The following is a 72,089-nucleotide window of genomic DNA, read 5'->3' on the forward strand; positions in this document are numbered from 1 at the left end:
GCCTGACAAGTAAAATAAGAATAGTTCATTTCCAAAAACAAATTAAACATGAAGGACACCACTATCTAGAAATTGGATTTGGGTCGCCTTCAGTGACCATAGAAACATAGAAACATAGAAAATAGGTACAGGAGTAGGCCATTCGGCCCTTCGAGCCTGCACCGCCATTCAATATGATCATGGCTGATCATCCAGCTCAGTAGCCTGTACCTGCCTTCTCTCCATACCCCCTGATCCCTTTAGCAAAAAGGGCCACATCTAACTCCCTCTTAAATATAGCCAATGAACTGGCCTCAACTACCTTCTGTGGCAGAGAATTCCACAGACTCACCACTCTCTGTGTGAAGAAATGTCTTCTCATCTCGGTCCTAAAAGACTTCCCCCTTATCCTTAAGCTGTGACCCCTTGTTCTGGACTCCCCCAACATCGGGAACAATCTTCCCGCATCTAGCCTCTCCAACCCCTTAAGAATTTTATATGTTTCTATAAGATCCCCCCTCAGTCTTCTAAATTCCAGCGAGTACAAGCCCAGTATATCCAGTCTTTCCTCATATGCAAGTCCCGCCATCCCAGGGACCAAAGTGGGTGGTTCATACAGTAATAGCACTGAAATCACAGAATTAGGTCACCCATGCTTTGTCATTGTAGTTTGCTCACCTGCAAGAGTGATCAAACACAACCTGCAGAGATACCATTATATTTGGGTGCAAAGTCTAAAAGGTATTGGCGGGAGGGGAGTGGGTAACAACACACAGACCTTCAGTGAGACTCCACACCTCCATCACACCCTGGGCATTGTGCCCTTTGACCAGAGGCCCCTCACCCCTACAATCAGTGGTAGCATCAGACTGGAGATCAATGGGATCTCTGCACAGAGTAGACTGTTCACAGACCCCTCCACACTTAGAGCACTGTGCTAGAATCAAATATATTTTTTAAGGCTCCTTTTCACATAATGAAAAATATAGTTTTTCATAGAATGAAAAATATCTGAGCGATCACTTTAATTCAATAGACAATAGACAATAGATGCAGGAGGAGGCCATTCGGCCCTTCGAGCCAGCACCGCCATTCAATGCGATCATGGCTGATCATTCTCAATCAGTACCCCGTTCCTGCCTTCTCCCCATACCCCCTGACTCCGCTATCCTTAAGAGCTTTATCTAGCTCTCTCTTGAATGCATTCAGAGAATTGGCCTCCACTGCCTTCTGAGGCAGAGAATTCCACAGATTCACAACTCTCTGACTGAAAAAGTTTTTCCTCATCTCAGTTCTAAATGGAACTAAATGGAATTCATGAGTAGTTCATTACTTTCAGCATGACTTACTCCTGATTTTATTATCAGTTGTTAGTGAACTCATAAGTCATGACCTCACGATCACATCTTGCTCATGGAATTCTTCAAATAAACCCCACATGCTGGCAATGTCATCATGGGCTCAAAGCGCAGCGGAAGGAACGAGCACCACCTGGGGACTCGCAACTGAAAATGGCTGATTCAATTTCCCGATGGCTGGGAGCATCCCCTAAAGGCCGGTCCAAACACTTGTTATTTCCAAACTTTGTTTAGTTTAGTTTTGTTGAGTTTTAGTTTGAGATACTGCGTGGAAACAGGCTCCTCTGCCCACCGGGACCAGCGATCACCTCTACACTAGTCTACATTCGATCAGTCTGAAGAAGGGTCTCGACCCGAAACGTCACCCATTCCTTCTCTCCCGAGATGCTGCCTGGCCTGCTGAGTTACTCCAGCGTTTTGTGAATAAATACCATCGATTTGTACCAGCATCTGCAGTTATTTTCTTATATTACCTCTACACTAGTTCCATCCTTCACATGAGGGACCATTTACAGAAGCCAATTAACCTACAAACCTGCACATCTTTGGGATGTGGGAGGAAACCGGAGCACCTGGAGAAAGTCCAGGCTTTTGCAGGGAGAACATACAAACAGCACCCGTGGTCGGGATCGAACCCAGGTCTCTGGCACCGTAAGGCAGCAACTCTGACGCATGTGCAAGTCTCTGCCTGTGTGCAAGTTGAAGATGAGTCTAACCACACATGCACCAAATACAATTTCTGTGGCAGGGAGAGATTCTTCAGCAGTAATTAGCACTCGTTGCAAGTTTAAAAAATGCTCTTGGACAACTAAGAAAGAGCTTAGTTCGTGTCTACAAAGTAAATGCAGCAACTTCATACTATTCCACGCATGCTAAGAAGCATAGGGAAGGGTTCTTTTTGCAAACTTAGTGACAGCACTAATAACTTTCTAACATTATTCTTCGTAAGAATTAAGCTCAAAGATTTCTACTAGAAAAAATAATTTTAGCCTGGAAAGATAGAAATTTGCCCTCATCCAAACTTAGAAGCAGAATTCAGTGAACATTAAATATCAAGTCCACATCTTCTGGCTTAGGACATGCATGGGGATTCTTTCAGTTCCTGCTGTACATCTGGTAGTTTCAGTGAAACACTAGGGGGACTTTAGGAGATTATCAGCACGAGTGGCTCATTCAACACACACGGCCATCTGCATTGTCTCAATTACCTGCCTTTCCCCCCCCCCCCCCCCCCCCATATCCCTTGATTCTTAACATTTTTGTCATCCATCATTTTTCATGGTGCTCGATGGATTTTACATCCATGGCCTTTAGGGACAAAGGATAACATTCAACCCAGTCACCGCCAGCTGATGTTACACACAAGGGCCCCTATGGATAGAGGAATGCTGATCTGATACTTAACGTCGGCAGAATTACCTTGTTCTCTTTGGAAGCCTGAAGCCCCAGTGGCGCCAGTGTCTGTTTGAGAAAATGACAGGAGAAGTGATTAACATCATGGGTTTGGCATCACCCGGTACAGCACCGTGAGAAGCACAGTGGTAGAGTTGCTGCCTCGCAGCACCAGAGACCCGGGATTGATCCCGAGTACAGGCGCTGTCTGTACAGAGTTTGTACATTCTCCCCGTGACCTGCATGGGTTTTCTCTGGGAGCTCCTTTTTCCACCCCATTCCAAAGACATGCAGGTTTGTCAGTTAATTGGCTTGGTAAATTGTAAATTGTCTCCTGTATCTGTAGGATAGTGTTAATGAGCGTGGCATGTCAGCGTGGACTCGGTGGGCCGAAGGGCCTGTTTCTGTGCTGTATCTCTAAAAACTAAAACAACAATCTAATCACCCTTTCATCTCTGGACAAATGGGATCATTAAAGAAGAGTGGATGTTCTTCCCAATGGTTGTAAGAATCTAGTCCATGTTGGCCAAACGTCCATCATAGAAAACCAACATCACAATATCAACTGATCTTTCATTGGAAGACCACGCCATGGCAAATTTAATACATAAAGAAGCAGTGCTTTTTGAAGATGTTAGGCTGAAGGGCATTGCTCAAAGTAGCACAGCAATAAAGGTTAAGCTCACCTGTCCACCTGTATTTTTTTCTGGATGTGGCAAATGACCAGAGTTCCATTTGACGTCTCTTGGAATCCTTCAAGGGCTCACTTGTCTCTATCCAACAAATGGGGAACCTCCGTGCCTGAGGTCATCTGTTGCTGGCCCTGATTTGCCTTTTTTTTTGTTTTGTGTTCCCCCCCTACTGCAATCAGTTTGAAGACCCAAAACATCACCCAGCCATTTTCTACAGCTGTCTGGCCCACTGTGCTGATCCAGTATTTTAAGCCTATCTTTGTTATAAACCAGCATTTGCATTTTATTCCGTTTGATCTTTGCCCATCAAAAAAAACACGAGAACAATGCTTAAAATGTGTACTGTAAAACTATCAAATTTAGCAAATGAGAAACCTTGTAATACTGTGTAGGAAAGAACTGCAGATGCTGGTTTAAATCGAAGGTAGACAAAATGCTGGAGTAACTCAGCGGACAGGCAGCATTAATGGAGAGAAGGAATGGGTAAAGTTTTGGGTTGAGACCCTTTTTCAGACTGATGTCAGGGGAGTGGGCAGGACAGAGGGAGAATGTTGTTGGGGACAGTAAGACTGGTGGGAGAACTGGGAAGGGAGAGGGGTTTGAGAGAGAGGGAAAGCAAGGGCTATTTGAAGTTAGAGAAGTCAATGTTCATACCGCTGGGGTGGAAGCTACCCAAGTGAAATATGAGGTGCTGTTCCTCCAATTTGTGCTGGGCCTCACTCTGACAATGGAGGAGGCCTAGGACAGAAAGGTCAGATTGGGAATGGGAGGGGGTGTTAAAGTGCTGAGCCACCGGGAGATCAGGTAGGTTAAGGCGGACAGAGAGGTGTTCAGCAAAACGATCGCCGAGCCTTCACTTGGTCTCGCCGATGCACAGGAGTACAACCTTGTAAAACATGTCCATAAAGCTTAGTGTGCCTCCTGATGGTGTTGGCTGACTAGAACCACCAGCTCTCTGCCAGTAAGAGCAGATTAGCCTGGATGTTTAGTGAAACCCTACCCTTCCCACCATCAGATGCAGAGCTCAATCAGTGCCAGACTCTTGTGGTCCCACCCCATATGACTTTCAAGGAGGAGCCCCTCTGAATATGTCCATCTACAACAAGGTCCAATCCTCGCCCACACCCAGCCTTGAGATAACATTTGGATGAGGCATTTTGAATTTAGTATGTTCTGCCAGTCAATTGTGCCTTTAGCTTTAAAGTGCACTGAAACCTCTATGGGAATAGTCCTTAGACTAAGTAAATCTTGTAGAATTTGTGTAATTTTTGTATAATTTATGTTTTATGTTGTCGTGTCCATGTATATGTAAAGCTGCTGGAAGCAGAATTTTCAATGTGAAAAAAACAATAAGTGTTTCTGGAGTGACTCAGCAGGTCAGGCAGCTTCTCTGGAGGACATGGTTTGGTGACATTTCGGGGTCGGAACCTTTCTTCAGACTAACTAAGAAGTCTGAAGATGGGTCCCAAACCAAAATGTCACTTGTGCTCTGGAATAGATGGCATTTTGGGTCGTAATCCTTCTTAAGACGTCTGGAGAAGGGTTCCGACGTAAAATGTCACCTATTCATTTTCTCCAGAAATGCTGCCTGACCCGTTGAGTTACTCCAGCTTTTTGTGTCTATCTATCAAAAATGTTGAATATACAACCCATATGGACATTCCTTAATAAGTTTTTAATTAGAACGTGGCAATCCTGCTTCAGGCACTCTCACGTCAGTTGCAAATGTAACAGTTGTATGTGTAAATTTCGATGTGTTCTTTCAAAGAATTGCTAAATTTGGAATGTATTCTTCCTTCCTCCTTCTGCCACACTTTTCACTCTCACGCTATTCTATTCTGTTACAATCTATTTTCATCTTTTATTATTTCTCCTTGGTTCTCTTCATGCTCAGCAGGAAATTTGGCCAAGCTCATCTTAGACAAGAGGAAAATACAAATCCACATTACAACAAGATGGACCACACTTTTACTCTGACCTATGTAGGAAGGAACTGCAGATGCTGGTTTATACCAAAGATAGACACACAATGCTGGTTTAACTCATCGGGTCAGGCAGCATCCCTGGAGAAAAAGAAATGGAGACATTTTGGCTCGGAATCCTTCTTCTGACTCTTTGGGACATTCCGACCCGAAATGTCACCTTTTCGTTTTCTCCAGAGATGCTCCCTGACCCGCTGAGTTACTCCAACGGTTTGACTCTATCTTTGGTATTAAGCAACATCTGCAGTTCCTTCCTACGTAGCTCAGAGTGAAGGTCTGGTCCAGCTTGTTGTAATGTGGATTTGGATTTTCCTCTTGTCTAAGATGAGCTTGGCCAAAACTATGGAAGAATAGGTGTTACTGGCCATTTGCAGGTCCATTGATCAGTGATTAAATATTTAATGTAAGCATCAGTCCAGGAATTGAGAGACACTCAAAGGAGCCTCTGTTTCCACCTTATTCCTTATTTAAAGGATTGCATTCAAAGCTTCCCCCAAACTTTGGGGGAGGTCTGAAGGGTCCTGACCCCAAAAAACTGCCTGTCCATATCCTCCAGAAATGCTGTCAGGCACACTGAGCTCTTCCAGCATTTTGTTTTTTCTACCCCAAAACTTGTTATCCATTAGAGTGACAAGCAGTGGCCCTCTTGCTCCTGTTTTCTCCCGCAATCCAAAGACATGTAGGTTTGAATGTTAATTGTAAATTCTGCAAATTGTCCCTAGTGTGTGGGATAGTGCCAGTGTACCGCTGGTCTGCACGGACTCATTGGGCCAAAAAGGCCCATTTCGATGCTGTTTTTCTCTAAATCTCTAAAAAAAAATCTAATGTGTGTGAACAGTAAAAATACTGCAAGAAGATCAGTGTAAACATTTAAAGAACTAAAAACAGATTTAATCTTGGAGGCAGAATGCATGATTGAGATACTAAATGAATACTTTATATCTGTGGACACTCCAATGCTTTTTGGAGTAACTCAGCAGATCGGGCAGAATCTCTAGCGAACATGGGTAGGTGATGTTTCGGGTCAAGACCCTTCTTCAGACCCAAACTGAAACGTCACCTATCCACGTTCTCCAGTGATGCTTCCTGACACGTTGAATTGCTCCAGCACTTTTTGTCCTTTTGTATATTAACCAGCATCTGCAGTTCTTGGTTTCTACCTTATATTGGTCTTCAGTGGCAAATTTTCCTCTTGAAGTCTCAAAGGAATATATAATTGAGATTCTGGTTGAGTAAAGGATGAGTGCAAGAAGAGGTTTGAGAAACACTGGTAGGGAAGTATCTCAGTTTTAAGGGAGACAAATTGCAGATAACCTGGTCATCATCTTCCAAACATCCAAAGATTCCAGGTGATTGCAAAAAGTCAAAAATTGCAAATGTTACACATTTAAAAAAGGATGAAAGTTTGTCTAGTCACTGTCGGCCAATTATAATGTACTGGAAACAACATTCAAGGAGAGGATTAGCAAACTCTTGAACATGTATAGATTGATTCGAAAATAAACAGCGTAGATATTAGAGTTTGGAGATGCAGCGGGGAAACGAGCCCTTCAGCCCACCGAGTCCACGCCAACTGGCGATTACTCGGTACACTAGCACTATCCTACACTAGGGATTTTTTTTTTTTTTTTTTACCAAAACCTATTAACCTACAAACCTGTACATCTTTGGAGTGTGGGAGGAAACTGGGGCACCTGGAGAAAACCCATATGGTCATGGGGAGAACGTACAAACTCCGTACAGACAGCATCCGTAGTCGGTATTGAACCTGGGATCTACTGCTGTGCCACTGTGCCGTGTAATTTGTTAAAGGAAAATCATGTACAAGTGAGTTTGAAAGGTTTTTATTATGTAACAGACAGCGCGTGAGAGAAATACTGTTAGTGTTTTCAATGGATTTCCACCAAGGCTTTTTATAGGGTGCACATAATAGGCTTGTCATCAACATTGAAACCTGTGGAATAAGAGGCTGATACCAACAAGGATATAAAATTGGCTAAATAACAAGCAACAGAGAAAGTTAGTGAAAGGCTGTTTGAGACTAGAGGGCAATCTGCAGTGGCATTCCTCAGGGATCAGTATCAGGGCCATTGTTTCTCACAATGCATCCTAATGATTTAAACCTGGGTGCACAGAGGAAAAAATGCTGAATTTTCGGATGACACAAAACCTGAAGGCACAGTGAAGTGTGAGGGGATTGCTACAGACAGGCTGGTAGAATAGATTGATGAACAGCAGATTAAATTTAATGCAGAGATACAAGGTGTTATATTTTGTTGGAAAGAATGAAATGTGACACTATAACAGGTCAGGCAGCTTTTCTGGAAGACATGGTTTGGTGACATTTCGGGGTCGGAACCTTTCTTCAGACTAACTAAGAAGTCTGAAGATGGGACCCAAACCAAAATGTCACTTGTGCTCTGGAATAGATGGCATTTTGGGTCGTAATCCTTCTTAAGACGTCTGGAGAAGGGTTCCGACTTAAAATGTCACCTATTCATTTTCTCCAGAAATGCTGCCTGACCCGTTGAGTTATTCCAGCTTTTTGTGTCTATCTATCAAAAATATTGAATATACAACCCATATGGACATTCCTTCAGGGTTAATAGCTTTTTAATTAGAACGTGACAATCCTGCTTCAGGCACCCTCACCTCAGTTGCAAATGTAACAGTTGTATGTGTAAATTTCGATGTGTTCTTTCAAAGAATTGCTAAATTTGGAATGTATTCTTCTTTCCTCCCACGCTATTCTTTTCTGGTACAATCTATTTTCATCTTTTATTACTTCTCCTTGGTTCTCTTTATGCTCAGCGGGAAATTTGGCCAAGCTCATCTTAGACAAGAGGAAAATCCAAATCCACATTACAACAAGCTGGACCAGACTTTCACTCTGAGCTGTGTATGAAGGAATTGCAGATGCTGGTTTATACCAAAGATAGACACACAATGCTGGTTTAACTCATCGGGTCAGGCAGCATCCCTGGAGAAAAGGAAACGGACATTTTGGCTCGGAATCCTTCTTCTGACTCTTTGGGACATTCCGACCCGAAATGTCACCTTTTCGTTTTCTCCAGAGATGCTCCCTGACCCGCTGAGTTACTCCAATGGTTTGACTCTATCTTTGGTATAAAGCAACATCTGCAGTTCCTTCCTACGTAGCTCAGAGTGAAGGTCTGGTCCAGCTTGTTGTAATGTGAATTTGGATTTTCCTCTTGTCTAAGATGAGCTTGGCCAAAACTATGGAAGAATAGGTGTTACTGGCCATTTGCAGGTCCATTGATCAGTGATTAAATATTTAATGTAAGCATCAGTCCAAGAATTGAGAGACACTCAATGGTGCCTCTGTTTCCACCTTATTCCTTATTTAAAGGATTGCATTCAAAGCCTCCCCCAAACTTTGGGGGAGGTCTGAAGGGTCCTGACCCAATAAAGCTGCCTGTCCATATCCTCCAGAGATGCTGTCAGGCACATTGAGCTCTTCCAGCATTTTGTTTTTTCTACCCCAAAACTTGTTATCCATTAGAGTGATAAACAGTGGCCCTCTTGCTCCTGTTTTCTCCCACAATCCAAAGACATGTAGGTTTGTATGTTAATTGTAAATTCTGCAAATTGTCCCTAGTGTGTGGGATAGTGCCAGTGTACCACTGGTCGGCACGGACTCATTGGGCCAAAAAGGCCCATTTCGATGCTGTTTTTCTCTAAATCTCTAAAAACAAATCTAATGTGTGTGAACAGTAAAAATACTGCAAGAGGATCAGTGTAAACATTTAAAGAACTAAAAAGCAGATTTCATCTTAGACGCAGAATGCATGATTGAGATACTAAACGAATACTTTATATCTGTGGACACTCCAACGCTTTTTGGAGTAACTCAGCAGATCAGGCAGAATCTCTAGCGAACATGAGTAGATGACGTTTCGGGTCAAGACCCTTCTTCAGACCCAAACTGAAACGTCACCTATCCACGTTCTCCAGTGATGCTTCCTGACACGTTGAATTGCTCCAGCACTTTTTGTCCTTTTGTATATTAACCAGCATCTGCAGTTCTTGATTTCTAACTTATATTGGTCTTCAGTGGCAAATTTTCCTCTTGAAGTCTCAAAGGAATATATAGTTGAGATTCTGGTTGAGTAAAGGATGAGTGCAAGAAGAGGTTTGAGAAACACTGGCAGGGTTTAAGGTGGGTGGGAACCCTTGTGGGAAGTATCCCAGTTGTAAGGGAGACAAATTGCAGATAACCTGGTCATAATCTTCCAAACTTCCAGGTGATTGCAAAAAATTAAAAATTGCAAATGTTACACTCATTTAAAAAAGGATGAATGTTTGTCTCGTCACTGTCGGCCAATTATAATGTACTGGAAACAACATTCAAGGAGAGGATTAGCAAACTCTTGAACATGTATGGATTGATTTGAAAATAAAACAGCGTAGATTTTAGACTTTGGAGCTACAGTGGGGAAACGAGCCCTTCAGCCCACCGAGTCCACGCCAACTGGCGATTACCCTGTACACTAGCACAATCCTACACTGGGGACATTTTTCAATTTTTTTTACCAAAACCTATTAACCTACAAACCTGTACATCTTTGGAGTGTGGGAGGAAACTGGGGCACCTGGAGAAAACCCATACGGTCATGGGGAGAACGTACAAACTCCATACAGACAGCATCCGTAGTCGGGATCGAACCTGGGATCTACTGCTGTGCCACTGTGCCGTGTAATTTGTTAAAGGAAAATCATGTACAAGTGAGTTTGAAAGGTTTTTATTATGTAACAGACAGCGCGTGAGAGAAATACTGTTAGTGTTTTCAATGGATTTTTATAGGGTGCACATAATAGGCTTGTCATCAACATTGAAACCTGCGGAATATGAGGCTGTAACCAACAAGGATATAAAATTGGCTAAATAACAAGCAACAAAGAAAGTTAGTGAAAGGCTGTTTGAGACTAGAGGGCAATCTGCAATGGCATTCCTCAGGGATCAGTACCAGGGCCATTGTTTCTCACAATGCATCCTAATGATTTAAACTTGGGTGCACAGAGGAAAAATTGCTGAATTTTCGGATGACACAGAACCTGAAGGCACAGTGAAGTGTGAGGGGATTGCTACAGACAGGCTGGTGGAATAGATTGATGAACAGCAGATTAAATTTAATGTAGAGATACAAGGTGTTATATTTTGTTGGAAAGAATGAAATGTGATACTATAACAGAGCACTCAATTCCAAAATTTATCAAAGACCCACTCTATGTATCCGGGTGTATCAGTTAAGTTCTTGAAAATGACAGGAAGGATTGAGGAAGTGATTTTAAAAACATATGCGGGGATTTATGAACAGAGGTGCTGAGAACAAGATTGACTGTGGTGTGTTGGCACCAAGCTGAAATGGTCGCCAGTTCTTCATGCTACTTTTGGTATATCTACCCAAAGTATGTTTGAAATTAATGATTAACAAAAATGCTGGAGTAACTCAGCAGGTCAGGCACCATCTCGGGAGAGAAGGAATGGGTGACGTTTCAGGTCGAGACCCTGAGTTACTCCAGCATTTTGTGAATAAATACCTTCGATGTGTACCAGCACCTGCAGCTATTTTCTTACACTACTTTGAAGTTAATGAAATAATGTAACCAAATCTTAAAACCCAAAGAGCTCTTCCTAGACACTGTAGACCAGGGGTGTCAAACTCATGTTGGGTCACGGGCCAGAATGGTCAAAATGCGACCATGCAGGCCGGATCAGTTGTTCACGTACGCACGCACACGCGCGTACGCACGCACGTGTTCTCCCACAGCTTTTGTTGCCTTTGTGTTTTCAACCTGCTCTCATGTGTCTCAGTCTCTGCTATAACTTCAAACGTTTTCACTTTTTATGAATTTTGTTTCTTATGAAGAAGATTGCCTAGCAAGCATTAATTTATGATTGGTATCTAGGCCCTAGATAGGGTGGGCGTAGAGCTAGATGAGGATTGGCTGGTTCTACGGTCGAGGAAGAAACGGAGGGCTTCGAGACCATCCTTGTGGGGGATTGAAGTGTAGAGTTTTAGATGGGGATTGGTTGGTTCTATGGTCGAGTTACTCCTGCTGAGTTGCTGACCTGCTGAGTTACTCCAGCATTTTGTGACTAGATAGGGTGGATAATTTGGAAAGAATGTTTCCAGTAATAGAGTCTAGGACCAAACAGGGCCGTCTTAACGCATGGGCCTGATGGCACTTGCCCAGGGCCCCACGAGCATAGGGGCCGCATGCTGATCTGTGTATGTTAAGTGACTTGCAATAAATAAATACTACTTTAAAAATGTAAGTTCAATAAGTGCTTTTTTCGCAACACTTTCGGTCCCTAAGTGCTTCTCACAGCGATCTGTTTCGCAACAATTAGCTCCCTAAGTGCTTTGCTTTTCCATCCCTAAGTGCTTCTCACAGCGATCCGTAAGTGCTTTTCGCAACAATGTAGCACCCTAAGTCCATCGCTAAGTGCTTTTCGGTAAGTGCTTTTCGCCGGCACGACAGGGGGGGGGCTGGTAGGGAAAGGGGGGTGGGGGAGAGTAACAGTAGGGGCCCCAGTACACCGCTTTGCCCGGGGGCCCATAATGCTGTAAAAACGGCCCTGGGACCAGAGGTTACAGCATCAGAATAAAATTCAAAATGGAGATGAGAAGGAATGGGTGGTGAATCTGTGGAATTCATTGCTGGAGGCCAAGACATTGGGTATATTTGAAGAGATTGATAGGTCTTGATTAGGTTACAGGGAGAAAGAAGACGATAGAATGTGGTTGAGAGAGAAAATAGATCGGCCATGGTTGAATGGCAAAGTAGACTTGATGGGTTAAATGGCCTCATTCTGTTCCCCTGTCTTTTAGCCTTCCTACAGTGTTTATGTTTTGCCCACAATGGGCTGGCTGGGTGGTGAACAGCAGCTACCTGGCCTGGTAAAAGATGGTCTGTCCATCATCTCACCTGAAGGCCCTGCTCCCCAGCCTTCTGTCTTTCTTCCTTCCCCTCACATCCTCTCCCCTCACCTATCATGTCCTTCTCTACCCTCACCTTCTCCCTCACCTGCCCTCTCCCTTTCCTCAGTCTATCCCTTCTCTCATCCCCACTTCCTTCCTTCCACCTACTCCCCCACTCCCCTCCCTCGACACCCTCTCTTCCCTTCCTCATCCCTAAAAGCCCTCCCTCCTCCTCATCTGCTCCCCCTCCCCTTCCTTTACCACCACCTTCTCCCTTCTCCTCCCTCTTCCCACATAGCTACCAGCACGTCTTCACATCCCACCTGACCTTAACCCAAACCCAGAGCCCCACCCTGGAGAGCAGCTCAGATTTTGGATCGCTGGCTGCGGCCCCATTCACAGTGCGGCGACTTCCCACCAGCCTCTCTCCACGCACTCACCTGGGTCTCGGGTACACGGTGGCGGTCTCTGTGTGCCCGGCAGCCCAGGCACATCCCGGTGTCCACGACAACGCTGAGACTCCCCACCTTCCCCAGCGCCGGCCCCTTCCCGCCCGCATCACCACATGGCCGATATGAGCGTAGCTTCCACTCGCCCCCGGGTGCTGGCACAACTGCAGATCGGACTTGCATTCTCCTTCTGCGCAAAATTCATATTTCCTGTGAGTTTAAGCGGGCATGTCGCTCACTTTCTGTGAAAATTCTAACAGCGCTTTTTATTACCCCCCCAAATCATCCCGCGGGCTGGATTGGACCACTTCGAGGGCCAGTAGTTTGACACCCCTGCTGCAGGCTATTCTTTAACCTGGGTTTGTAGCAGGGTCTCGATCCGAAACATCACCCATTCCTTCTCTCCAGAAATGCTGCCTGTCCCGCTGGGTTACTCCAGCTCTTTGTGTCTATCTTCAGTCTAAAGCAGCATCTGCAGTTCCTTCCTACACGTTAGCAAAAAATCTGTTTCCCATCCAACTACTTTGCAGATTGTGACACGGGAGTTGACAACTACAACATGCAGCACCAGAGGGCACCCAAGACTCGATATTTAGTACCTGTCGTTAGAGCAGCAATTGTAATTTTTTTTAAACGAGTCCTGTCATGTTCCAACCAAAGCAAATGTAGAAAAATTATCAATGCAAGATTGTTGGCATTCATCTGCTTCTCACCCACCCTGCAACTGGGACTCAAATGGCACCAAATCTGGCGGCTCTGTATACTGACGATGTGTACTGCTACTGTACACTGGTACTGCGTCTGATATGCTTATCTAATATGTATCTGTGCTTACACAGAGTGATACTTGTACTGGACTGTATACAAAAACCTCTGTACCTTGGTACATGTGACAGATAAAACGCCATTGTACCGTCTGTCTATCTGCCTGCTAATTGTAGAGGCTGAATCCAATCATACGACATGGTGGCGCAGCGGTAAAGTTGCTGCTTTACAGCGCTTGCAGCATCGGAGGCCCGGGTTTGGTCCCAACTATGGGTGCTGTCTGTACGGAGTTTGTAGATTCTCTTCATGGCCGTGTGGGGTTTTCTCCATCAGCTTCGATTACCGCCCACACTACAAAGACCTGCAAGTGTGTAGGTTAATTGGCTTAGTATAAGTGTAGATTGTCCATAGTGTGTGTAGGATAGTGTAAGTGTGCAGGGATCACTGGTCGGTGCAGACTTGGTGGGCCGAAGGGCCTGTTTCCACGCTGTATCACTAAACTAAACAAAAACTAAAGTTTTACATATCTTGGAATCTTCTGCTGTAAAATTTTGACTTTGGCAGAGATAAAATATTTATCAGCCAGAGTCTGATTTATTTTGGAATGAGATAATTGTTTAATTTTATGCTGCTTAATTGCAGCTGTCAGTTTGGAGGTTGAACAATGCTACAATTTTTCAACATTCCATCAGTCAATCGGTCCAGGAATGTTCACAATATCACAATACGGTCTTTTAATTTCTGCATCCATTAGTTTGTGTTTCTAGATCTTGAGCTATTTACATAATGCACATTTGGGAATATTTCACAAGACTTACTTTCCTTCAATTATCACATTTTTTCTTCAGCAGAAAAAAAACCAAAGAACAAATTATCTCCCTTCTTTTCTACTGGTCACGTCCTCAAAAATCTCCAGCTGATTTATTATCGAGAGCTTCGGTTTCCTCCCACAATCCAAAGAAGTGCAGGTATGTAGGTTAATTGGCTTGGGTTTGTATACTTGGTGTAATTGTAAATTGTCCCTAGTGTGTGCAGGATAGTGTTAATGTGCGGGGATCGCTGGTCGGTGCGGACCCGGTGGGCCGAAGGGCCTGTTTCCGCACTGTATCTCTAAACTAAACTAAAATTAAGCATGTTTTACCTTTCAAACCCAAACTGACTTTCTCCAATCTTATTACATCCTTCCAGGTGTCTGTTATTGAATCTTCTTTTTTTTTTTCTTTTTTTTGTTTGTTTTTTTGAAAAGCATATGTACAAATAGAAATAAGAAAAAACACATTTGTTACAAAGTTCTTACATAGCTTCAATTTTTAAATTTTTGAAGAGAGAAAGTAAAAATAAAAATAAAAAACTATAAACTTGGGGAGAGAGAATAAGAGGGTTAATAAAAAAAAAAAAAAGGATCTAACAATAAAAATTAAAGGGAGTAGATCCGGGAGACAATAACCACAGTTGTACATCCAACCCCTAACTCAAGTTTCAACTTTTAATTTAAATTTTTTTATTTTAGTCCTGTGCCAAACCCATTTACTTTTCTAAAAATTCAATAAATGGAGACCATATTTTTAAAAATAACTCGGGTTTGTCGATTAAGGCAAACCTTATTTTTTCCAAATGCAGGGTCTCTGTCATTTCCGTAGTCCACATTTTAATTGTGGGGGTTATTGGTTTTTTCCAAAATTTAAGTATTAATTTTTTCGCAGTTATTAGACTGTAATCAAGAAAATGTACCTGACTTACTGTAAAATTTGTAGTATGTTCTGATAATCCTAATATAATTAATTTTGGATCCATATCTAATTTTTTATTAATAACTTTAGAAACTATTTTAAAAATCTCCAACCAGAAGTTTTGCATTTTTATACAAGTTACGAAAATATGAGTTAAATTAGCTTCTTGAAATTGACATTTATCACAAATAGGAGAGATACTAGGAAAAATCCTATTTAATTTCGTCTTCGAATAATGTAATCTATGTATTATTTTAAATTGTATTAAGGAATGTCTAGTATTCAATGAACATTGATGTATATGTTGTAAGCTTTCATCCCATATATCTTGCATTATAAATTGATTCAATTCGTCCTCCCATGCTCGTCTATAAGATTCTGATGACGGAATGTCAGTGTCAAGGAGAGTATTGTAAATAAAGGATATTAATTTATTTGAATTATAATATCGATTCAGGCATACATCAAGTGTTTCTGGGCCTCTAAACTTATATTCTTGCATGTGTGATTTTACATAATCTCTAAGTTGTAAATATCTAAAATAATTATTAACATGTAATCCGTACTTCTGCTGTAACTCCTGAAACGAAAGAAAAGTTCCCTTATGATAAAGATCTCCCACCCTTTTGATTCCATAACTTTTCCATTGAGCAAAGCCTCTATCTAAGACAGACGGTTTAAAAGAAGGATTATTCGCAATAGGAAGGAAAACAGATAATTTACTCAATTTTAACGTAAGCTTTAATTGTTTCCAGGTACGGATAACACTATGTATAATGGGATTACCTCCATATGTTTTTTTATTTAAATGTATTGGAGCTAAGAGGATCGCACCAATATCGAATGGTAAACATTCCTCTTTCTCCATCTTTAACCAATCCGGTTGTTGATCAGAATCATCCAACCAGCAGGTTATATTTTTAATATTAACCGCCCAATAATAAAATAAAAAGTTAGGTAAAGCAATTCCTCCATTAATTTTAGACTTACATAAGTGTCTTCTATTTATTCTATGAGTCTTGTAGTCCCAAATATGGGGATGTATATAAAAATTTCACCCATGCACAAAAATTTTCACCTAGTTGAAATTTTTCCATCACTGAGAAAAGATAGGGCCATTCTACTTGATCAAATGCTTTTTCAGCATCTAGCGAGATGATTGCTAAATCTTCATTTAATAGTCTATTTGAATAAATTATATTAAACAAGCGTCTCAAGTTGAAAAATGAATATCGTTTAGCTATAAAGCCTGATTGATCGGGGTGTATCAATTTGTCTATAACTAGACTTAATCTCTGAGCTAAAATTTTCGCTAATATCTTCTGATCAGTATTTAAAAGAGCTATCGCCCTATACGAACCAGGGTCTTCAGAATCCTTATCTTTTTTAGGAATGAGGATTATTGTTGATTCAGTCAGAGTTTGTGGCAATCTCTGTTGTTTAAAGGCGTGACTATATACAGTTTGCAAACGTGGAGAGATCAAACCACTAAATTTTTTATAAAATTCATTATTTAAGCCATCAGGGCCAGGAGTCTTCCCATTTTTCATGGATTTAATAGTTATATATATAATATATCTGATCTGTTGGAGAGCATGCAAAATTAGCTTTTACACTATACCTCGTGACAATAATAAACCTAAACTTCAGTCCTTGACCTGGTCTAACTGGAGTACAAAGAATGTGATCTCAGTATATTCACAAAATGCTGGAGTAACTCAGCAAGTCAGGCAGCATCTCGGGAGAGAAGGAATGGGTGACGCTTCGGGTCGAGACCCTTCCTCGGACTGATCAGTCTGAGGAAGGGTCTCGACCCAAAGCATCACCCATTCCTTCTCTCCCGAGATGCTGCCTGACCTGCTGAGTTACTCCAGCATTTTGTGAATAAATCGATTTGTACCAGCAGTTATTTTCTTATACTATGTGATCTCAGTAGCTCAGTTAGCTTCTCCGGAAGACCTGGATAGGCAACGTTTTAAGTCAAGACCCTTCTTCAGACACTGAGTCTGACTCGATGACACCCAGCCATGTACTCCAGAGATGATGCCTGACCTGCTGAGTTATTCCAACACTTTGTATTCTATGCCACTGCTGGACTTCTGAACAATCTGAATAATACCATTCCTCCTCTAATGTCCCTGTAATTTACTTATTCTGATGTGAGAGATGCCCATCAACTTCTGGATCCTCTTGACATCTGTCTGCACTGGTGACAATAGCAGCTTAACTTACCAGGATGTCTTTGGGATGTGGCAGAAATCCAAAGCACCCAGGAAAACAAACAATTCCTAATCCAAGTTCCACAGCTTGGTTTGGGAACAGCTCCATCCATGACTGCGAGAAATTGCAGCGAATTGTGAACACAGAACAGACCATCACACAAACCAACCTCGCATCTATTCTTCTTCGTCTATTGACTCCATTTATGCCTCACACTGCCTCGGCAAGGCCAGCAACATAATCAAGGACAAGTGGCACTCTGGCCACTCCCTCTTCTCTCCTCCCATCAGGCAAATGGTATAGAAGTGTGAAAACACACACCTCTGGATTCAGGGACAGTGTCTTCATGGCTGTTATCAGGCTACTGAATCCTCCTTCCACAACCAGAGCTCTCTGGTTGTGGAAGGAGGATTCAGTAGCCTGATAACAGTTTGTGTTTCTAGATTGAGTAGTTGTGGTGAGGATAACCTACATACCTACACTTCTTTGGAGTGTGGGAGGAAACCGAAGTTCTCGATAATAAATTAACTGGAGATTTCTGAGGATGTAACCAGTAGAATAGAAAGGAGATAATTTGTTCTTTGTTTTTTTTCTGCCGAAGAAAAAAGGTGATAATTGAAGGAAAGTAAGTCTTGTGAAATATTGCCAAATGTGCATTGCGTAAATAGCTCAAGATCTAAAAACACAAACTGTTCTACTGAACCACTATCTACCTCTTTGGTAACCATTGGACTTTGCTGGCTTTACCTTGCACTAAATGTTATTCCCTTATGTATCTATACACTATAAATGGCTCGATTGTAATCATGTGTTGTCTTTCTTCTGACTGGATAGCACGCAACAAAAGCTTCTCACTGTACCTCGCTCGGTACACGTGACAATGAACTAAACTCAATAATGATTTTTGTCTGACTTGCTCAACAGATGCCCAGAAAAACTATTTTTGTGGAAAAATACAAAGAACCACAAATGATTTGAAATCTAAGCGATCATTCAACTCCATAATACCCATGGAATGCGTGCTTCACTATGGGATTTAAATAAACTATTTTTGGTACATGTGTCTCAATCCATTCAGACAACTGGAAACATTTGTCAATACAAAATATCTGGTTCCTCTCTCATTTCCCATTTCCTCTTCCTCTAGATTCCTTCCTCCAAAATTAATTCTTTACAGCAAATGACCAACAATGTTCATTTAAAACAATGTTTTTAATGCTGTGATATATTCCAAAAAGTTTAGACTATAAGAATATAAAACATAAGAGCAGAATTAGGCCATTCGGCCCATTGAATCTACTCTGCCATTCAATCATGAATGATCTACTTTTCCTCCTCAATACCATTCTCCTGCCTTCTCCCCATAATCTTTGACAAGAACTTATCAAATTATGTTTTAAAAATACCCAATGATTTGGCCTCCATTTCCATCTGTGACAATGAATTCCACAGATTCACCACCCTCTGACTAAAGAAATTCCTCTTCATCTCCATTTGAAAGGTATGTCCTTTTATTCTGAGGCTCTGGTCCCAGACTCTCCCACTACTAAAAATATCCTCACCACAACTACTCCTTTAACCATTCTGTAAGTTTCAATCAGATCCTCCTTCAGCCTTCAAAGAATGCAGGCCCAGAGTCTTTAAACGTTTTTTGTACATTAAACAAATCATCCCCGGTATCACTCTTGTAATCTCCTCTGGATCCTCTCCTATGCCAGCACATCCTTCATCAGATATGGGGCCCAATAAAATCTTCATAGAAGCGATATCAAGCAAAGATTAAAATCATGCCTCAGAAAGAAACAGCAAGATTTAAGATTACAAAATTGTTTAAAACTGCAGATGCTGAACATTTAAACTAAATGCAGAAAATGCTGAAAATATTCATGAGGTTATGCAGCATTTAGAGAATGAGATAACTTGTTCAATGAGGCAGGACAAAAGGATTATTATCACCACTGATAATAATCCTCATCAGAGCTTGGTGAAAATCCTTAGAGATAAAGTCCTAGACCTTAGGATATTGGCGACTTATGTTGCTGCTGCCACCAACCAAGGCAATTAAATTGGGTAATGATAAAACTGAAGAAGGGCCTCGACCCGAAACGTCGCCCATTCCTTCTCTCCTGAGATGCTGCCTGACCTGCTGAGTTACTCCAGCATTTTGTGAATAAATACCTTCGGTTTGTACCAGCATCTGCAGTTATTTTCTTAAACTATAAGGGGCACAGATATCTTAAAGTCTTACAGGACTTGAGGAGATTGTAAAGGTAGAGTCAGGAAAGGCTTTGAAGGGATTCAACAGCAAACATACGAATGTTCAAGCAGGGTTTCTGTTTAAGCAGCAATCAATAAAGCACAGCAAGTCAAATATATTGCAAAGTACATCAGTGCACAAAAGCTATTTTGGGTATGGACAGCCTGGAGGAGGACGGTTTAGCAGCAAACAGATCAACAGAGGATGTGGTGGAATATGATAATGTTAAGAGGTAGAAAAAACAGATTTTAGTGATGGCAAAATAGATAGTGCAAAGATGGCACCAAGATTGGAACGGTTGTGGAAACTGGTACAACATGTTTAGATTATGTTAATGGCAGAAACAATTAGATATTGAAGGAACCCAAATGTTGATTCATTGGGAATACCAGCCATTGTAAAATGGGAGTGGGAAGAAAAGTCTTTGCTGGTGATTCATTAGCTAAGATTAAATATATAAGAATGGATCCAGATCAGTGTGATAGCTACTAAAAGCTGGAAGACAGTGGAAAGACATTGGATCAGGATGAAATGGGTGGGCATATCAAAAGTTTAGTTTAGTTTAGAGATTAAAGATACATGCAGAAACAGGCCCCTCTGCCCACCAACACTTCTGTACCTCTTGCTTGATGGGAGAGGGGAGAAGAGGGAGTGACCGGGGTGAGACTCGTCCTTGACTCTGCTGGTGGCCGTGCCATGGTGGCGTGAAGTGCCGATGGAGTCAGTGGAAGGGAGGTTGGTTTGTGTGATGGTCTGGGCACAAGTAGGGTGAAGTGCAGGTACGATGAATACTCTGGCCTGCAGCAGTATCACATGAAGACGAACTCAAACAAGCAGCCAAAAACAAACAATACATAAATTACACGTTAAATTTCCAAATGAAGAGGAAGCCGCACGCGCGTGTGGAGGGAGTGTCCCGGGGAGCAGCGCGGGACCTATCCACCCGCCGAACGACCACAGCGCCGATGACCCGAGCGACGACTGATGACCAGAACGCGCCCGGTAGATCCGACTCGCCCCACAGGCCTCCCAGGGGACTGCGGAGAAACTGGGCGACAAGGCCTGCCTGGGTCGAAGGAGCCTTAGCGGCGCGGATGGAGGCTCGCCAGCAGCTTGAGCCTCGACGGCAATGTGAGTCTCGGCGGTGATGGGGCCTCGGCGGCAACTGGAGCCTTGGCGGCAACTGGAGCCTCGGCGGCAAGAGGAGCCTCGGCGGCAACGGGAGCCTCGGCGGCAGCTGGAGCCTTGGCGGCGGAGGAATGTGAGGGTGGTCTGTGGTCTGTTGAAGTTGCTGCGCTCCTTTCAGCATGCCCACTTGTCTGCCGCTGCGTTCATCAGTTTCTCTTCCCCCGTTTTGAGATGTTGGTTCAGAAGCCAATGTGTAGTGATTAGGAGAGGTACTTCTGGCTACTATGCATCCCTCACTATCTAAATTAAATATCTCTACCCAGAACATAAACAGTTTAAACTAAGCGTTACATGATATTTTACCCTCTGTCAGCTTCATCTAATTTATCTCGCGTTGTACACCACGTCATCGGCATCTAGTACTCATCTATACTAATCCTATATGAGTATAGAAGTTGGGAGGTCACGTTACAGTTATATAATGATTTGGTGAAGCCACATTTAAATTTTTGAGTTCAGTTTTGGTCATGTTATAGAAAAGATGTGGCCAAGCTGGGAAGGGTACAGAGAAGATTTAGTAGGACATTGCCGGGACTCGTGGGCCTGAGCTATAGGAAGAGGTTGAGCAAGCTCGAACTTTATTCCTTGGAGCGCAGGAAGATGAGGAGTGATAGACAATAGACAATAGACAATAGACAATAGGTGCAGGAGTAGGCCATTCAGCCCTTCGAGCCAGCACCGCCATTCAATGCGATCATGGCTGATCACTCTCAATCAGTACCCCGTTCCTGCCTTCTCCCCATACCCCCTCACTCCGCTATCCTTAAGAGCTCTATCCAGCTCTCTCTTGAAAGCATCCAACGAACTGGCCTCCACTGCCTTCTGAGGCAGAGAATTCCACACCTTCACCACTCTCTGACTGAAAAAGTTCTTCCTCATCTCCGTTCTAAATGGCCTACCCCTTATTCTTAAACTGTGGCCCCTTGTTCTGGACTCCCCCAACATTGGGAACATGTTTCCTGCCTCTAATGTGTCCAATCCCCTAATTATCTTATACGTTTCAATAAGATCCTTCTAAATTCCAGTGTATACAAGCCCAATCGCTCCAGCCTTTCAACATACGACAGTCCCGCCATTCCGGGAATTAACCTAGTGAACCTACGCTGCACGCCCTCCATAGCAAGAATATCCTTCCTCATAGATCTTATAAAGCATATAAAATCATGAGAGGAATAGATAGGATAAATGCACAGAATATTTTGCCCAGATTAGGGGAATCCAGAACCAGAGGACGTGGGTTTAAGGGGAGGGGGGAAAGAAGTAATAGGAATCCAAGGGGTAACTTGTTTACACAAAGGGTGGTGGGTGCATGGAACAAGCTGCTGGAGGAGGTAGTTGAGGCAGGTACTATCGCAACATTTAAGAAACATTTAGACAGGTACATTGATAGGACAGGTTTAGAGGGATGGGGGCTAAACGCAGGCAGGGGGGGACTAGTGAAGATGGGGCATGTTGGACTGTGTGGGCAAGTTGGAGCCAAAGGGCCTGTTTCCACGCTGTGTAACTCTATGACTCTATTTACCAGCACTTTGTCAATTACTTTTACATCTTGCCATTTCAAGCGCTCTTGTTGGTACTTATTAGATGTTGAGACAGTACCTGCCTCCACCTATTCAGGCAGTGAGTTCCTAATTCCAATTACCCAACAGGTGAAAAAATTCTTCCTCAAATCCCCTTCTAAACCTCTTACCCCTTGCCCCAAGCCCATGGCCCACAGTGTCTTTGCAGGTTTTTTCAGTTATAAAATGTTTCACTCTTATTTGTTAGAATACTAATCTTACATATCTAAGTCTTCTACATCAAACTATATTTCAACATTACGCAGGCAGCAACAATCCTTCATAGATTCACAGACTTAAAAAGACTGAAACCATAATCCTGCACCGTTTTCAATAGAAAGAAAAATACTTATTCAATTTCAATCTCACATCGAGATGCCCTTTTAAGGGCTTTCTTTTAATGTATTTATTTTTCTTCATACTTTTGTTCTACCTTAAGGGTTTTTAAAAGAAGAGTAGTAACACGTTAATATACTGCACATTTTACCTCCACTCGTCTAAAACCAATATTTTCCTGTGTGATCTTGTTCTAAAAATATGGTCGGGACGTGGTAAACATAGTACCACACAGTATGACTGTATGGTAAATCGAGTTCCACTGAACCTTAATTGGTACACGTGACAATAAAATACACTTTGAACCCCTTTAATAGTTTAGAACATAGTCCACGCTGACCAAGTCCACGCTGACTAGCGATCCCCGTACACTACCACTATCCTGCACACTAGGGATAATTTACAATTTACAGAAGCCAATGTACATTGTTGGAATGTGGGAGGAAACCGGCGAAAACTCATCACAGTCACAGAGAAAACGTACAAACTCTGTACCGAGAGCAAAAGTGGTCAGGATCGAACCCGGGACTCTGGTGCTATAAGACAGCAACTCCAATGCTGTGCCATCATTTTCTTCTTTTTTTTCCCTACAGAAACAAGTATAGAAAAGTTGAAGACATGTCAAGAATGTTGAGGAGGGATTAAGGTATGTATTTCTAATTCTGGACTGGTGTGGTTTCTACAAGCAATTTGGAGATATAGGAAGCAAAAACCAAAACCAAGGCTGAAGAGGGGGTGGTGGGGGCAGAGATGGGGACTGGAGATCCCCAAGCTCATTCAACACATCTCCCAAACCACCACAAAAACCAAGCCTCGCCTACATTTTCAGCTTTTTGTCAATTCTCTGCTGACATGGAAATGCACTCATTTGGCAGGAGGTGATGCCTGAGTACAGGAATTGGAACAAAGACTCGTACAGCCATACAGTATTGAATCAGGTCTTTCAGACCAGCTTTCCCACACCGACCAACCTGCCCTACTTACACTAGCCCCATCTACACTAGTCCCACCTGCCTGTGTTGGCTCATCACCCTCTAAACCTGCCCGATCCATGTATCTGTCTAATTATTTCTTAAACTCTGCAATAGTCGCTGTCTTTGCTACCTCCTCTGGCAGCTCATTCCATACACCCACAACTATTTGCGTGGAAAAAGTACCCCTCAGATTCCTATTAAATCTTTCCCCCTTCGCCTTTTACCTATATCCTCTAGTTCTCGATTCCCCCACCCTGAGTGAGTTCTAGATAAAATATTTGTGAAGCTGAGAAACTACAGGACATAAATAGAATGAACAAAGGAGAAGAAAGTGAGATTGGAGACAGAATGCCATTTCATGAACATTGGTGTGAGGACTTATTTTTGTGGATTGTTGCTAATGGCAGAACAGATCATTTTGTTCTGATAAAACTACCTCTTCAACATTGTTGACTAGGGAGTTGCAGGATGTAGATCCAGTGACAGTGAGGAAACAGTAATAGATTTCCAAGTCAGCAAATAATTGACACAAAGCAAAACTGGTTTATTTTAGTTTAGAGATACAGCGTGGAAACAGGCCCTTCGGCCCACCGAGTCCGTGCCGACCAACGATCACCCCATGCACTAGTTTCATCCGACACACGAGGGACAACTTGCAGAAGCCAAATAACCTACACACCTGTACGTCTTTGGAAAGTGGGAGTAAACTGTGGAAAACACACACGGTCAGGAGGAGAATGTGCAAACGTACATAATCAGGTTCAAGCAGGAGTCTTTGGTACTGTGAGGCAGCAACTCTATTGCTGTGCCACTGTGCCACCCGTGAGACTTGCAGATAATAATAATAATAATAATAATAATAATGCATTACATTTATATAGCGCTTTTCAAACACTCAAAGACGCTTTACAGGGATTTCTAGAACATAGAGAATTGAATAAATAGATAAATAAGTAAACGAACAGAAAAAGGAGACAGAAGGTGAGGTGACGGTCAGTGGTTGAAGGCAGTGCTGAACAGGTGAGACTTCAGTGATGTTTCGAATGTGGCGAGTGAGGAGGAGTCTGACGGTTTGGGGTAGTGAGTTCCAGAGGGTGGGAGCAGCGATGGAGAAAGCCCTGTCCCCCCAGGATCTGAGTTTGGTCCGGATGGGGGGGGACAGGAGATTGGCAGCAGCAGAGCGGAGGGTGCAGGTGGGAGTGTGCCTGTGGAGGAGGTCAGTCAGGTAGGATGGGGCCAGGTTATGGAGGGCTTTGTAGGTCATGAGGAGGATTTTGTACTGGATTCTCTGGGGGATGGGGAGCCAGTGGAGTTTGTAAAGGACGGGGGTGATATGGTCACGGATCGGGGAGTGGGTGAGTAGACGGGCAGCGGAGTTTTGAATGTATTGAAGTTTACTGATGATTTTTGAGGGTGAGCCATAGAGGAGGCTGTTGCAGTAGTCCAGACGGGAGGTGATGAAGGCGTGGATGAGGGTTTCTGCAGCTGTGGAGGAGAGGGATGGACGGAGACGGGCAATGTTTTTGAGGTGGAAGAAGGCTGTCTTTGTGATGGGTTTGATGTGTTTGTCGAAGGAGAGGGTTTGATCAAAGATGATTCCAAGATTCCGGATGTGAGGGGAGGTGGATACTGGGAGACCATCAATATTGAGGATGAAGTTTAGGGTGGATTTGGTGAGCGTTTTTGGACCAATGATGATGATTTCAGATTTGTTGCAGTTGAGTTTGAGGAAATTTGATTGAAGCCAAGATTTTATTTCAGTGATGCAGTTTGTCAGTGTAGAGTGTGTGGTGGTGGAGATTGACTTGGTGGAGATGAGGAGCTGGATATCATCGGCGAAGCAGTGGAAGTTGAGACCATGACGGCGGATTAATTGACCAAGGGGGAACAGGTAGAGGATGAAGAGGAGGGGGCCAAGGACTGAGCCTTGGGGGACACCTTGGGTGAGGGGAACGGTGGGGGATTTACAGTTGTTAATGGAGATGAACTGGTGCCTGTCAGAGAGGTAAGATTTGAACCAGGATAGGGCTGTGCCAGTGATGTTAAAGGAGGTTTCAAGTCGGGTGAGGAGAATGGAGTGATTTATGGTGTCAAAGATAAGGCATGTTATTTTTGATGGTTTGGGATGTGTGTTGGTTGAGCTTGGGGATTTCCAGCCCCCATTTCCTCCACACTCGCACCCCCCCCCCCCCCCCCCCCAACACCTCCACTTACACAAACTTGGTCTTGGTTTTGGCTTACTTGGTCTCTAAATCACTTGTAGAAACATATTGTGCCCTTATCTGATTGCCTCAGAAAGTGTTTGAAATGAATGTTGCTCCACCCACATGTCCTCTGCCAGGCAATTGAAGTTGATGAGTGATGCCTAGTTTCATCTACTGCCCACCTCGCCAACACTCTTCCCCCCAAAGCCCTGTAAAGCTTGTGAATTAATGTGTCCAAAAGTCAAAAACCTTGAAAATGTTCTCAAATAAGCAAGCAACGAAAGCATGTATTAATGATATTAAAAATGCATGATACAGCAAAAAATAATTTGTGTTAGGATGGTTCAGCTGGGAAGAAACTGTCCCTAAATCTGGAGGTGTATGTTCGAGGTTCACACTTCTGTACCTCTTGCTTGATGGGAGAGGGGAGAAGAGGGAGTGACCGGGGTGAGACTCGTCCTTGACTCTGCTGGTGGCCGCGCCATGGTGGCGTGAAGTGCCGATGGAGTCAGTGGAAGGGAGGTTGGTTTGTGTGATGGTCTGGGCACAAGTAGGGTGAAGTGCAGGTACGATGAATACTCTGGCCTGCAGCAGTATCACATGAAGACGAACTCAAACAAGCAGCCAAAAACAAACAATACATAAATTACACGTTAAATTTCCAAATGAAGAGGAAGCCGCACGCGCGTGTGGAGGGAGTGTCCCGGGGAGCAGCGCGGGACCTATCCACCCGCCGAACGACCACAGCGCCGATGACCCGAGCGACGACCGACGACCAGAACGCGCCCGGTAGATCCGACTCGCCCCACAAGCCTCCCAGGGGACTGCGGAGAAACTGGGCGACATGGCCTGCCTGGGTCGAAGGAGCCTTAGCAAAGACAGCGACTATTGCAGAGTTTAAGAAATAATTAGACAGATACATGGATCGGGCAGGTTTAGAGGGTGATGAGCCAACACAGGCAGGTGGGACTAGTGTAGATGGGACTAGTGTAAGTGGGGCAGGTTGGTCGGTGTGGGAAAGCTGGTCTGAAAGACCTGATTCAATGCTGTATGAGTCTTTGTTCCAATTACTATACTCAGGCATCACCTCCTGCCAAATGAGTGCATTTCCATGTCAGCAGAGAATTGACAAAAAGCTGAAAATGTAGGCGAGGCTTGGTTTTTGTGGTGGTTTGGGAGATGTGTTGAATGAGCTTGGGGATCTCCAGTCCCCATCTCTGCCCCCACCACCCCCTCTTCAGCCTTGGTTTTGGTTTTTGCTTCCTATATCTCTAAATTGCTTGTAGAAACCACACCAGTCCAGAATTAGAAATACATACCTTAATCCCACCTCAACATTCTTGACATGTCTTCAACTTTTCTATACTCGTTTCTGTAGGGAAAAAAAAAGAAAATGGTGGCACAGCATTGGAGTTGCTGTCTTATAGCACCAGAGTCCCGGGTTCGATCCTGACCACTTTTGCTCTCGGTACAGAGTTTGTACGTTTTCTCTGTGACTGTGATGAGTTTTCGCCGGTTTCCTCCCACATTCCAACAATGTACATTGGCTTCTGTAAATTGTAAATTATCCCTAGTGTGCAGGATAGTGCTAGTGTACGGGGATCGCTAGTCAGCGTGGACTTGGTCAGCGTGGACTATGTTCTAAACTATCAAAGGGGTTCAAAGTGTATTTTATTGTCACGTGTACCAATTAAGGTTCAGTGGAACTCGATTTACCATACAGTCATACTGTGTGGTACTATGTTTACCACGTCCCGACCATATTTTTAGAACAAGATCACACAGGAAAATATTGGTTTTAGACGAGTGGAGGTAAAATGTGCAGTATATTAACGTGTTACTACTCTTCTTTTAAAAACCCTTAAGGTAGAACAAAAGTATGAAGAAAAATAAATACATTAAAAGAAAACCCTTAAAAGGGCATCTCGATGTGAGATTGAAATTGAATAAGTATTTTTCTTTCTGTTGAAAATGGTGCAGGATTATGGTTTCAGTCTTTTTAAGTCTGTGAATCTATGAAGGATTGTTGCTGCCTGCGTAATGTTGAAATATAGTTTGATGTAGAAGACTTAGATATGTAAGATTAGTATTCTAACAAATAAGAGTGAAACATTTTATAACTGAAAAAACCTGCAAAGACACTGTGGGCCATGGGCTTGGGGCAAGGGGTAAGAGGTTTAGAAGGGGATTTGAGGAAGAATTTTTCACCTGTTGGGTAATTGGAATCAGGAACTCACTGCCTGAATAGGTGGAGGTAGGTATTGTCTCAACATCTAATAAGTACCAACAAGAGCGCTTGAAATGGCAAGATGTAAAAGTAATTGACAAAGTGCTGGTAAATAGAGTCAAAGAGTTACACAGCGTGGAAACAGGCCCTTCGGCCCAACTTGCCCCATGCCCCAACATGCCCCATCTTCACTAGTCCCCCCTGCCTGTGTTTAGCCCCCATCCCTCTAAACCTGTCCTATCAATGTACCTGTCTAAATGTTTCTTAAATGTTGCGATAGTACCTGCCTCAACTACCTCCTCCAGCAGCTTGTTCCATGCACCCACCACCCTTTGTGTAAACAAGTTACCCCTTGGATTCCTATTACTTCTTTCCCCCCTCCCCTTAAACCCACGTCCTCTGGTTCTGGATTCCCCTAATCTGGGCAAAATATTCTGTGCATTTATCCTATCTATTCCTCTCATGATTTTATATGCTTTTCTATAAGATCACCCCTCATCTTCCTGTGCTCCAAGGAATAAAGTTAGAGCTTGCTCAACCTCTTCCTATAGCTCAGGCCCACGAGTCCCGGCAACGACCTACTAAATCTTCTCTGTACCCTTCCCAGCTTGGCCACATCTTTTCTATAACATGACCAAAACTGAACTCAAAAATTTAAATGTGGCTTCACCAAATCATTATATAACTGTAACGTGACCTCCCAACTTCTATACTCATATAGGATTAGTATAGATGAGTACTAGATGCCGATGACGTGGTGTACAACGCGAGATAAATTAGATGAAGCTGACAGAGGGTAAAATATCATGTAACGCTTAGTTTAAACTGTTTATGTTCTGGGTAGAGATATTTAATTTAGATAGTGAGGGATGCATAGTAGCCAGAAGTACCTCTCCTAATCACTACACATTGGCTTCTGAACTAACATCTCAAAACGGGGGAAGAGAAACTGATGAACGCAGCGGCAGACAAGTGGGCATGCTGAAAGGAGCGCAGCAACTTCAACGGACCACAGACCACCCTCGCATTCCTCCGCCGCCGAGGCTCCAGCTGCCGCCGAGGCTCCCGTTGCCGCTGAGGCCCCATCACCGCCGAGACTCACATTGCCGTCGAGGCTCAAGCTGCTGGCGAGCCTCCCTCTGCGCCGCTAAGGCTCCTTCGACCCAGGCAGGCCTTGTTGCCCAGTTTCTCCGCAGTCCCCTGGGAGGCCTGTGGGGCGAGTCGGATCTACCGGGCGCGTTCTGGTCATCGGTCGTCGCTCGGGTCATCGGCGCTGTGGTCGTTCGGCGGGTGGATAGGTCCCGCGCTGCTCCCCGGGACACTCCCTCCACTCGGCGGTGATGGGGCCTCGGCGGCAACGGGAGCCTCGGTGGCGGAGGAATGTGAGGGTGGGGAGGCCGGGAAGACAATGGGGAATTGGCGTGGGGGGATCGCCATGAAGAACAATGGAAGACCCGGCGTGGGGGGACTGCCGTAAGGGACGGTGGGAGAACAAAGGGGGACTCGGTGTGGGGGAGAGAGTGGCACTCTAGTTATAGAATCCTCTGCCCAGGGGAGAAGCCTGCATTCATTGGTTTGTATGTTTGTTGTTCATTCACATGGCGTTGTGCACATGGCAGCCAGCCAACGGATGTTATTCATGAAGCTGGAGGTCACGGTTTTCAGGTTCCTGTACTTTGAGAGCATGGCCATAGTTGATGATATTGACTGCCATTTTGAGGCAGAGCCTCCTATACATGCCTTTGATGGTGGGGTGGCCAGTACCTATGATGGGCCGGGCAACATCTAACCCCCCCCCCCCCCCCCCCCCCAATCCTGGGCATTTGAGTTGCCAAACCAGGCAGTGAAGCAACCAGTCAGTATGCTCTCTATCGTGTTGCTGAAGAAGTTCAATAGAATATGCATTGACGTGCCGAGTCTTGCCAACCTTCCAAGACTGCCATGGGTAGAAGAGCCTTTTAAATGCTGATTCACTTTTCACAACAATCAATATGAAAATCAATAAGAAGAGTTGAGATTAAAATCAGGTAAACTATGATCTTATTGAATGGCTAATGAGCTTCAGAGGGATGGATGGTCTATTTAGTTTAGTCTTGTTTAGTTTAAATATAGAGTGCCGAAACAGGCCTTTGGCCCACCGAGTGTGCGCCTCCCAGCAATCCCCGTACACTAGCACTAACACTAGGGACAAGCTACCGTTTACAGAAGCCAATTAACCTACAAACCTGTACATCTTTGCAGTGTGGGAGGAAACCAGAGCACCTGGAGAAAACCTATGTGGTCACGGGGGAACATACAAACTCCATACAGACAGCACCTATAGTCAGGATCGAACCTGGGTCTCTGGCGCTGCAAGCCAGCAACTCTACCGCTGCGCCTTCTTGTGACCTTATACTCTAAACGTCCAATACTTCACTAAAGGGTAAACAACACTGAGCACATCATCAAACAATTATGTTGTTAAAGGGAACTGGGGACATTGAACTGGGGACCCAGGGAGATCACCCTTCAAAATACTCCCATGTGCTTTATTTATATCCAATCGAAAGAACATATTTGTCCTCATCTCTTTGCAAACAACACTCCTCAGACTAACAGCAGTGCAGCTGGCCAGGATTATATGCTCGAGTCTCCAGAATGAATCCACAGACTTCAGGTGCCAAGGCCTCATCTCTGAACCAAGGTTGATGCTGATGATTAAATAGAGTGGTTAGGGAGGAACTACAGATACTGGTCTATATCGAAGATAAACGCAAAATGCTGGAGTGACTCAGTGGGTCAGGCAGCATCTCTGGAGAAAAGGAACGGGTGACCCTTCTTCAGACTGAAGGTAGAAGGAGAGGGACTGGAGGAAGGAAAAAGCCATCAAAAGGCCAGAAAAAATTGTGTTTTTTTTAATGACTTCCACCCTTCCATGGTCATCTGTTGCCGCCCTGATTAGTTCTGACTTTTTCCTACCTACGGTTCCCCCCCACTACCTTCGGTCTGAAGAAGGGTTCTGACCTGAAACGTCACCTATCCCTTTTCTCCAGAGATGCTGCCTGACCTGTTGAGTTACTCCAGCACTTTGTGTCTATCTGCGGTATAAACCAGCATCTGCTGTTCCTTCCTAGCCACGTATTTAAGTTCAGACCCGGATTATAAATTGTTAAACTGTATGACAAAGGAGGATCAAAGATGGCAAGACATCCTGGGTGATTCTGGCATTGAATGGGATTGATCAGCTACCTTTCACTTTACCATCCTCACATTTCTTTCCACTTAACAAGAACATTCAGAAGGGATGTACTTGACTTAATGTCAATGAAATCAATGGTTTTACTCTGGAGACACAAGAAACTGCAGATACTGGAATCCTGAGCAAAACACCAAGTACTGGAGGAATTTAATGGGTCGGGTAGCATTTATGGAGGGAATGGACAGGCGAATGTTTTGGGTCGGGAACCTTCTTTAAACTGATGGGAGTGGGTGGGGAGAAAGAGAAAGTGGGAAAGAGAGGTGGGGGCAGGACGACGCCTGGTAAGTGATAGGTGGATACAGGTGGTGGGGGGGAGGAGGGGGGTTAATTGGCAGATGATTGGAATAAGTGCAAGGTCAGAGGGGAAAAGGATGTCAGATAAGGAGAAGAGGGATAAAATGTAAAGGAAGGGATATGGGTGAAAGGGGATAGGGGAGGGGAAAGAGGGTGAATTATGGGGAAGTGGGGAATTTGGATAATAATATTAATAATAATGTTATGATTTTACATTGTTGCTCAAATCAAAATACTCCCAAATGCTTTCCAGCAGAAGCCTTATTCTTAGGCCCCCTGGCTCATGGCTGACCATGGGTGATGCATCCTGCTTGCTCCACACCTCGGCTAGAGCAACGTCGCTTGTGGCTGAAGAGACCAACGCGGGGGTGGCAGTCTCTGTCGCAATGGTCACATTTGTATGTGGTCTGTGGTCTGTTGAAGTTGCTGCGCTCCTTTCAGCATGCCCACTTGTCTGCCGCTGCGTTCATCAGTTTCTCTTCCCCCGTTTTGAGATGTTGGTTCAGAAGCCAATGTGTAGTGATTAGGAGAGGTACTTCTGGCTACTATGCATCCCTCACTATCTAAATTAAATATCTCTACCCAGAACATAAACAGTTTAAACTAAGCGTTACATGATATTTTACCCTCTGTCAGCTTAATCTAATTTATCTCACGTTGTACACCACGTCATCGGCATCTAGTACTCATCTTTACTAATCCTAGTATAATTGAGTATAGAAGTTGGGAGGCCATGTTACAGATATATAATGATTTGGTGAAGCCACATTTAAATTTTTGAGTTCAGTTTTGGTCATGTTATAGAAAAGATGTGGCCAAGCTGGGAAGGGTACAGAGAAGATTTAGTAGGACGTTGCCGGGACTCGTGGGCCTGAGCTATAGGAAGAGGTTGAGCAAGCTCGAACTTTATTCCTTGGAGCACAGGAAGATGAGGGGTGATCTTATAGAAAAGCATATAAAATCATGAGAGGAATAGATAGGATAAATGCACAGAATATTTTGCCCAGATTAGGGGAATCGTGACCCAGAGGACGTGGGTTTAAGGGGAGGGGGGAAAGAAGTAATAGGAATCCAAGGGGTAACTTGTTTACACAAAGGGTGGTGGGTGCATGGAACAAGCTGCTGGAGGAGGTAGTTGAGGCAGGTACTATCGCAACATTTAAGACACATTTAGACAGGTACATTGATAGGACAGGTTTAGAGGGATGGGGGCTAAACGCAGGCAGGGGGGACTAGTGAAGATGGGGCATGTTGGACTGTGTGGGCAAGTTGGGCCGAAGGGCCTGTTTCCACGCTGTGTAACTCTATGACTCTATTTACCAGCACTTTGTCAATTACTTTTACAGCTTGCCATTTCAAGCGCTCTTGTTGGTACTTATTAGATGTTGAGACAGTACCTACAGACCTATTCAGGCAGTGAGTTCCTGATTCCAATTACCCAACAGGTGAAAAATTCTTCCTCAAATCCCCTTCTAAACCTCTTGCCCCTTGCCCCAAGCCCATGGCCCACAGTGTCTTTGCAGGTTTTTTCAGTTATAAAATGTTTCACTCTTATTTGTTAGAATACTAATCTTACATATCTAAGTCTTCTACATCAAACTATATTTCAACATTACGCAGGCAGCAACAATCCTTCATAGATTCACAGACTTAAAAAGACTGAAACCATAATCCTGCACCGTTTTCAATAGAAAGAAAAATACTTATTCAATTTCAATCTCACATCGAGATGCCCTTTTAAGGGCTTTCTTTTAATGTATTTATTTGTCTTCATACTTTTGTTCTACCTTAAGGGTTTTTAAAAGAAGAGTAGTTACACGTTAATATACTGCACATTTTACCTCCTCTCGTCTAAAACCAATATTTTCCTGTGTGATCTTGTTCTAAAAATATGGTCGGGACGTGGTAAACAAAAAGTACCACACAACATGACTATATGGTAAATCGAGTTCCACTGAACCTTAATTGGTACACGTGACAATAAAATACACTTTGAACCCCTTTGATAGTTTAGAACATAGAGGTTCTATTCATTGGAGCAAGCCAGAACAAAGTCTGCAGAATTCTACGTTCTAAACTATCAAAGGGGTTCTAAGGGCTCATTTTATTGTCACGTGTACTAATTAAGGTTCAGTGAAACTCGATTTCCCATACAGTCATGCTAAAACAAGCAACAAGACACACAACTACATAAAAGTTAACATAAACATCCATCCACATTCCTCACTGTGATGGAAGGCAATATAGTCCATTTTTCTTCACTCTTTATTCTCCCGTGGATGAGGCAGTCGAACCATCTGCAAACATTCCCATTTGCCACCATCGCTCAGTCACTTCATTCATTGTTCCCGATTCATGGAAGTGCACCTCGTAACACCTCAGTTTCATGGAAGTGCACCTCATAACACCTCAGTTTCAGTCCTCTTCCAATGATGATATACATTTATCTACAAGGTTACTCACTAGGCCTCTCAGGAGCATCAACAATTTACTTCACTACTTTTCTTCATATTGATCTGTTGCTTCTGGTTTTTACAAAATGGTACTTCTTAATTACCAGAGGATAGTTTGTTGATCTGACACTCTATGAAATTGTGAGCTGGTTTACAGCTTTTTACAATCTGAAAGCCCACATCCTCTTGTTATTGGCTAAATTGCCACAGATTGATAGTCCCAGTAAAAAGGCCCACGTCGCGCTTGATGTTCAAAGGGAGTGCAGGGCTGGTATTACTAAGTCTCTGGGCAACAACTTAGTGTGGTAAGTGTTATCCCAATCTCCTATATTGGTAGAACCTGAAAAACAAAGTTGCAGGTCTTTCACTTATTCCTCTTTCCTGACGGCTTACTGAAGCTTGCTTCCTTATTCTTGCGTCAACCACGATTCAGTGAGACTGGTCGGTCTTTTCAGCCAGACACCTTCTTGCACAGAGACAACAGCACACTTTAGATTTTTAGATTATAGAGATAAAGTGCAGAAACTGGCCCTTTGGTGTCCACCCACACCGACCAGCGATCACTCTGTGCACTAACTCTAACCTACACATTAGGGACAATTTACAATTTTACTGAAGCCAATTCACCTACAAACCTGCACATCCTTGGAGTGTGGGAGGAAAACAGAGCACCTGGAGAAAACCCACATGGTCACAGGGAGAACATACAAACTCCATCCAGCCAGTACCAGTAATCTGGATCAAACCCAAGGTTCTGGCACTGCTCCGTCACTGTGCTGCCTAGAAATAGGGCCAGAATTATTGCATGCCCAGAATTAGATTTGATCTCTCTCGAATCCATTGTCAAAATATGCAATAAATAACTTGTTAATTAGGTAATCAAACAGTTCACATTCCTGGTCTAATATTTTGACAGTGGATTAATTAGCTATATCTTAATAGTCTAAAAATGACCACTTCATTATTTTTCAATTCTCCCAAACTTGATGGAGAAAAACTGTCTGATATATCACCGTTACCACACTCTTAATAAAGTTTATTTTTTAGAACTTCAATATTTAATATTGCTATGCCAATAAGCTAAATTGAAGGGTAATGTGATATTACAATCTGGCCTGACATTAAAGATTCAGATAAAGATTAATTGCATGGATGACATCTACATCATATAATATCTCCCATCATTAGTGTGTCTCTACTTGTTAGAACGCCACTTGTTCTGAAGAATATTTGATCCGATTGGCTGCATCATTCTATTGTGAAATATTGGCAGAGACAATGAGACTTTTTGCCTAAATGTGTTCACGTATGTTTCTGGGCCTGTGATTCCCTTCTCTTGAAGCTGATGATTCCAACATTCCTACAACATGCAGCTGTTTGCACTAATAAAACAATTTAAAAAACATGTAAACCCTTGTTAAATGTAATTTATTCTTGATAGATTGATTTATTATCACTGCTCTGAGTTAATCGTCTCTTATTTTGGCTGGAATACTGAAAGCAACAAGATGAATTGCCGTGTACATTAATGGCAGCTAATCATTTCACAGAGATTTCAATTCCTCGGATTTGACTGGGAGGTTGCAGTATATTGACAAGCTGCATTTCTGTTTATTGTGGCAGAAATAATAATATAATAATAATAATAATAAGCATTTATTTTATATAGCGCTTTACCAGGTGCTCAAAGCGCTTTACAAAAACAGTCATAACATAAAAACAAACAGACAAACTATCCTGACGGAGAAGCGGCGAACAAACAGCGCCAGCGTCCTCTCACGTCAGGGTCCGGCAGTAGACAACAAAAAGCACAGGACACACAGATACAATTTTAACACAAACAGCCATCATAGTGATTGCTCCAGGCACACCCTCACTGTGATGGAAGGCAAAGAAAAGTCATTATCTCCTCCTCATTCTTCTCCCGTGGCGCCACGAGGCGAGCGAGGCTCCCAACTTTTGAAGCCCCCACCGGGCGATGGAAAGTCCGAGGGCCGAGCCGAGCCGAGCAGGCCGATGAAGGTCCTGAGCCCCCACCGGGCGATGGAAAGTGCCGCGGCCAGGCCACGCAGGGCGATGAGGGGCCTGCGAGCGGGTCGATCGTACCTCGCGCTCCGGGGCGGTCAAAGCTGCTACGGCTGGAGCTCCTGAAAGCCGGTCGCCAGCCAGGGACCTGTGAGCTCCCGATGTTGCGGTCTGCAGGGCCCACGGCCGAAGCCTCCGAGATGGTAAGTCCAGGCCCTGCGACCGGAGTCTTCAAGGTCGATCCCAGCTGGAGGCCGCCGACTCCACGATGTTAGGCTGTAGCGCGAACGGAGATACGACACCGTAAAGGTCGCATCTCCGTTGAGGAGGAGATTAGAAAAAAAATGTTTCCCCCACCCCCCCCCCCCCCCCCACATAAACAGAGTTAAAAATAGAACAAAACGTACATTAAACGATGACAATAGACAAAAAACAAAAAAAAGACAGAGAGACTGCCGGTGAGCCACAGCTGCAGAACACAGCCAAGCCAAAAATAGCTGAGTACTTCATTTCCATAGTGCAATAACCCTTTAGTTAAATTGTATGACAGGATAAAAGGATGCACCTATAGAAAGGAGATGAGAAGGATTTTTTTTAGTCAGAGGGTGGTGAATCTGCGGAGTTTATTGCTACAGACATCTGTGGAGGCCAAGTATTTAGAACTGAGATGAGGAAAAACTTTTTCAGTCAGAGAGTTGTGAATCTGTGGAAGTCTCTGCCTCAGAAGGCAGTGGAGGCCAATTCTCTGAATGCATTCAAGAGAGAGCTAGATAGAGCTCTTAAGGATAGCGGAGTCAGGGGGTTTGGGGAGAAGGCAGGAACGGGGTACTGATTGAGAATGATCAGCCATGATCACATTGAATGGCGGTGCTGGCTCGAAGGGCCGAATGGCCTCCTCCTGCACCTATTGTCTATTGTCTATTGTGATATATCTATAAATGATCTGGATGAACATGCAGATAGTCTGATTCGTAGTTGAACAATCAATACCAAAGTTGGTGGAGTTGTGGATAGTGAGGAAAGGTGCCAAAGGATTACAGCAACATACTGATCTATTGGCAATTTGGGTAGAGGTAATCCATTCCATATTTTCTTGATCATCGTTTGCTTTAGTTTAGTTTAGAGTTACAGCGTGGAAATAGGCCCACCGAGTCCGCACCAACCTGCAATCCCCACATATTAACACTAGCCAACACACACTAGGGACAAGTTACAATTATACCTCGGCAATTAACCTACAAACCTCCACCTCTTTGGAGTGTGGGAGGAAACCGAAGATCTTGGCGAAAACCCACGCAGGTCACGGGGAAAATGTACAAACTCCGTACAGACAGCATCTGAAGTCAGGATCGAGCCCGCATCTCTGGTGCTGTAAGGCAGTAGCTCTATTGCTGTGCCACCATACCGTCCTGAAGTGACGCTTTGATCTGTCATTTTCACACCTTACCCTTCCACATATCTCTAGTCTCCCTCTCCCCTGACTCTCAGTCTGCAGAAGGGTCTTGACCTGAAACGTCACCCATTCCTTCTCTCCAGAGATGCTGCCTGTCAGTGATGTTCCCTTAACTCAGGTGGGTCATTTATTTCGGCCTCAATCAGATGATAAAATCTGAAGACCAGGTCCAATGACCCCAAGGCTTCTAGATTTCGATATCTTACTGCCAGGGAGCCCAATCCTCAAGGATCTCCTGGAAATATCTCATTGTTCAAACACTGTGGCCAGCTGACTGGCAGAATAAAGACATGTATTTGTGGTTGCAGTCCCCACACTAAGCTGAATTGGGCAATGCAAGCCCATATTACAATGAATAAATGAACCTAGAAACAGCCCATGGGGAAGTTTAATCGAAAGGATGTCTAAATCAGATGAGATAAGGGAAATGAACATTAGTAATGTTCTGTCTAGGAGCAAGAACTTCTTCCATTGAGCAAAAAGACTAAAGAATAATAATGGGATCAGCATAAAGTGAACAAAATATTTGCAATGACTCTATCCCTCAAAGAATTGCAATTTCACAAGATAAGGAATCACAAGGTCAATGTCTGATGATTAACCTTTGAAGAATATAACCTCTCCATGACCTTCTTCCGCATAAGTGTTCATCTGGGGCCAAAGCAGACCAAAATGGTCTTTTGAAATTACAGCAGACTCTTGATCAGTTGGGCAAATGGGCTGTGGAATGGCTGATGGGGTTTAATGCAGATCAGTGCAAGATAAGTGGGAAGTCAAACCAGGACAGTGAACAATAGGGCCCCGGGGAGTGTTGTCGAGCAGGGGGATCTAAAAGTACATGCGTAGTTCCCTGGGGTCACAAGAAGTTAGGCTGGTAAAGTAGGTCTTTGGTACATTGGCCTTCATCAGTCGGGGTATTGAGTATAGTTGGAGTGTATGTTACAGTTGTATAAGACATTGCTAAGGCCAATTGTATCATTATAAACATGGATACCATTAAGCTGGAAAGAGTGCAATGAAGATTTACAAGGATCTTGCCTGGACTCAAGAGCCTGAACTATAGGGAGAAGTTAGACAGGCTAAGACTTTATTCCTTGGAGGGCAGGAAGCCGAGGGTTGTTCTTATAGAGGTGTATATGATCATGAGGGGAGTAGACAGTCGTTTACCAAAGGTTGGGGAAACAAGAAATCAAGAGGGGATAGGTTTACGGTGAGAATGGAAAGATTTAATAGGAATCTGAGGGGCAACACTTTCACACAAAGCTACCAAAGCAAGCAGTTGGTGCAGATATAAATAACATTTAAAAGACACTTGGACAGGTACATGGTTAGGACAAATTTGGAAGGGTACGGGCCAAACACAGGCAAATGGGACTAGATTAGATGCAGCATTTGATCGGCATGAGTTAGGTCGAAGGGTCTACTTCGTGCTGTATTACTGACTCTGTGGAAAACAATAGATGCTACAATCTGGAGCAATAATTTGTAGCATTTTTCTTTCATTCTAGGAGAGTAGTTTCCAGACCCAAGTTTCTCACCCCAAGCTAAATTTGAATTGCTACCATGTTATCATCACTCTTTCATGACTGGTCCTTTACTATGAGAGTATTAATGAATTTTGTCTCTTTACTCTTTTTTCTTTGGGGCAGCACAGTGTCGCAGCGTTAGAGTTGCTGCCTTACAGCAGCAGAGACCTGGGTTATATCCTGACTATGGTTATGGAGATTGTCCGTTCTCCCTGTGACCCGCGTGCATTTTCTATGGGTGTCCCTGTCTCCTCCCACATTCCCTTTTTAGTGCTGTATGAAATAATCCCAAATACAATCGATAAAGCATCCTCACGGCTACTCTGACCAAGATGATTTTCCACTTCATAGGATGATTAAAATGTCCACGATTATTACAGTACCTTACTTAAGTACCCCGTTTTAAGTTTATGAAGTATAGCCCTGCTTGAAGGCATATCTCCCATAGAATCTAGAGTTTTATTACTCTGCAACAAAATGATTAGATATCTTAAACCTCTGAGCTAATATTATTCCTCAGCTACTGAAGCGGTCTCCTCATTTATTAACAAACATACCCCACCTCCCTTTCCTTTCTGCCGACCCTTCCTAAATATCAAGAACCTCCTGTGTTCCCAGCCATTCACACCTTAGAACCATGCCATTGTAATGGCTATTAAATCATTGATTTCTATTTGTGACATTAATTTATCGACCTTGTAAATGCTGCACAATTTTAACTTGCCCTTTTTCTTTGCTCCCTCTATTTGCTCATGCAAGCGTATGCTTTTCTCAATAATTGTACTCTTTGAGCTTGTAATGGGCACATCGATAATACAAAGTAGGTTTGGGGACCATCCCAAATTCTCCCCAAACAGTTTGGGGGTTTTCCCCACCTTTGTACTGCTATGCACTGACAATTTATCCCCTTCCCTCTTGTAAGGTCTTGACCGGAAAAGTTGACATGCACATTTCCCACCACAAATGCTGCTTGAATTCTTCCAATCTGCTGCTTTTGGTACCAAACTCCACCATCTGCAGTCTCTTTTGTCCCCTTTGGCCAGATATTCCCTGTTCAAACTTATCTTTCCTCTGGGAACTCCAGTATCCTCCCACATCCCAAAGACGTGCAGACCCTGTAGGTTAATTGGCCTCTGTTAATGGCCCCTCGTGGGTAGGGGGAGTGGATGGGAAAGTGGGTTAACATAGAACTAAAGTGACAGGGTGATCGATGGTCGGTGTGGACTCGGTGGGCCAAAGGGCATGTTTCCATGCTGTTTCTCTAAGCCAAACTAAACCTGGAACAGGTCTAAAAGATTCTTTAATTGAGAATGTGGATGTGGCCTCACATCAATATTCCATCCATCTGAATGATTACACTTCCATTGTCCTGCACTCCCTCAGAACTGAGCTGAAGTCTCAGGCTGAGATTTCATACAGCCACGTAACCAGAAACAGGTCCTTTCCCCCACCATGCCTCCTCGCTACATCAAGAGCACGTGTACACAAATCCAACCTTGCCTTTCCCACTTTCCCGCCATCTCCCCTGAAATTCTACCATTCAACTATACACCAGAGGCAATTTACAATGGTCAATCAATGTACCAATCCACACATCTTTGAGCTGTGGCAGGAAACAAAAATAGCCCAGGGAGGAACAGGGAGGAACATGTAAAAGAAAACCAGTACATAACTGAACCCAGATCACTGTAGCTGTGAGGCACCGGATCTACACTACTTTGCTGTCCATGTCTGAGCACTAACCCCATTAACCCTGAAATGTCCTATTATTTTGAGAGTTCAGATTACAGTGATTTCCAGGATCACTTCATCAACACAATGGATCTTTCATGAATGATTTTTTAGGCAGAGCTTTTATTTTCTCGATAATTGTACAAATGATCTAATTTCTCCTCGATGGGTGTAATTCTCACTCCACTATGGGTAAGTGCAGTTAGGAAATGTTATTTTTGCACATTTGTCACATGACATCATCAACAAATGCGAGCTGCTGTCTTGATACTTATCATGTGGTTGAGAAACAAATTTCATCGCTGCAAGTAGGTTCTGGCCAACAATCTGTAATCCAGTGACGTATGGTGCTGTTCGACCCTACCAGTCATTCTCGTTGAAATTGACAGAAACAAGTTTCTGCCTTGCGGAGTTGCAGTTTTCAAAAGAATTGATGAAGGAAATGGTGCAGGAGTACAGAGGAAGACGGCAAATGGAACTAAGTGGATTGCTTGAGGAGAGTCATCACATTCTTTTTACAACATTCAGGTTCTTTAGACTTTAGACATACAGCGTGGAAACAGGCCCTTCTGCGAACCGAGTCCCTGCCGATCAGCGAGTACACTAGCACTATCTTACACATTAGGGACAATTTGCAATTTATAAAAGCCAATTAACCTACAAACCTGTACGTCTTTGGAGGGTAGGGGGGGAACCGGAGCACCCGGCGAAAACCCACACAGTCACAGAGAGAACGTACGAACTCCTTACAGGCAGCACCCATATTCAGGATTGAACTCGGGTACCTGGAGCTGTCGGGCAGCAACTCTGCCGCTGCATCACTGTGCCCGCCCCTGTTTCTGTACTGATAATAATGTAACACTTGATTATCCTGTGCTATTTTAGCAAATCAACAGCAAACAATATGATGTGAACCAAATCAGTGGTTGGGCCAAGCAAGCTTTCACATTTAGACAAAGATAAAATAATATATTTTGGACCAAATAATAAAAGGTAATCCATCAGCAAAGACAGAAAAGGAAAAGGAAATTATAAAAGTACTAGACCAAGTGGACCCATTGGGCCCAAACCTCTCCTGCATTGGTGCAGCACCCTCTCCTCCCCTCCCCTCCCCCTCCCTCCGCCCCTCTCCCCTCCCCCTCGCCCCCCACTCCATCCCCCTCCCTCCTCCCCTCCTTCCATCCTTCCCCTCCCCTCCCCCTCCCTCCACCCCCTCCCTCCACCCCCCTCCCTCCCTCGGAGATAGATTTAAACTTTAAAATGTGAATAACTTTAAAAATATAACACCGATTTCAATGAAATTGCTTCCGTTAGCACCAAAGGGACGACGGTGAGTGAGGAGGGCCTAAAATTGTCATGCTATCGTGTACCGTTTTGGCTGTAGTTCAGGAACAAACAAACAAACAAACGAGAGTTTTAGTATATAGATAGATTATTATGCAAGGGTTACCAACTTCTTCCACCCTCTCTACAGATGAACATTGAAGTATACAATTGTGTACAATTTTAGCCACTTATCAATCGCAAAACAGTTGACAGACAGTAAAAAATGTGGATAAAAAAATGTAACTCCAGTCCTTTGGATGCTTATTAGAAACATAGAAAAAAGGTGCAGGAGTAGGTCCATCGAGCCAGCACTGCCATTTAATACGATCATGGCTGATCATCCAAAATTAGTAAGCTGTTCCTGCTTTTTCCCCATATCCCTTAATTCCTTTAGCCCTAAGAGCTAAATCTAACTCTCAAAGAAAGGTTGAGAAATAATAAAACTGATATCAAAAGTGATAATTTTATTTGCCACAGCTTCGCTGAATGTTTTAAGCTGATGTATGGTTGTGATGTTAAAGGAAAACAACATCTTTGGTATATTCTGAGCACTACTCGGTGGCACAAAAGGACTTGGGAGTGCTGGTGCAGGATTCCCAAACACTGAACCTGCAAGTTGAATTGGTAGTAAAGAAAGCAAACTCAATGGATTTTCAAAATGCATTTTTGCATTTATTTCAAGAGGGCTTGTATACAAAAACTGGGATGTAATACTGAGGCTCTGTAGGCACTGATAAGGCCGCATTTGGAATATTGTGAGCAATTTTGGGCACCATATCTGAGGAGGATGTGGTGGCTCTGGAGAGGGTCCAGAGGAGGTTTACAAGAATGATCGTAGGTTAAGATATGATGAGCATTTGACGGCACTGGGCCTGTACTCACTGGAGTTCAGAAGAATGATGGGGGGGAGGTCCTCATTGAAATGTACAGAATAGTGAACGGCTTGGATAGAGTGGATGTGGAGAGGATGGTCCCACTAGTGGGGGAGTCCAGGACTAGAGGTCATAGCCTCAGAATTAAAGAATGTTCATTTAGGAAGGAGATGAGGAGGAATTTCTTTAGTCAGAGGGTGGTGAATCTGTGGAATTCTTTGCCACAGAAGGCTGTGGAGGCCAAGTCAGTGGATACTTTTATGGCAGACATAGATAGATTCTTGATTTGTACGGGTGTCAGAGGTTATGGAGAGAAGGCAGGAGAATCGGGTTAGGAGGGAGAGATAGATCAGCCATTGGTGAGACCACACAGTTGTACAGGGCATTGGTGAGACCACACCTGGAGTATTGCGAACAGTTTTGGTCTCCTAATCTGAGGAAAGACATTCTTGCCATAGAGGGAGTACAGAGAAGGTTCACCAGATTGATTCCTGGGATGGCAGGACTTTCATATGAAGAAAGACTGGATAGACTCGGCTTCTACGCGCTGGAATTTAGAAGATTGAGGGGGGATCTTATAGAAACTTACAAAATTCTTAAGGGGTTGGACAGGTTAGATGCAGGAAGATTGTTCCTGATGTTGGGGAAGTCCAGAACAAGGGGTCACAGTTTAAGGAGAAGGGGGAAGTCTTTTAGGACCGAGATGAGAACGTTTTTTTTCACACAGAGAGTGGTGAATCTGTGGAATTCTCTGCCACAGAAGGTAGTTGAGGCCAGTTCATTGGCTATATTTAAGAGGGAGTTAGATGTGGCCCCTGTGGCTAAAGGGATCAGGGGGTATGGAGAGAAGGCAGGTACGGGATACTGAGTTGGATGATCAGCCATGATCATATTGAATGGCGGTGCAGGCTCGAAGGGCCGAATGGTCTACTCCTGCACCTATTTTCTATGTTTCTGTGATTGAATGGCGATGTAGACTTGATGGGCTGAATGGCCTAATTCTGCTCCTATCACATGATTTTTTGATCTGACTAAAATCAGCATATTTGTACTCTGGGATATGTTCAAACACTGCTACTTGTCATGATCTCCTTTCCTGTTTGACCGTCAGAATTATTTGTACAATTGATATTATTTTTGCATTGGAAATTTTGATTCCAGATCTGAAGAAATGATACCCTGAACTTTTTAATCCTCCAAGCATATATCAGAGGATTCACAGCTGAATTTGCATGGGAGAGCAATATCCCGATAGAGAGAGGGGTTCCTACAATGCTGTACTTAGGACAAAAGTACGAAATGGTGTTGATCAGGTTCAGAGGAAGCCAGCAAGCAGCAAATAGGCATAAAACTAAAGCCAGGGATAGGGCAAGTTTATATTGCTTCCCAAGATATCTTGTTGAGTCAGTGGCATTGGGAACCATTGTTTTTCGTTGTTTCCTAATTATCCAAAATAATTCAGCGTACAGGCTAAACGTGATTACCAGGGGTAAGAGTAACCAACCGAAGAAGTTAAAATACACCATATAGTCCATTCTGATCACCTCTTGAAACCCACACTTCTTGAATTCGTGGGTGAAATTCCCCCCACTTTCGTTGGTTTTATTCCAGCCAAATAATGGAGTTATCCCATTCAAAACAGATGCTGCCCAGCAAATACCAACAGTGATCCAGGCTCTCTTCTTCGTAACGATAATCCGATACCTGTTGAACAACATAAACATTATTTTCGAGTCACACAACGAACTGCAGATGCTGGTTTACAAAAAAAAGACACAAAGTGCTAGCGTAACTCAGTTAGGCAGCATCTCTGAGGAATATGGTTCGGCGATATTTTGGGGTCGGGACTTTTGTGTTTTTCAATCACAGTAAAATATTGTGATTAATAAAATATTTTATAAGGTTCACAATTAAAACTGTTTTATTTATTTAACGCCTTTCATACAGAAAAAAATCCCAGGTGCCACGTTGAAGCCATAACCAACAAACAATGCAAAATAAAAACTGACACCCTTTGAGCGAATGGACAGTGAAATTAGATCACAGCATTGGTTCGTTCAGGACCATGCAATGGAAAAGCAATGTAACATAGAAGCTTTGTTACCATGACAATTTCCAAGCCAATTGATACCAATCACAAAACATAGCTGAGCATTTTCCGTCATTACCCACATCAGAACATATCATTTTCCCACCGTCAGTCTAGGTGAGAAAAGAAAAGTTTAAAGGAGATGTGCGGGGCATGTATTTTTACACAGAGGATGATGGGAGCCTGGAATGTGCTGCCAGAGGTGGTGCTGGAGGTGGATAGCATAGTGGCGTTTCAAAGACATTTGGATAGGCACATGGATATGCAGGGAAGGGGGGGATATGGATCATGTGAAGGCAGATGAGATTAGTTTAACGAGATTCTTCCTTAAATTTGACTACCGTTCCATTCTATTCATTGCACGGGTCCATTAATGCATGCAGCTTAATCGCTACCATTGCCATAACCATAAGTGGAAGGACACAGAATTGCTATTATAATGAAAGGTCACATACTCTCCCATGCATCCAAACAGCAATCACAATGGATGGAGACACAATGAACTGCAGATGGTGGAATCTTGAGCAAAGCACAAAAGTACTGGAGGAACTCATCAGGTCAAGCAGCATCCATGGAGGGAGCGGACAGGTGACGTTTTGGGTCAACACCCTTCTTCAGACATTATCAATTAAGGACACAAAGTGCTGGAGTAACTCAGCAGGTCAGGCAGCATCTCTGTAGAACATGGATAGGTAACATTTCAGGTCGAGACCCTTCTTCAAACTTGACCCCAAATGTCACCTATCCATGTTCTCCAGAGATGCTGCCTAATCTGTGAAGTTACCCCTGCACTTTGTGCCATTTTGTGTATTAGCCAGCATCTGCAGTTCCTTGTTTCTACTGACTATCAATTAATAGTGTTTTAAGATTTCCATTTATCTCTTCAAAGCATTTTTGTTAATAAACACGTCACCCAGAAGGTGGACACAAAATGCTGGAGTAAATCAGCAGGACAGGCAACATCTCTGGAGAGAAGGAAGAGGTGACGTTTCGGGTCGAGACCCTTCTTCAGATTCAATTCCAAACCAGCATCTGCGGTTCCCTCTGACACATCGACTACATAGAAACATAGAAAATAGGTGCAGGAGTAGGCCATTCGGCCCTTCGAGCCTGCACCGCCATTCAATATGATCATGGCTGATCATCCAACTCAGTATCCCGTACCTGCCTTCTCTCCATACCCCCTGATCTCTTTAGCCACAAGGGCCACATCTAACTCCCTCTTAAATATAGCCAATGAACTGGCCTCAACTACCTTCTGTGGCAGAGAATTCCACAGATTCACCACTCTCTGTGTGAAAAAAAAACATTCTCATCTCGGTCCTAAAAGACTTCCCCCTTATCCTTAAACTGTGACCCCTTGTTCTGGACTTCCCCAACATCGGGAACAATCTTCCTGCATCTAGCCTGTCCAACCCCTTAAGAATTTTGTAAGTTTCTATAAGATCCCCCCTCAATCTTCTAAATTCCAGCGAATACAAACCGAGTCTATCCAGTCTTTCTTCATATGAAAGTCCTGCCATCCCAGGACTATAACTATCAATGTGCCAATTGAAGCTTGCTCACGCTGTGCAGATGAGGAGTGGTTGACAGCACAACTTCGATCAGGGAGCAATTACCTGGTTGGGATCTTGACACGAAGGTAGCGATCCACAGCTATTGCGAGAAGCGACAAGATGGAGTTCTGAGTCAGAACTATCAGGACGCAGGACATCAAAAGGCAGCTGTAGACGTGGGTGTGGAGGCCGACGTTGATGGTGATGGCCAGGGGGATGGCCATGATGCCCACGGCGATGTCAGCCAGTGCCAGGGACACGATGAAGCAGAAGGTGGTGTCCCTGAGAGCCCGGTTGATCTTGACTGCCCAACACACCAGCACGTTGCCCAGCACGGAGGTGACCGCGATCAGCACCTCCAGAGCTATGTACACCACTTCCATCTGTCCAGGCGCTTGATGGAGTGAGACAGTCTACTCCGTGCTGCCTGCCCCCAGCAGTAACTCACGTTGAGCAGTAGAGCTTCCTTCCAGGCTTCCTGACCAACATCCGTGTGTAAATCTGCCAACCAAATCACCTCTTAATCTACAACACAGCAAACGCCAGAGCACTTTGTTCACTTCTGCAATCGTCCTTTTCTCTCTTTCAAAGATGTTTCCCCACTTCGAGCAGACGTTTCCAGCAGCAAGCGATTCCTGGTGGACCACTGATTCAGCAGATAGATGATACATGACGTTTCTGCAACGTTATTTGAAGTTCCCCATTCCTGCATCGGGTATCCCTGTTGTCTCATTTCCCCCTGAACACACCACCCCTGACCACTTCCCAGGTGATGTTCCAATCTGGAGACTAGGCTCTGATGTCGCCGAGTTCTCTCCTGACTCTATATGCAGCAAACCCTCGATATAACGGACCATGGGTAGGGGGGTGGGGGGCATTGTTGCTGATTGTCCACTATAAATGAGTAAGGTATTATCATTGTAAGAGTAGTGGATGCCAACAACTGTAGCTGCTGGTAATAAACCCAATAAAGGGCACAAAGTGCTGGAGTAGCTCGGTGGCCCAGGTAGCGTCCCTGGACAACAGGGATTTGGGTGACGTTTCGGGTCGAGACCGTTCTTCATCCTGGGGCTGGAATACAGATGGGTTGATGGCCGCAGCCAGCTGGCGGCCAGAGGGGTGGTGAAGATCGGCAGAGTCGATGACCACTGCCCACTGGCGGCTGGAGAACATGGACAGGTGACGTTGCAGGTGGCAGCGGTCAAATGGGGCTTGGAAACATAGAAAAATAGGTGCAGGAGTAGGCCATTCGGCCCATCGAGCCAGCACCGCCATTCAAATGTCGGCACGGTGGCACAGCGGTGGAGTTGCTGCCTTCCAACGAATGCAGCGCAGGGGACCCGGGTTCGATCCCGGCTACAGATGCTTGTGTTTGTACGGAGTTTGTACGTTCTCTCCGAGACCTGAGTGAGTTTTCTCCAAGATCTTCGGTTTCCTCCCACACTCCAAAGACGTGCAGGTATGTAGGTTAATTGGCTATAAATCTAAAAATTGTCCCTAGTGTGTGTAGGATAGTGTTAATGTGCGGGGATCGCTGGTCGGCGCGGACGCGGTGGGCCGAAGGGCCTGTTTCCGCGCTGTATCTCTAAACTAAACTAAACTAAATATGATCATGGCTGATCATCTAAAATCAGTACCCCGTTCCTGCTTTTTCCCCTTTTCCCTTGATTCCTTTAGCCCCAGGAGCTAAATCTAACTCTCTTTTGAAAACATCCAGTGAATTGGCCTCCACTGCTTTCTGTGGCAGAGAATTCCACAAATTCACAACTCTCTGGGTGAAGATATTTTTCCTCATCTCAGTCTTAAATGGCCGACCCCCTATTCTTAAACTATGACCCCTGGTTCTGGACTCCCCCAACATCATGAACAGTTTTCCTGCATCTAACCTGTCCAATCCTTTAAGAACTTGATATGTTTCTATAAGATCCCCTCATCCTTTTAAATTCATGTGAATACACGCCCTGTCAATCCATTCTTTCATCATATGTCAGTCCCGCCATCCCGGGAATTAACCTGGTGAACCTACGCACACTCCCTCAATAGCAATAATGTCCTTCCTCAAATTAGGAGACCAAAATTGTACACAATACACCATGTGCGGTCTCACCAGGGCCCTGTACAACTGCAGTAGGACCTCCTTGCTCCTAAACTCAAATCCTCTCGCTATAAAGGCCAACATGCCATTAGCTTTCTTCACTGCCTGCTGTACCTGCATGCTTACTTTCAGTAAGTGATGTACAAGCACACCCAGGTCTCATTGCACCCTTCCTTTTCCTAATCTGACACGATTCATATAATAATCTGCCTTCCTGTTCTTGCCACCAAAGTGAATAACCTCACATTTATCCACATTATACTGCATCTGCCATGCATCTGCCCACTCACCCAACCTATCCAAATCACCTTGCAGCCTCAAAGCATCCTCGTCGCAGCCCCCACTGCCACCCAGCTTTGCGTCATCCGCAAACTTGGAGATGTCACTTTTAATTCCCTCGTCTAAATTATTAATATGCATTGTAAATAACTGGGGTCCCAGCACCAAGCCTTGTGGCACCCCACTAGTCACTCTCTGCCATTCTGAAACGTACGCGTTAGTTCCTACTCTTTGCTTCCTGTCTGCCTTTTATATATTTATATACCTCTAGAAGGTATTCAATCTCCTATGCTCCAGCAAAAGAGTCCCAGCCTATTCGGTCTCTTATAACTTAAACTCTGAAGTCCTGATAACGTCTGTGCAAATCATTTCTGTACCTTTTCCAACTTAAAGGTATCCTTTCTATAACTGGGCAACCAGAACTGTGTATAATAGTCCAAATGTAGTCTCACAATGACTTCTACAATTCCACTGTGATGACCTAACACTTGTAGTTAATGCCCTGAATGATAAAGACGAGCATGCCAAAAATCTTCATTGATCTGTCAACCCGTGTGGCCACATTCAAGGAATTATATACTTATACCCCTAGATATCTCTGTTCTACAACAGTGTCCAGGACACTGACTTATTGCGTAAGTCCTGTCCTTGTTTAACTTACCAAAATGCAGCACGTTACACTTGACCAAGTTAAACCCCATTTGGCAATATTGAAGGACTCATGGAATGTGGGTTAATGCTGGAAGCTGAGAAGAAAGAATGGTCAAGTAGGCAAAAGAAACCAAATGGATGACTTCTTCCTCTATTCATTACGTTTTTGTGATAATTAGTAGTGATACGATCAGCCAGCACCAGAATGGGAAGGAAATTATTTGATAATACCACTGCCTCAAAATAGACCCAGCATTCACTATGACTTATTCAACTATCTATAATACTGTCTTCAATTAAACATATGTTAGTATCACCTTGTATGATTTTCAAACCAGATGTAGATGTAGATGCAAGGAAGTGCAGATGCTGGTTCACAAAAAAAGGGGACAAATTGCTGGAGTAACTCAGTGGGTCAGGCAGCATCTCTGGAGAAAATGCCTGAAATGGCAGTCTGAAACATAGAAACATAGAAACATAGAAAATAGGTACAGGAGTAGGCCATTTGGCCCTTCGAGCCTGCACCGCCATTCAATATGATCATGGCTGATCATCCAACTCAGTATCCTGTACCTGCCTTTTCTCCATATCCCCTGATCCCTTTAGCCACAAGGACCACATCTAACTCCCTCTTAAATATAGCCAATGAACTGGCCTCAACTACCTTCTGTGGCAGAGAATTCCACAGATTCACCACTCTCTGTGTGAAAAAAAACGTTCTCATCTCGGTCCTAAAAGACTTCCCCCTTATCCTTAAACTGTGACCCCTTGTTCTGGACTTCCCCATCATCGGGAACAATCTTCCTGCATCTAGCCTGTCCAACCACTTAAGAATTTTGTACATTTCTATAAGGTCCCCCCTCAATCTTCTAAATTCCAGCGAATACAAGCCGAGTCTATCCAGTCGTTCTTCATATGAAAGTCCTGAAGAGGGGTTCTGCCCTAAAACCATTCTATATTCTCCAGAGATACTGCCTGACCCGCTGAGCTACTCCAACACATTGTGTCTTTTTTGTTTTAATGCACTTTTGCAATGCTTTTGAAAGATTATTAAAATATTACGGAATTAATTCTTCTTTACATCCAATTCTACCTCCTATCCTAGAAAACCGGAAACGACAGGCATAATAATAAGTACATCATTGTTAAGGCTATTACTTTATAATTAAAAAACTGTCTTAAAGTGCAGTTTGTAGAAACTCACAGCTGCAATCTACAAGGCTCCTCCAGAGTCACAAAAAAAAAATGTGACAGACATTTGGTCAATGAAATGTGTGATCTATCAATGCTAAATTGTCACCTAAAGTTATCAGAATGTTCCAATTTATTTAAAGTCATCATAAGGGCCTCCAAGTGCGTGGTGGGAGGCGAGCGGCTGAAGTCTGGAGTCCGTCTACCACCCATCTGTGCCTACAAGGATGACATGACAATCATAACATCAACAGCACCTTGCACCAGGCGCCTTTTAGGGAAGCTTCAAGAGAACATCACTGGGGTTAGAATGAAATTTAAGCCATCCAAATCAAGAAGCATTTCTATAATCAAAGGCAAACTGACGGATCAAAGGTTTTTCATTGATCAAGAACCAATCCCAACTGTGTCAGAGAAGCCAATCAAAAGTCTGGGGAGATGGTATGACTCTAAACTGAAGGACACTGATCAGGCAAATGAGCTGAGGCAAGAAATCATCAAAGGTCTAGCAAACATCGACCAATCCATGTTGCCTGGAAAGCTGAAAATCTGGAGGTTACTACCTCGCCTTATGTGGCCACTAACCATGTATGACATCACCCTCACAAGAGTTGAGAAGATGGAAAGAACAATCAGCTCTTTTGTGAGAAAGTGGTTAGGTGTTCCTCGATGCCTGAGCAGCGTAGGCCTGTACGGTCAGGGGGTACTTCAGCTGCCTCTCTCTAGCCTCACAGAGGAGTTCAAGTGCACTAAAGTCAGACTAGAGATGACCCTGGCAGAATCGAGGGACACTGTCATCCGAGCTGCTGCCCCAACCCTGGCAACAGGAAGGAAGTGGACGGCTAAGAATGCGACACAGCAGGCAAAATCTGCTCTCCACCAAGGCGACATGATTGGGCAAGTCCAACACGGACAAAGTGGCTTGGGGATTGGCGGAAAGCGACCTTGCTGGAACAAGGCATCCTCACTGGAGCGCCGGAAGTTGGTCACGGCCGAAGTCCGCCGACAGGAGGAGTCGAGTAGGTGTGCCAAGGCTGTGTCGCAAGCTAAACAGGGCCAGTGGATGAGATGCGAGAGTGTGGAAAAGTGGAAGATCAGCTGGAAGGACATGTGGGAGATGGAGGCGAGCAGGATAAGCTTCTTCATTCGGGCAACCTATGATGTCCTTCCTAGCCCAAAAAATCTCAACCAATGGTTGGGCGAAGATCCATCATGCCCCCTGTGTTCAACACCAGCCACGCTTAAGCACATCCTCACTGGGTGTAAAGTAAGCCTCTCCCAAGGACGGTACACCTGGAGACATAATCAAGTGCTCAAATGCCTGGCAGCGACTCTGGAAAGCAGGAGAACAACCAACAATGCCCTGCCGCCCAGAACAACCAACCCAGTTATGCCAATTGCCTTTGTTCGGGAGGGGGAACAAAAACAACGGAAAATTCCACCAAGGACAAGGTTTGGACAGCTGGAGGCAGCCCGGGACTGGCAGATGCTGGTAGATGTGGACCAATGGCTTACAGTTCCACCAGAGATAGCCATCACCAACTTGAGGCCTGATCTTGTCCTCTGGTCCAACTCTCAGCGCATGGTGTATTTTGTGGAGCTCACAGTCCCTTGGGAGGATGCTGTGCAGGAAGCCTTTGAAAGAAAGAAACTGCACTACACAGACCTTGCAGCGGAGGCAGAACAGCGGGGCTGGAGAACAAAGATCTGCCCGGTAGAAGTTGGATGTCGAGGATTTGTGGCAACATCTACGGTAAGACTGATGAAGGACCTGGTGATCAGCGGACAAGCCCTACGCCAGGCTATCAAGGAAACATCACAGGTGGCAGAGCGGAGTAGCCAGTGGCTGTGGCTGAAGAGGAAAGACCCAATCTGGTCTCCCAAATAAGCCGGCTAGGCAGATGCAGAGGGGGGTGGTTCTGGGACGCCAGAATGCACTGCTGAGCCTACTGGAGACGTCGTGGGTCCAATCAGCGAAACGTCGATGAAAGTAGGTGCCCACTTGATAACCCCAATGACGTGTCTGCCCAGCCTTTCTCAACATCGGAGGAGAATAGGTGAGTGCATAAGCCTCCCATCACCACCGGAGCAAATTGACATTTGGCACTTTGGATTTCTAACATCTTGTCCTGTGTATTTGGAAACATTAAAGCATTTTTTGCTCTCAATCAGAATTTGAACAAAGAAGCCTGGCCAACAATAGCCTTGAGATTAGATAGAATTGACCCATAGAACATCCAGGTAGATTTATAAAATCTACAATACTTCAAAATCATCAATTTGTTTTTGAAAAAAGATTACAAAATAACCATTTTAATTAATGGTTCAAGGGAATCCTGGATGTCAAATGAGCGATTCATCGGTACATCCTGCAAGAAGAACACCTCCCAAAGCAGCATTTTAACAGAAAGAGCTCATCGTTAATAAATGTTAGTGTACGTTAATCAATGTTTATATCCATTAACTGAAGATGATGGAGCAATGCATAACTAATTGAATAATTGAATGTGCTCTTTGCCTTTCTATTCTGGTTAATTATTAAGGACAACAAATCAATGTTCTGTGTAGATTCATGCATGCCATTATCCGAACAAAACACATACACGTCAAATTAAACCAGTGAATAAAGGCTTGTAATTTACTGGAATAATTCCTCATTCAGGAATCAAGAAATCTTCTGATTTATTAGTCCAACTGTAAGTAAGGATTATGGTACCTGTTGAGTGTAGTCACTTCTGGGCAATTCAATTATTGTGTTATTGTCCTTTTAAAATGCCTGCATAGAGTCATAGTCATAGAGTGATACAGCGTGGAAACAGGCCCTTCAGCCCAACTTGTCCACACCGGCCAACATGTCCCATCTACACTAGTCCCACCTGCCTGCGCTTGGTCCATATCCCTCCAAACCTGTCCTATCCATGTACCTGTTTAACTGTTTCTTAAACGTTGGGATAGTCCCAACCTCAACTACCTCATCTGGCAGCTTGTTCTATACACCCACCACTCTTTGTATGAAAAGGTTACCTCTCAGATTCCTATTAAATCTTTTCCCCCTCACCTTGAACCTATGTCCTCTGGTCCTCGATTCCCCTAATATGGGCAAGAGATTCTGTGCATCTACCCGATCAATTCCACTCATTAGCTTCTTCACCTCTATAAGATCAGCTCTCATCCTCCTGCACTGCAAGGAATAGAGATCCAGCCAACTCAACCTCTCCCTGTAGCTCACACCCTCTAATCCTGGCAACATTCTCGTCTGCAACTGAGAGGCGAAGATAATTATTCAAGTTCAACAGCCATGAAAGTATTCACAGGGATTAGTTTTGCAGGACATTGCAGCTTGAAATAAATGATGGTATTCATTAGTGCTTGCACATTGACTATTGCACACATTATGCTGAAACCTATGAAGCAACTTTGTAACTGACTGCCTTGACCAGATCTGCACTTTCAATGTTGGACATTGGTTGGGAACGAGTGGCATAAAATCTAGAAATTCATCTGATTCTTCAATCTGCTATTTTCAATAGGGGAGCAAACGATGTGTCTCAAACAGTCTGATCTAGGAATACACATGGAAAAGCACAAAACCGAACTTGAGCTTACCAAAACGCAGAAAGGAAAGTGAAGGTGAGGGTCAGTCAGTAGAAGAACAGAAATTGTCCACACGACAGTTATCAAAGTCACTTTGTAAGAACCAGTCATTATCTTACTTTTGGATTTATCCAGATAAAATAGATTGGGTAGATGCACAGAGTCTCTTGCCCAGAGTAAGTGAATCGAGGACCAGAGGACATAGCTTTAAGGTGAAAGGGAAAAGAATGTAATAGAACGGAGTAGACTTGATGGTTCGAATGGCCTAATTCTGCTACTATCACATGACCTTATGTCCTTATGACAATCATGAAAAATAGATCAGCCACGATCAAAGAGCCTAATTCTGCTCCTATGATCCCCAGTTTTCATACAAGCAGAGCTTATAAACACAGAACCACTTTGGTCACATTTCTTGACGTTCGTTTACACATAGTTATACATTTGTAAAATTTGTAACACACAGAAACATTTTGGTCAGAATCATTAACACTCCACATGTTGTTCAGAGTTTCCTGTATAACCCAGAAGTATTTATCTTGCCACTCACAAATGTTATCATCACAGTATCTGCTCAAATAAAACTTACAGCCAAACAGCAGAACATCATGTGTTAATAGGTACACATCATGTGTTAATAGGTACACATCATGTGTTAATAGGTACACATCATGTGTTAATAGGTACACATCATGTGTTAATAGGTACACATCATGTGTTAATAGGTACACATCTTGTGCTAATAGTCTGAAACACAGTCAAGACCAGCAGCCTACTTTGCCTTCTGTCGTTTTAACATATAACAACTACAGCATGGAAACAGGCCTGTCCGGCCCTACCAGTCCACGCCGACCATTCTCCCTGACCTAGTCTCATCTACCTGCACTCAGACCATAACCCTCTAATCCCCTCCTATCCATATACCTATCCAATTTACTCTTAAATAATAAAATCGAGCCAGCCTCCACCACTTCCACCGGAAGCCCATTCCATACAGCCACAACCCTCTGAGTAAAGAAGTTCCCCCTCATGTTACCCCTAAACCTTTGTCCCTCAATTCTGAAGCTATGTCCCCTTGTTGGAATCTTCCCCACTCTCAAAGGGAAAAGCCTACCCACGTCAACTCTGTCCGTCCCTCTCAAAATTTTAAAAACCTCTATCAAGTCCCCCCTCAACCTTCTACGCTCCAAAGAATAAAGACCCAACCTGTTCAACCTCTCTCTGTAGCCTAAGTGCTGAAACCCAGGCAACATTCTAGTAAATCTCCTCTGTACCCTCTCCATTTTGTCGACATCCTTCCTATAATTTGGCGACCAGAACTGCACACCATACTCCAGATTCGGCCTCACCAATGCCCTGTACAATTTCAACATTACATCCCAACTTCTATACTCGATGCTCTGATTTATAAAGGCAAGCATACCAAACGCCTTCTTCACCACCCTATCCACATGAGATTCCACCTTCAGGAAACAATGCACAGTTATTCCCAGATCCCTCTGTTCCACTGCATTCCTCAATTCCCTACCATTTACCCTGTACATCCTATTTTGATTTGTCCTACCAAAATGCAGCACCTCACACTTATCAGCATTAAACTCCATCTGCCATCTTTCAGCCCACCCTTCCAAAAGGCCCAAGTCTCTCTGTAGACGTTGAAAATCTACCTCACTATCAACTACTCCACCTATCTTAGTATCATCTGCATATTTACTAATCCAATTTGCCACACCATCATCCAGATCATTAATGTAAATGACAAACAACAGTGGACCCAACACAGATCCTTGGGGCACTCCACTAGACACTGGCCTCCAACCTGACATACAATTGTCAACCATTACCCTCTGGTATCTCCCATTCAGCCATTGTTGAATCCATCTTGCAACCTCACTATTAATACCCAACGATTTAACCTTCTTAATCAACCTTCCATGTGGAACCTTGTCAAATGCCTTACTGAAGTCCATATAGACAACATCCACAGCCTTGCCCTTATCAATTTCCCTGGTAACCTCTTCAAAAAATTCAAGAAGATTAGTCAAACATGACCTTCCAGGCACAAATCCATGTTGACTGTTTCTAATCAGGCCTTGATTATCCAAATAATTATATATATTGTCCCTAAGTATCTTTTCCATTAATTTTCCCACCACAGACGTCAAACTAATAGGTCTATAATTGCTAGGTTTACTTTTAGAACCTTTTTTAAACAAAGGCACAACATGCGCAATGCGCCAATCTTCCGGCACCATCCCTGTTTCTAATGACGTTTGAAATATTTCCGTCATAGCCCCTGCTATTTCTGCACTAACTTCCCTCAATGTCCTAGGGAATATCCTATCAGGACCTGGAGACTTATCCACTTTTATATTCTTCAAAAGTGTCCGTACCTCCTCTTCTTTAATCCTCCTAATTTCCATCACTACTCTACTTGTTTCGCTTACCTCACATAATTCAATATCCTTCTCCTCGGTAAATACCGAAGAAAAGAAATTGTTTAATATCTCCCCCATTTCTTCCGGCTCAGCACATAGCTGTCCACTCTGACTCTCTAATGGTCCAATTTTATCCCTCACTATCCTTTTGCTATTGACATATCTGTAGAACCCCTTGGGGTTTACTTTTACATTACTTGCCAAAGCAGCCTCATATCTTTTTTTCGCTTTTCTAATTTCCTTTTTAAGATTCCTTTTACATTCTTTATATTCCTCAAGAACCTCATTTACTCCCTGCCGCTTATATTTATTGTATATCTCCCTCTTTTTCCGAACCAAGTGTCCAATTTCCCTGGAAAACCACGGCTCTTTCAAATTATTATTCTTTCCTTTCCACTGAACAGGGACATAAAGACTCTGTACTCTCAAAATTTCACCTTTAAATATCCTCCATTTCTCTATTATATCCTTTTCATAAAACAACAATTTCCATTTCACTCCTTTTAAATCCTTTCTCATCTCCTCAAAATTAGCCTTTCTCCAATCCAAAATCTCAACCCTTGGTCCAGATTTGACCTTCTCCATAATGATATTGAAACTAATGGCATTATGATCACTAGACCCAAAGTGCTCCTCAACACATACCTCCGTCACCTGACCCATCTCATTTCCTAACAGGAGGTCCAACACTGCCCCTTCTCTGGGAGGCACCTCTACGTATTGCTGCAAAAAACTATCCTGCACACATTTTACAAACTCCAAACCATCCAGCCCTTTAACAGAATGTGATTCCCAGTCTATATACGGAAAATTGAAATCACCCACAATCACCACTCTGTGCTTACTACTAATATCTGCTATATCCTTACATATTTGCTCTTCCAATTCTCGTTCCCTATTTGGCGGTCTATAATACACCCCTATAAGTGTTGCTAAACCTTTCTCATTTCTGAGTTCCACCCAAACAGCCTCCTTAATCGAGCCTTCTAGTCTGTCCTGCCAAAGCACTGCTGTGATATCCTCCCTGACAAGCAATGCAACACCCCCACCTCTTGCCCCTCCGATTCTATCACATCTGAAACAATGAAATCCTGGAATATTTAATTGCCAATCGCAACCCTCCTGCAACCATGTTTCACTGATTGCCACAACATCATACTTCCAGATGTCAATCCAGGCTCTAAGCTCATCCACCTTTCTTACAATGCTCCTAGCATTAAAATATACACATTTAAGGGACCCATCATTTCTTATTCTCAGTTTATTTCTTTTCCCTTCTTTCTCTCCTACATATTGGGTCTGAGTGTTTCCCTTTTCTGCCTCCTGCCTCACACACTGCCTATTAGCTATCTGTGTTTGAGTCCCTCCCCCCAACCGTACTAGTTTAAAGTCGCCGCAGTTATTTTAGCAAATCTCCCCGCCAGGATATTGGTTCCCCTCGGGTTCAGATGCAACCCGTCCTTTTTGTACAGGTCATACTTCCCCCAAAAGAGGTCCCAATGATCCAGAAACTTGAAACCCTGCTCCCTGCACCAGTTCCTCAGCCACGTATTTATCCTCCACCTCACTCCATTCCTATTCTCACTATCGCGTGGCACAGGCAGTAAGCCTGAGATTATTACTTTGGAAGTCCTTTTTTTTAACTCTCTTCCTAGCCCCCTGAATTCTCCTTTCAGGACCTCTTCCCTTATCCTACCTATATTGTTGGTACCTATATGTACCACGACCTCTGGCTCCTCTCCCTCCCCTTTCAGGATATCCTGGACACGCTCAGACACATCCCGGACACCGGCACCAGGGAGGCAAACCACCATCCGGGTCTCCCGACTGCGTCCACAGAAACGCCTATCTGACCCCCTCACTATAGAGTCCCCTATTACTACTGCTCTCCTCTTCCTTTCCCTACCCTTCTGAGCAACAGGGCCGGACTCCTTGCCAGAGGCCCGGGCACCGTCGCTGCCCCCAGGTAGGCTGTCCCCCCCAACAGTACTTAAACAGGAGTACTTATTTCCAAGGGGTACAGCCACCGGGGTACTCCCTAGTCCCTGCCTCTGTTCCTTGCCCCCCCTAACAGTGACCCACTTGTCTACCTCCCGTGGTCTAGGAGTGACCACCTCTCTGTAACTCCTATCTATAACCTCCTCACTCTCCCTGACCAGACGGAGGTCATCAATCTGCCGCTCCAGGTTCCTAATACGGTCCCTTAGGAGCCCCATCTCGTCACACCTGGCGCAGATGTGGATGTCTGGAAGACTATCAGACTCCCAGATTCCCCACATCCGACCCACAGAACAAAAAACTGCCCTGGCAGTCATACTCTCCAAACAAAGCCCCGCGCTCAGTTACTAAACCTACCGCCCGGCCGCTACTCCAACCGCTCCAACCGCCCACCCAAAAGAACTGAGTGATCTCCTGGGAGAGGCGAAAAACCGGATAAAAAACCCAGGCCAATTTGGGAAAAAATCCGAGAAATTCCTCTCCGACCCCAAGCTAGGCGATCGAAACTAGTCCGGGAGATCACACAGGTCTTACTCCTTACTATCCCCACACAATCCCCACACACTACTTCCCAAGCAACACAGCTTGGTGCTGCTACTGCTGATTGCTGCTGCTGCTACTGCTGATTGCTGCTGCTACTGCTGATTGCTGCTGCTACTGCTGATTGCTGCTGCTACTGCTGATTGCTGCTGCTACTGCTGATTGCTGCTGCTACTGCTGATTGCTGCTGCTACTGCTGATTGCTGCTGCTACTGCTGATTGCTGCTGCTACTGCTGATTGCTGCTGCTACTGCTGATTGCTGCTGCTACTGCTGATTGCTGCTGCTACTGCTGATTGCTGCTGCTACTGCTGATTGCTGCTGCTACTGCTGATTGCTGCTGCTACTGCTGATTGCTGCTGCTACTGCTGATTGCTGCTGCTACTGCTGATTGCTGCTGCTACTGCTGATTGCGGGGCCAGAGCTTTTTTGAACTTTTCCGACACAAGTCTCTTGTTCTGTCTAATTATTTCAAATAATTTACACAAGATTTACACAAAATGACCTGCACATGAAATGTTGTGACTTAGGCTTAGGTTTATTATTGCCATATCCACCGAGGTGCATGAAAAGCTTTATTTATTTATTTTAAAAATTATTAGAGATACAGCGCAGAAACAGGCCCTTCGGCCCACCGGGTCCGCGCAGCCCAGCAATCCCCGCACACCAACACTATCCTACACCCACTAGGGACAATTTTTACATTTGCCCAGCCAATTAACCTACATACCTGTACGTCTTTGGAGTGTGGGAGGAAACCGAAGATCTCGGAGAAAACCCACGCAGGACACGGGGAGAACATACAAACTCCATACAGACGGCGCCCGTAGTCAGGATCGAACCTGAGTCTCCGCGGTGCATTCGCTGTAAGGCAGCAACTCTACCGCTGCGCCACCATGCCGCCATTTTGCGTGCTATTCAAACAGATCAGATACACTATACATAAAAACAATCAAGTCAAATTCAAGTATTGTGTAGGAAGGAACTACAGATGTTGGTTTACACCGAAGATGGACACAAAATGCTGGAGTAACTCAGCGGGTCAGGCAGCAACTCTGGAGAAATGAATAGATGATGTTTCAAAGGGTTCTGACCCAAAAGGTCACCTATTCTTTTTCTCCAGAGATGCTGCCTGAGCCGCAGTGTTGCTCCAGGATTTTATGTCAAGCTTAAGTACAATAGATAGAGCAAAGAGGAAGTCAAGTCAAGTCAATTTTATTTGTATAGCACATTTAAAAACAACCCACGTTGACCAAAGTGCTGTACATCTGATTAGGTACTAAGGAAAAAATGAAACATACAAGGGGGAGCATGTATAGAGAGAAGAGAATGGGGCTGCAGGTCCTCAATAGCAACAATATCCTTCCTCAAATTTGGAGACCAAAACTGCACACAGTACTCCAGGTGCGGTCTCACTAGGGCCCTGTACAACTGCAGAAGGACGTCTTTGCTCCTATACTGAACTCCTCTTGTTATGAAGGCCAACATTCAATTGGCTTTCTTCACTGCCTGCTGTACCTGCATGCTTCCTTTCAGTGACTGATGCACTAGGACACCCAGATCTCGTTGTACGTCCCCTTTTCCTAACTTGACACCATTCAGATAATACTCTGCCTTCTTATTCTTACCACCAAAGTGGATAACCTCACACTTATCCATATTAAACTGCATCTGCCATGTATCCGCCCACTCACACAACCTGTCCAAGTCACCCTGCAGCCTTATTGCATCTTCCTCACAGTTCACACTGCCACCCAGTTTTATGTCATCTGCAAATTTGCTAATGTTACTTTTAATCCCTTCATTCAAGTCATTAATGTATATTGTAAATAGCTGCGGTCCCAGCACCGAGCCTTGCGGTACCCCACTGGTCACTGCCTGCCATTCTGAAAGGGACCCATTTATCCCCACTCTTTGCTTTCTGTCTGCCAACCAATTTTTGATCCATGTCAGTACCCTACCCCCAATACCATGTGCTCTAATTTTGCCCACTAATCTCCTATGTGGGACCTTGTCGAAGGCTTTCGTAAAGTCAAGGTACACTACATCCACTGACTCTCCCCTGTCCATTTTCCTAGTTACATCCTCAAAGAATTCCAGAAGATTAGTCAAGCACGATTTCCCCTTTGTAATTCCATGCTGACTCGGAACGATCCTGTTACTGCTATTCAAATGCTCCGCAATTTCGTCTTTTATAATTGACTCCAGCATCTTCCCCACCACTGATGTCAGACTAACTGGTCTATAATTTCCTGTTTTCTCTCTCCCTCCTTTCTTAAAAAGTGGGATAACATTAGCTACCCTACAATCCACAGGAACTGATCCTGAATCTATAGAACATTGGAAAACGATCACCAATGCGTCCTTTATTTCTAGAGCCACCTCCTTAAATACCCTGGGATGCAGACCATCAGGCCCTGGGGATTTATCAGCCTTCAGTCCCATCGGTTTACCCAACACCATTTCCTGCCTAATGTGAATTTCCTTCAGTTCCTCCGTCACCCTAGGATCTTTGGCCACTAGAACATCTGGGAGATTGTTTGTATCTTCCTAAGTGAAGACAGATCCAAAGTACCGGTTCAACTCATCTGCCATTTCCTTGTTCCCCACAATAAATTGCCCTGCTTCTGTCTTCAAGGGACCCACATTTGCCTTTACTATTTTTTCCCTCTTCACATACCTAAAGAAGCTTTTACTATCCTCCTTTATATTCTTGGCTAGCTTACCTTCGTACCTCATATTTTCTCCCCGTATTGCCTTTTTAGTTATCTTCTGTTGCTCTTTAAAAGAGCCCCAATCCTCTGGCTTCTCGCTCTTCTTTGCTATGTTATACCACTTCTCTTTTATTTTTATGCTGTCCTTGACTTCCCTTGTCAGCCACGGGTGCCTCTTACTCCACTTAAAAATCTTTCCTCCTCTGGTGGAGGCAGAGAGAATAGTGGCGTTTAAGAAGCTTTTGGATAGGCACTTGGATATGCAAGGAATGGAGGAGGTATGGATCATGTATAGGCAGATGAGAGTTTATTTTGGCATCATGTTCAGCACAGACATTGTGGCTGAAGGCCTGTTCCTGTGCTGTACTTTTCACTAAATGTTATTCCCTTTATTCTGTATCTGTAGAGTGTGGGCAGTCGGATTGTAATCATGTATATGGACACAAAAAGCTGGAGTAACTCAACGGGTCAGACAGCATCTCTGGAGAAAAGTAGTAGGTGACATAGAAACATAGAAAATAGTTTCAGGAGGTGGCCATTCGGCCCTTCGAGCCAGCAGCGCCATTCATTGTGGTCATGGCTGATCAACCACAATCAGTAACCTGTGCCCAACGTCTCCCCATATTCGGACTGAAGAAGGGTCTCGACCTGAAATGTCACCTTTTCCTTTTCTCCAGAGATGCTGTCTGACCCACTGAGTTACTCCAACGTTCTGTGTCTATTTTCTGTCTAAACCAGCATCTTCAGTTCCTTCCTACATATTGTAATCATGTATAGTCTTTCTGATGACTGAATAACACAAAACAAAAAAGCTTTTCGCTGCACCTCGGTACACGTGACAATAAACTAAACTAAACTTAACTAAACTGCGTAGTATATTCTCAGTTAACTCCTTTAACAGTGTCAGCCCACAACTAATGAATTTGAATTCCTTATATCAAAGTCACAGTGGTAACATTGTATTATAAGCAATCAATGTAATACCAGTTTGCTAATCATCTCATTTATTTTCCAATGTTCAGTCCTTGCTGAGCACATGTCGTTTAAATTAATGCTACTAATTATAATTGTCAAAATATGCCTTGCAATCAGAGAAGACCCATTACCATTATTAAACCATTTTTTCTGATCATTTAAATCATACGTTTAATTATTAGTTATTTTAGTTTTAGAAATATGGTTGCTGAAACAGGCCCTTCAGCCACTGAGTCCACAATGACCAGTGATCCCCGCAAACGAACACATTCCTACACACGCACTAGAGACAATTTTTACAATTTTACTGAAGCCAATTAACCTACAAACCTGTACATCTTTGGAGTGTGGGAGGAAACGGGAGCACCCGGAGAAAAACCCATGCAGGTCACGGGAAGAACGTACAAACTTCTTACAAACAGCACCCGCAGTCAGGATCGAACCCGGGTCTCTGGCGTTGTTGGGCAGCAATTCTACCGCTGCGCCACTGTGCTGTCCCATGGAATATGGAGGCAGCCAAACCCAGCGAAAATCCTGGGATCTTGCATTGTTTCTCTCTTAGATGTTTTTATTATTTTCTGTGGACGTTAAATAATTGTAATCTACTCCAGAGGCACAAGTTGACCTTCAATACTTTATGCCTGTTAATGTACAACTATCGAAAACAAGTGTCAGCTCGTCATTACTAATTCAGGAAATCCAACATCCACAGTCATTCACTTCAACACAGCTTGCTCATTAATGAAATTGGCAAAGAAAACTCAAACTTAGTCATGGTTTGCAGTTATATGTTTTATTATTCTGCTCATTTCCAAATTGAAAAAAAGATCCGATGGAAGTTGACATTAATGGAACTAATAAACCAGCAAACCAAGATAAAATACCAAGCGTTCTCAAGATGTGCTCCATCTTTACATGATATCCTGTTGGGCTGCATCACAGCTTGTTTTGGGGACAGATCTACCCAGACCGCAATAAATGATAGCAAGTTGTGGATGTAGCCCGGTACATCACACTGACCAGATTCTCCACCATTGACTCTGTCTACACTAAACTCTAACTTGAAAAGCAGCCCATAAAATCAAGAACCTTTCCCATCTTGGTCGTTTGCTCTTCTCCCTGCTCCCATCCGACACAAGATTCAGAAGCTTGAGAGCGCATACCACCAGATTCAAGAACAGCTTCGTACCCTCTATTGTCAGACTTCTGAGAGGTCCTTCCATAAGCTAGGCGACTGTCCGATGCTCCAACCCACCTCCAGCAGACATTGGACTTTTTCTCTGGAACTGTTACACCACAATGCTGAGAATTACATTCTTCACTCTGGTATCTCTCTTTTCACTCTACCCCTTGTGTTTGGCTTGAGGATATTGGCAAGGATGGATATTGAACTAGGGGTCTCCTTGAGATCAGTAAGGGTTGGTTAGATTTAACGTGGTGGATGGATCAAGGATTTAAGTAAGAATGTCATTAACTTCCCAGGTCTCCCCATTCATGGAGCATTGCATGGGGAATGGCATCATTCTGTGCAATATTGTTTCAATTACATAATATAGGCACAGAAAGTGTGCTGATGAATTTGTAGATAATATCTTCAAACCAAATACATCTGTATTCAAAATTAAAGGGCTGCTAAGCCTCAACTCTGCATTACAAATCAGGGTAGTGTTTGGCAAGTATACATTGTTTCTACATAATTGGTACGGCAATATGCAGCAATTCCCTCGAAATTCCTAATGGAATTATGTCTAGCAAGCTATCAGGGAGCATCTGTGATAATGTTTCCTCTTGGGTAACATAAGCCTATCTCACTATTATCATACTTAGATTTTAGATTACACAGCTTACATAAAGTTTCCAAATCAAAATTCAAAACCTAGCAAAGCAAAGGGATTGGCTCTAATTTAATTTGTGTTAATGCTGTTATGTACACCACATGGTGCATCGTTTAAAACAGTGCATAATGAAAAGGAATCAATTCTTTAATATTTGGTTTTCTAGAATATGGTGATGTTGTTATTTCTACAATTTTATGCAACAATTATACAATTCAGACTGTATTGTTAAAAAAAACAATGTTACCTTACAACATAAGCATTCACAAATATAAACTAACCAGTAAAAAATGTTAAAAACATGAATTCATATAGTGCCTTACACAATCTCAAAACACATCAAAGTGCTTTAAAGTCATTAAAGCTTTTTTAGTAATTCGGGAAAGTATAACAACAAATTTTCAACAAAGTCCTTCAACGTGTAACAAAATAAAAGAAAGACACAAACTGCTGGAGTAACTCAGCGGGTCAGGCAGCATCCTTAGAGAACATGGATAGGTGATGTTTTGGTTTGGGCCCCTTCCTCAGACTGATCGTGTGGGGGGGTGGGGGGCAGGAAGAAAGCTCGAAGAGAGAAGTGACAGGACAAAGCATGGCAGGTAAGAGGTGAACATGGGAGAGGGAGGGGGTTGGATAGGCAGATGGTTAGACAAATGCCAGAGATGAACAAAAAGGTTCGAGACAAAAGGATTGAATAGTTGAAAATTGTGAAGCCCGAGGAAGAAATGTAGGGGGAGGGGGGAGGGGGGAGGGGGGGAGAGGGGAGGCGTGAGTCTAGTTACTGACTTCCTTGGTGCTACAGGCACCGATCAAAGGTACATCTAATCTTTTCCTAAAGGGAAATGTAGGAGGCCCAGGACAGAAGGGTAGGAATGGGAATGGGAATGGTAAGTTAAAGGTTGTTTACAGTGATGATTTGTCATGTTATCGGAGGGACCTTGTCACATGACAGAAAGTTGTTTGATCGTGTGCATCAAATCAGTAGATTTTTGCCATTGATTGAGAGCATTTCTTTAGACTGGATTTAGAAGTGATGACAAGACCAAAACTAAAAAAAAAAGGTCTACACTTACAATTGCTGGGGCTATGGGAATATCTTGTTGTTTTCTCTTGGGAACTGTTTGTTTCCTGGATTGATTGAACAGACTTTGCTTTAAACTAGTCATTGTTCAGTGGTGTTAAGGATGATTGAAAACTCTCACACTTGCTGATCGGAGGGCCAGGAACAGCTGAATGTGACGAGTGAAATGTGATTACTTGAATAGCTTTTTATTGTTACTAATCGCGCAATAAAACAATTTTTTTGAACACACCTAATTAGATTAGAGCCACATTGTGATAAGCTGGTGCTTTGCCACGGATGTAAATGATAGGAATGTGGTGAGAATAGCTTGAATAAACTTGATGGGCCAAATGGCTTCTTATATTGGAGGGAATATAGAAATGATCATGACTTCTCTTGCAGATGCAGGAAAAAACAGTCACGAGGTTGAATTATTCAGCCTGTTATCTGCAGATATGGCATTTATTTGACTGTTCCATTGAACTATCAGGTCAATTAAAACTTCGATGATGCTTAAGAATCAATGGTTTCAATGGTTTCATTGGTTTCTTTATTATCACGTGTGCCAAGGTTAGTGAAATAGTTTTTCTGCATACAGATCAGGAAGACTATCACCATACATAAGCACCATCCTCTGGTTAGTACAGAATGTACAGAACAGCCCACTGAGCCTATGTGCAAGAGGTGCCATTTCACAGTCCCAGCTGCAGATGGCCATAAAGGCCTCCATTCTGGTCGTCCCTCTCCCTCCCATGCTCTCTTCTTCCCTGGCCCACCATGAGCCTGATGCATACTGTGGTCTGCAAGTGCATATGATCAGGTACTTGGTTCTATAGCATGCAAGGATTCTGCACACTGCCAGTGTGGAAGGTTCGACAGAGCCTCCAATTCAATGCATTTCTCCCATAAGCTCAAAACAATTCATAAATCCTTCTGGTCATTCTACTCTAAAGGACCAGGAATGGAGAATTGAGCAAGGAACAGTCACACTGGTATTCAACATCAAACATCAACGTGTTGGCTGATAATTGCTATGTTTGGTATCTGGTGGGCCTAGTGGTCCCTGATCTTTCACCAGGGATCACTAGTTCCTTCTACATTACATATCAGGAATTCTTACAGTGCAATACCTTTTTAAAAGTGCTGAAATGCAGTACATATTAGGGTTCAGTGTCAATGTAGATGTTTGTGAAATAACCAAAAGTGCTTGGAACACCTGCACCATTTTTTCTTTGCTTGACAACATTCCCAGCCAGTAGAAGACACAGAGCACTGGAGTAACTCAGCTCCTCAGGCAGCATGGTTTTGCTGTGACAAAGGGTCGGGACCCTTCCTTTGTAAAAAAAAGCATCTGCAATTCCTTGTATCTACATTCCCTGAAAGCAGTTTAAAACAAAACCTGAAAATGGAATTTGGTGTCTGTTTGTAAGACACTCCTTACGATGTGGAATGAATGCAAGACACACAGAGGAAGAAACCAAAATTGTTCTTGTTCATAATGCTTAACTGAATCTCAAGTTAATGATGCTACAGTAAAATGTTTGCTTAAAGCATCACCTTGTGGTCTAGACTGCAGCACTGCAGGTAGATAGATACAAGGGTGCAACATTTTAAAGCTGGACTCATGACACAACTTAGCAAAATTGTGAATATGAACAGTTTTGAAGACTGTGAGTCCAGCTTTCTATTTCAATCATTCTCTTTTTTCTTGGAGGGCTTGTCCTAAGGGCGGCACAGTGGCACAGCTGGAAGAGCTGCTGCCTCACAGCGCCAGAGACCCGGGTTCGATTCTGACCTCGGGTGCTGTCTGTGTGGAGTTTGCACGTTCTCTCTGTGCCCGCGTGGGTTTAATTAGGGTGATCTGGTTTCCTCCAACATCCCAAAGACGTGCGGAGTTTGTAGGTTAATTGGCCCTCTGTAAATTACCCCTGGTGTGTAGGGAGTGGATGAGAAAGTGGAATAACATCGAACTAGTGTGAATGAGTGATTGATTGTCGGCGTGGCCCTGGTGGGCCGAAGGGCCTACTTCCATGCTGTATCTCTAAACAAAGACTTATGGAGCGGTTTGGATGCCAAAAACGCTAAATAACTATAAACTCTAGATAAAACATCAGGTTAATGACCTTTCATCAGGACTGGAGGAAAAAACTGAACATGGAGCACATATTCTTTTTTTTTTTTTTTTTGAGATAAATTTTTTATTGGAGATAGGTACATCTTTACAGTCATACATTTTTAAATTGATAATATTGTCAATTATTATTATATTGTCTCCAATACCTTTTGCCCCCTTTTTTTTTTAAAACTAGATAGAACTAAAGAAATAGATGAAGTAAAGAAAGAAAAGAGAGAGAAGCAAAATAAAAACAAAAACAAAAACAAATTATAAAGATAAGGAAAAAGTTAGTTAAAGAAGAATGGAAAAATTTATTAAAATAACAAAAACTTCATTCGAGATATATACGTACATTTCAAAGTATAGCATTTCATCCATTCTTTAGTCCGAGTGCTAGTCAGGTTCCTGTGCTGAACCATTCTGACCCTTTAAGTAATCAATAAAAGGAGACCATATTCCAATGAATAATTCCTGTTTGTCCAACAGGGAAAATCTGATTCTTTCCACGTTTAAGGTCTCCGTCATTTCTATAATCCACATTTTGATTGTGGGGACCGTAGGGCCTTTCCAAAATTTTAGAATTAATTTTTTTCCCGTTATTAAACTATAATCCATAAAGTTTCTTTGTATTGTTCTAAATGTTTGATTTAATTCTAATATTCCGAGTATAATTAATTTTGGATCTGGGTCCAATTGTGTGCTGGTTACTTTAGATATTATGCTAAAAATATTTACCCAGAATTTTTTAATTTTTATACAGTTTGCGAACATATGAAATAATGTAGCTTCTAAATGTTGACATTTATCACATTTAGGTGAGATATGTTGGAAAATTTTATGTAGTTTTGTTTTTGAATAGTGTAACCTATGTATTACTTTAAATTGTATTAGAGAATGTCTGGCGTTTAGTGAACACTGATGTATATGTTGCAAACTTTCTTCCCAAGTATCTTTCGTAATTACTTGGTTTAATTCTTTTTCCCATTTTTGTCTGTATAAGTCCGTGGAGGGAATGTCACTGTCTAATAAGATATTATATATATAAGATATTAATTTTTCTGTATTAGGATGTTTGTTCCAACATTCATCAAGAATTTCTGAATTTCTAATTCGAAAATTTTGGGAGTTCGATTTTACATAATCTCTAAGTTGAAGATATCTGAAATAATCATTTCCACGAAGACCATAAGTCTGTTGCAACTCCTGAAATGTCAGAAAGGTGCCTTCCTTATAAAGTTGTCCCATATTTTGAATTCCATAATCCTTCCATTGTGTAAAACCCCCGTCTACCCATGAAGGCTTAAACAAAGGATTATTCACAATTGGAAGAAAAAGTGATAAATTATCTAATTTTAATGTCTTTTTTAATTGTTTCCAAATTCGTGTAGCACTAAATATTATAGGGTTTTCCCTATAAATTTTTTTGTTTAATTTAGACGTAGCAAATAATATCGAACCAATATCAAAAGGTAAACAATCTTCCTTTTCCATTTTTAACCAGTCTGGTTGATGATCTATTTCTTCCAACCAGAAATTCATATTTTTAATATTAACTGCCCAGAAATAAAACAAAAAATTGGGTAAAGCCAGGCCTCCATTTATTTTTGATTTACACAAGTGTCTTTTGTTTATCCTATGATTCTTATAATCCCAGATAAAATCATTAACAATAGAGTCCAATTTTTAAAAAAAGTTTTTTGTCAGATATATCGGAATTGTCTGAAAAAGGTATAATATTTGCGGTAAAAAAATCATTTTTATGGCATTAATTTTGCCAACCATTGAGATAGGGAGTGTTTTCCAATATTGAATATTCTTATGTAGTTTGTTCAGTAATGGGGGGAAATTTGCTTTAAATAATGATGTATATATCTTAGTTACATAGATACCTAGATATTTAAATTTTTCATTTACTATTTTAAATGGAAATTGTTGTATTATCTGTTTATTATGTTCCCTTATTGGCATAATTTCGCTTTTATTCCAATTTATTCTGTATCCTGAAAATGAACCAAATTGGGTTATTAGCTTTAATAGGTTTGGAATACTAATTTCTGGTTTTGTGATGTAAATTAATACGTCATCTGCGTATAGAGAAATTTTATTCACTGTGTCCTTTGTGTTATATCCATGTATTTCCGGATGCCCCCTAACTCTTTCTGCCAGTGGCTCAATAGCAAGCGCAAATAATAATGGGGATAACGGGCATCCTTGTCTACAACCTCTAGATAGGCTAAATTTCGATGACAACCTTTGGTTTGTAAATATTCTGGCCGTGGGATTTGTATATAACAGTTTTATCCATGTACAGAATTTCTCCCCTAGCTGCATATTTTCCATCACCGAAAATAAATAAGACCATTCAACCTGATCAAATGCTTTTTCAGCATCAAGTGAGATTATTGCTAGATCTTCATTAATAATTCTCTTGGAATATATAATATTAAATAATCTTCTTAGATTATAGTATGAGTATCGTTTCTGAATGAAGCCTGTTTGGTCAGGGTGTATTAATTTATTCATCACTGTACTTAATCTATACGCTAGTATTTTAGTTAAAATTTTTTGATCTGTATTTAAAAGTGCAATTGCTCTGTATGATCCCGGATCTTCCGGATCTTTATCAGCTTTAGGAATGAGTGTTATTATAGATTCATTTAGAGTGTCTGGAAGTTTCTGTTGAGTATATATATACTCATACAGTCTATGTAAACGTGGGCTAAGCAAATCATAAAATTTTTTATAAAATTCGGAGCCTAAACCATCTGGTCCTACTGCTTTACCATTTTTTAAAGAACCAATAGACTCCTCAATATCCTTTGTCGTAATCTCCCTTTCTAATACTTCTCTATCGTTTGAATCTAAACCTTTTAAATTACATTTTTTTTAAAAGTCTGCTATTCCTTCTGATTGTGCTACGGTTTTAGTTGAATAAAGGCTCTGATAATATTGGAGAAATCTATCATTTATGTCCTTGGGCATTTTTAATAATTCTCCTGTCTCTGTTCTAATTTTATGAATTATTTTTTCCCCTTCCATTTTTCGTAACTGACGTGCTAATAGTTTTTGTGGTTTGTCTCCAAATTCAAAATGTAATTGTTTTGTTTTTTGATAGAGTTTTATTACTTGTTCTGAATACATTTTATTTAATTTATATTTCAATACCGCAATTTTATTATATTTTAGAGTAGATGGCATTCTCGCATTTTCTATATCTAGTTGTTTGATTTCACTTTCCAATGTTTGTTGCTTAATCCTGTTCTCTTTATTGTAAAAAGCTTGAGCAGAAATTAATGTACCTCGAACATACGCTTTAAACGTTTCCCACATAAGAGAAATAGGTGTGTCAGGGTTGTCATTTGCCTCAAAAAATATTTGAATCTGTTTAATAATATATTCCTGGCATGACTTTTCGTTCACAATTTGTGGGTTAAATCTCCAATATGCTTGTTTCTCGGACATTCCATTTAATTTAATCATGAATGTTAAAGGTGCATGATCTGAGATTATAATATTATGGTATTTTGAATTATAAGTGAGTGAGATAAGTTTAGCGTCGACCAAAAAATAATCTATTCTTGAATAGGTTTTATGTACAGGTGAATAAAATGAGTATTCTCGTCCAGTTGGGTTTTCCACTCTCCAAACATCTTTAATATTACTAGTGTCCATATATGCATTTAATAAGTCACTGGAATGTGATTTGGTTTTCCTTTGTCTTGTTGATCTGTCTAAATAGGAATCTAAAGTACAATTTAAATCTCCTCCAATTACTAAAT

General features: G+C 43.0%; 1 protein-coding gene across 1 annotated transcript; it reads right to left on the reverse strand.

Moving 5' to 3' along the window:
• Positions 1–42,559: 42,559 nt before the first annotated feature.
• LOC144605269 (adenosine receptor A1-like) lies at positions 42,560–47,208 on the reverse strand. The gene is made up of 2 exons (XM_078420365.1): positions 46,886–47,208; positions 42,560–44,881 (listed from the first exon to the last, which is right to left on the reverse strand). Exons 1-2 carry the CDS (start codon positions 47,203–47,205, stop codon positions 44,242–44,244), a joined length of 960 nt encoding a protein of 319 aa, XP_078276491.1. The 5' UTR covers positions 47,206–47,208; the 3' UTR covers positions 42,560–44,241.
• Positions 47,209–72,089: the final 24,881 nt, after the last annotated feature.

The sequence above is a fragment of the Rhinoraja longicauda genome, chromosome 24 (assembly GCF_053455715.1).
Source record: "Rhinoraja longicauda isolate Sanriku21f chromosome 24, sRhiLon1.1, whole genome shotgun sequence".
In the NCBI taxonomy this organism is placed as follows: domain Eukaryota; kingdom Metazoa; phylum Chordata; class Chondrichthyes; order Rajiformes; family Arhynchobatidae; genus Rhinoraja; species Rhinoraja longicauda.

What these genes read in the sequence shown, in the direction of transcription:
- LOC144605269 (XM_078420365.1), bottom strand. Translation starts at nt 47,205, where the DNA reads ATGGAAGTGGTGTACATAGCTCTGGAGGTGCTGATCGCGGTCACCTCC. An exon ending in CGTGTCAAGATCCCAACCAG is followed by an intron (nt 44,882 to 46,885) that starts GTAATTGCTCCC and finishes GTTGTTCAACAG; the next exon opens with GTATCGGATTATCGTTACGA.